Consider the following 72089-nt stretch of genomic DNA (forward strand, 5'->3'; position numbering starts at 1 on the left):
TACACTACTATGACAGCAAAAGTATGGCCGTCATTAGCTTAGACATGAGATTCAGACATCCTTATTACCATTTCTTGAATGTTATTGTCTAAGCTGGAAAACTGACATATATGTTTTATTTTCAACATTAGACACCAGGATTTGATGGTCTGAGCCTTGAAAGAAAAGTCTAGCATCTATCACACTGAGATCAGTCTTAGAATCAGCCCTCTGTTATTCTCAGTCAAATTCTACTCCATAGTGAATTTCAGGGGAAAAACCTTGGGAGAAGAATGTTTCTCCTGAAATCTCTGTGTGATGTTTCTGTCTCTCTCTGCAATAGGCTGGGTCCAAGAACTTCGGTGTCTTGCTCTCCTTGGACTCATCTCAATTTCTTGAATTATCTTGTGTCAGGAACATTTTCATAGTTCTCTACCTTCTCTGATCTTAAATAGCCTGACTGAATCTAAAACAACGACCCCAGAGCTCATGTTTTCAGGATAGGTCATCGAATCCACAGCTGATGTATTGCTCCTAGGCTATCTCTGCAGATGAAACGTAGAGAGCCAGATAAGAGGCAAAGGACAAGACCTCATGCATCCATTTATTATTATTATTAGAAATAAAAATTGTGTGGTCTGTGCTTGGGGACCACCACCTCCTGCTGCCCATGGTGTTACCAGCAACCTCAGGTGCTTCTTCCCACTGCCTCCTTGCCAGTAACACAAATCATTGTTTTACTTGACTGAGATAGAAGAAAGAAGATGTGTTAAATGAGAAAACAGGTGTTAGGCTTCACATCAGCTCTGACAATGTGTGGGTGAAGAAGGAGAGGCAACCCTTGGCATAGTTTCTGATACATTAATTCCAGTTGGGTTGATGCTTAGAGTAAACATCAATGTAAACATTTTCTACAGAAGTGGTTTCACATGCAAATGTCAGCTAAGGGAATTTAAAAAAAACCCCTGTCATTACCTTTCCAGGTAAGAAATTTATCATCACTGAAGGATGTTGGAGCCAGTTTTTTCTCCAATAAATTGTTTTTACAGCAACCATGCCCCATGGCACCTTTGCTATTGCTTCACTTGGGAGAGCAGAATTGTATTTCTGCAAGAACAAGAGAACTGTAGTATCTACTTCAAAAATCCCTGGTGGCAGAGTAGAGCTGCTGAGTGACACGTGATCTGGAGATCTGACCAGTACAGGGCTGAACCTGGGATGATACAGCTGTTCATTTTGCTTTACTTTCAGCTGGCAAATTGTCTTCATCTTGATAATCCAGCAGGAGCTTGATTAGTTTCTGGGAGACATATATTTTTCTGGCTTTAATGAATTAAAAGTTCTTGCGAGCGGGCTGAAAATAATGCCATGCCTATGTAAAAACAATTAGGAAAAATATGTGTATCTTCAAAAACTGTTAATGTCAATAGCATCTTAATTTGTATACAAGGATTTGGCCCATGTATTCTTTATAGGGCTAGGTCATTCCTGAATTTAAAGTTTTATTTCTTTTTTTGAAATTTCCATGAAATCTTTAGTGGCAGAAAGTAAAGGTGATCCCTGCCCACATGTTCCAATGCAGATGCAAAGCCCCTCTTTTTGTTTCTCTGTTGATAAGGAACCTGAGGCCACCAGCATTTTGCAAGATTCAACCTCATGACTGCCTTGGCCTGGATGATGTTACAGCAGAGGCCATACCTGACCTACTTACCTCCAGTCAAATGAGACCTCAGCACCTGCAAGACTGAGAATGTTACATTTCAAACTCCATCCCTTGGTAAAAAAGGTCCATGTGAACATACCAAAAAGAGGCCATGGCCAAGAATTTGACAATGTTTGACGAAAGGGAAAATGGTTTGTATTAAGAAGTTATAGGTAAGACATACTAGGACTTCTTTTTCAATCAGGTCCCCTAACTATGGCTTGGAACCCTGTGTTCTAATTCTTGCCCATCTCAAAATGCCATATATATGCTTGTGTGTATACACATGCATGTATGTGCACACATAAAAATAAATACATTTATACACATTTATATGTAGATGCATACACATCTATAAAATATTATGTGCATGCATCTATATAATGTATATAATATTATGTGTAGAACCATATGGAAACATGCCCATGAATGTGTATATTTTCATATATATATTCTTATGGTGCATAAAAAGCAGTGCATGTATAATGTGTGTTTATAAGCACAGTCAGTCTTTCTCTGTCTTACATGTACACATAAGGAAGCAAAAAAACAGGACCAGATCCTGTGTAACAAACTGTGTCCCTTAACTGGCTTGCTCTGCTCTGCAATTAGTTAATGCTGTAACCACAGCAATCAAATGCTGCAGTGGCTGTAACTCAAGGCTTTCACTGAGAGATAAAAGAAGCTATTGAAAGCTAATGCATGACCAGCAGCTCCAGTGCGTGTCAGCTTTTAGTGAAGTGAGTGCCTGGAAACCACAGATCTTGCCCAACACACCCAAGATGTTTCTGTCTCTAGCCTGGTTTCCTAAGGAAACCGAGTGTATGCAGCCACACTGTTCATTTGTTTGTCTGTCAGGCAGTCCTTTTGTGGGAAATGTCAAACAAAGCAGGCAGAAGTGTAAAGATCTCAGAAGAATTGCAATTCCTGCAATAAAACATGAAATCAAAGAGCAGGGCAGGGAAGAGCCTGACCACATTGTCCCTGTGAATCCTGTGCGCACCTGCCAGGCAGTCACTGCACCCAACACACCTGCAGTGTGTCCCAACCACCCCAGCAGCAGCATAAAGGGGTTTTAAACAGATTTTCCAGCTGGAAATGAGTAGCCATGGAGGAGGCAGAGCTGAAGGAATCACAGATGGGGAATAGTGGTTATTACACTGCTGCGAAGTTGTTTTGTGGGGACATTGGACACAAATCTGTAGGAAACCAAGCACTGTTAGCTCTACTACTCTGCTTATGCCACTGGTTGTCTGTCCAATGCCTCTGAATGGGGAAGAGCATCACTTGTAGCCAATTCATTTGATCTGCAGTCTGTGGTACTTTTGAGATCTTTTGTTTTAATGGGTTCTTACAAGCAGATTAGCCCTAGGACTAAGGCAACAGTCCAGCTTTAGATTCAGTTCCTGGCTTCCTCTGTGTCTGGGCAAATCATGTATCTTTTACAAAAGTGCTTTTGTGATTACTGGTTTTTAATTAATTGAAGATCTAGATCCCCCAAAGTCTTTCATGGATCCAGCCCTTTGCTTCACTATTCTTCAGGTTTTCAGAGCCAGAACAACAAGGCTCTACTGTTCATTGCCTCTGTTGAGAGTGAAAATTCCTCCAGCAGGAACTGATGCTCATTGTACATTTATGCAGTGGACCCAGGTCTCTTCTGGGACCTGAAAATGATGCCACCATCCAAGAATAAACAATTATAGCATTGAGGAGATACCAGGATCAGATCCCTCTGCTGCAATGGGCAAATGAAAGGCTAAAGAAAGGATGAGAGTTGCAGTTTTGCAATCCACCTAAGCCAAGACAGTTTGACACACTTTCAGCTCATGGCAATCATCCTTTTGGTCCTGCAGGCTAGGTCAAGGATGCAGGGTGCAATTATGAAGGTCTGATCAAGCCTCCAGCTATCTCTGGTGACTATTGCCATTAGCCCCCTGCAGAAGCTTCACCAGAGTCAGGACAGTAGTTCAAGCCACCTTGTTTGGAAGGCTGAGAAAACGGGTTATCTACTCATCAAAGAAGCAGGCATGAAGCTTATTAAGATTCTTTCACATGTAGCATTGGCTGGAATTTAAAACACCATTTTGTTGTGCGCAACTGGAAACAGCGTGTAGTGCAGTTGCCATGGTTTTGATGTGTTCACTAGGGTTGTGCTGTGTATATGTAATATTCCAGGAAAACCACAACATTAAGAAAGACTGTGTCATCTTGTAAATTAAACTCTGGGATTATTTTTTTTTTGTCTCAGCTTTCTTAGAGGAGATTTGAAACAAACAGTTCATTAAACTGATAGAGACAGTGTTCTCACTATCTACAGGCACATTTCCATACATTTACCTTCTCAAACTGTGATTTTCCAGTTTTAACATTTCCATAGAGTTATTTCTGTAAGTTTCATACCCTGAAATATATGAAAAATTAAAGGGAAAACCAGACAGCCTGAGTTACTCCAGCTATATGACACATTACTTGTTTGTAAAGCATCAGGGTGAGGTTTTCTACGATAGCATATTGCTGCTGTGGTTTAAAGATATTCAGTAGATGGCAAATGATTAATGAATCTGTGACTGACATTTCTTTTCCTCTTCCAATCCTCTTTCCTGGTCAATGTCCAGGTGGGTATTTGCAATCTGTGACAAAGCTGTGAACTTGAGGACACATAAAAGTAAAGAGCCTGTACTGCAATGTGGTAAAAAGGATGGTCTGAGAGCATTTCCTTAAATTTGAATATTTTGGCACGTTGGAAAAGCCAGTTGTTTACCAACTTACATTTCTTTGCTGGTCTCTTTATGGCTCAACATTTGTTTTTGTTTTCTTTTTTTCTGTAATGCTTATTGGGCTTGGGACAGAGGTCTAGAGTCTTTGAGCAAAGTGCAGTGTATGACTCAACCTGACTAAGCATGTCTTCATTATTGGTTCTCTTGAGAAGCTGCATGACTAACCTGTTTTTAACAGCCATACACAATGAAATTGTTCAAACAGGGTTATTAAAGACAAAGGTAAAAGCATTTAAATTAAAGAATCATTGTTTTGTATTCCTTCATTCATATACCCCCATAGCTAACCCAGTAAGGATTCTACCTTTTAATTCTAGAAAAAAAAGTGCCCCGTAGTGTTTTCCCACAAATCAAGTTTGCCTTCCAGCCTGAAGTATGTTACTTACCTTGATAAGAACTTAAACACTTTGAGTGGCCTCCTGTCCTGGACACTGAGAGGGGGTTGGTTTGGCTTGCTTATGGTGAGAAAGCACCTTCTCATTCTCTCCAGCTTTCTCCTCCAGTATGCCTTTTTTTCACTATTTTTTTTTTTTTTTTTTTTTTTTTTTTTTTTTTTTTTTTTTTTTTTGTTCCCCCAAGAAGGGCAGTCCTCTACATTTTTAAGCATTTTCCAGCCAACTGTGCCTCTGGCAATAGCTTTCACCAAAGGTACCACATTTCCCTGCTGTCTCTATAGGCACCAGAAGTCCCATCCGGCCTCTGGAACCTCTGCTCACGCATGAGCAGCTGTCCAGCACACGATCTTGCATGAAGGCTCCCTGGCTGCTTTCTCTAGTCTGGGAATACCATCGTCTCCTCAGTACTTTGCACTTTCCAAATGAAGTGCTGACCCTTCATGAGGATGTGTAGGACCTCTTCTGCCCCAAAAATACATGAGCAGCAGAGAGAGAATCACAGCAGGAGCAGATCAATGTTTAACATGGGCAGCTGGTATAAAGAATTTTTTTTTTAATTTGGTCATATTATCATTAAAAATAAAACCATATTGCAGTCATTCAGTAAATGACAATTTCCCGTCTGGAGAGATCTGTGTGGGCCTGAGGTCCAGCAGGTTGGTTAGACAGTGTGCATCTCACTGCTGTGTGTGGGGCTGGCTGGCACCATTGCACGGGGCAGGCTTGCCAAACCTACAAGCAGACTGGCTGTTCCCTGTGCCAGCGCCAGGTCCATCGGGTGGTGCAGACCTCCAGCTCAGCAGCCCCATCTTCCCTGCCCATCGTGGTGCATGTGGGGTGCTGAGCCTCAGGGGGACTTGTGCACACACACAGGTACATACACACACGGAGCCAGGGGATGAAAAGGCCAGGCTGGTGGCTTGTCCCTCTCTTTTCCAGGTGCCCTGGCTCATGTAGGCTTTGGCTGCAGCTGCCCCAGCCCAGGTCCAGTACTGCTGCCCAGCAAACAGCCCTGCCCTCCCCCAACCCCCTCCATGCACTGACCTTGACCTGAATACCATAATCCACTCCAGCCAAAAGCAATTGCAGAGAGTGGCAGGTCACCCAAGGATAGTGTTTGCAGATCTACTGCAGGTCACAGCTCACTATGGTTCAGCTGCTTGTGAAGGAAAACTACCTGCTATCCCCTTTCCCAATCCTTGGGTTCTTCTGGACACGCCCAGTGATATCTGCATCCAGGGTTTGATGCACATCCCACCAGTGCCAAAATACGTAAGGGTGTATGGGATGTGGGGCTGCCTCTTTAATGACATCAAAATAATAACTCTCCTCAGCTCATAGGAGTGTTGGGTAAGCAAATGATCCCCACATTGAGTTGCAGAGAACAGACATTGAACTGTCTGGCAGTTGCAATCAGAAACCTTTTTTCCCCTTTTTCTTTTCCCCTAACACAGGTCAGCAGCTGTGTTGTTCATAAAATGAATGGAGCCCTTAATGAAGCAATAGATAGAAACAGTGAGAGGCTGTGTCTGTGTGTTACAAAAGGCTGAGGGGGAAGGGTTGAGCTCTTAAAATACCCTGACATCCTTTCTGTCAATTATTTAAACATTAGGCATGGCAGTGATCAGCTACCAACATAAAGTATATTTGGCTCAGTGGAAATGTTAAATCCACACACACCAAACCAGCTGTTCATAAAGACAGACAGGGAGAGGTTTTCTGTGCCTGTGAATGCAAAATAGTGCAAAATAGTGCAACGAAAAGAAAGAAGCAGACAGCGTGTAGGAAGGGGGAGGGCCAAGCTGCAAGCAACACTGTTCACTGTGCTGTATTGGTGGATGCAACAGACCCCATTACAGGCACATTGAAGAATGCAGCAGATACACTGCCCTAGATGCAAAAGCAGGAGAGGATTCCATCACTGGAGAGGAAAACTAAGCAGCTTTACTATAAACAGTTTTCACTCGAGCTCAGTCCATCACTCACAACACACGACATTAACCATAAACCTCAAAAACACATCTAGGTTAAAGTTCCCAGCTTTTCAGTCAACGGAGACTTAAGGAGAAAAGTAGCAGCATCCTTCTACAGAAAAGTCCTGCAGCCACAACATGGTATTGGCACATCATCTCCCATTCCTCCTCTGCAAGGACAGGGAGATGTAAGGATAACATGAAGTTTTGCCAGATTTTTATACAGTAGATATTGAGGCCCAGGCAAAGGTGGAAATAACTTGGATTTCAGCAATGATATCCTTTCTATAAGTGGTTTTGAAGAGTACCACTGCAGCAAACATTTGGCATTGAGACACATTAAAATGCAAGCAGGAAGCCTCATGGTCCCTGGGAGCCCATCCCATTTTCTTTCTTTATAGCCCAGAAGCCCTGTGATGGGCAAACTGGTTCTTTTCTGGAAATCTCCCATTACCCACTCAGAATTTCCTCTATGCCACAGCAGCTCCTTGCTCCCTGGTAGCCATTCACACTTAAAAAAAAAGTGAAACCCCAGGTCCTGTTTTCCAGGTTGACTCTACACTATTCAGGCAAATTTTTCTCCAACAATAATGTAGAGGTCAATTTTTATAGATATGGGGAGGATTTTTATGAAATTTTTTAATAAATCTGCAAGCCACTCACATGCCTTCAGTTACACCACAAGCTAAAGATACCAGATCAGTACTGCAGGGAAAGAGGTGTCATAAACTCCTTGTAAAAAGGTAAGACACCACTCCTCTGTGCTGCCTTGCAGCATTTATGCACAGTAACACAGCATTCTTTGCCAAATGAACACTTTTGATTGCAAAGCTGACATTTATAATAAACCTAGCAACTCCTTGCAGCTCAGAAGTGCTCGCAGATCCCTTTGTGCTACAACAGGGTTGGATGCATTCCTCCCCATTAAACCAAAACAAACTGCCTAGGCTTGTCAGGCACACCATGGTGTCCTTGTGGAAGGAATGATTAGCCATTCCCAGAAAAGCTCAAAGAATAACTTTGCCCTTCTTTTGTAAGATGAGCTGGCAGAGGTTGCTCCTGTTTTCACTGGCACTGGCTGTCAAACCCTTTGCTGGTATAAGTTCAGTCCTGACTGCTGAATCATCACATCTAGCAGAGCCTTGGCTCAGACATTATCAATATTTGTTTCTGCATCTTCCTGTCACAAGAGTTTTTGAGATACAGGAGGAAGGAGCAGCCCAAAATAGTCCCAGCAAAATCAAAGCACCTGTTCCTGAAACCTCCAGTACATTGAGTAAGTCAGTACGTTAATCTTTACTTTCCTGAAGTTACATTCTTGTAAGACCTTCAAAAGGAGCACCATTAGAAAATCCAAAAGGCATCTCCAATTTCAGTCAGGAGACCTGAATAACTCCAGATCTATTCATGGGGAACTCATCACATCAATGGATTCAAAGATCAGAAAGGATGCAATGAGTGAGGCACCAACTCCAGCGAAGAAGTCAGACCCCAGATCTGTGCGCTATAGAGTATTCTATCCAGGGAGACAAAGTACAAACAGCAAATAGTACTCTATCATGGCTCAGTATTTTTCTATATCCTTTAGTACTAAAATAATGTGCAACTATGCTGAAGTGCATGGTGTTTTCTTAGAACATTAGGGCAGAGGAGGGAAAGCTGTGAGCACAGAAGTAGGGGATGACAGATCTGAGCAAAATCAAAAAGACTTCACTGATACAAAGGGAAGACAAGAATAAATTTTGACTGAAAAAAGTGTATTTTACCAGGAATAAAATAAAGACACCAGACATTGCAAAGTTACAAATTTATTTGTTTTGAAATAAATACAAATACTTCATTAAGAAACTTTTCTTGATAGACTTTACACAATAGCTTTATTCTTTCTGGAAATTGTCTGTTCTTCCCACAAAATGTTATGGATATTCTACACAAGAGCTGAAGTTAGTCAATATAAAGTAACCTAGGATGGTGTTCTTCTGAACAAGCAATCCCATAGTATTAACATTTGCTATTTGACCACTCAGCATTTGAGCTTTTTGTCGGTGTGAGGACTGCAATTCAGCAGGTATGCACTAGAGCTCTGGAAATCCTGTCCCACTAGTTCTGGAAGGACAAACTTAAGAACACCCAGCTGTGACATTGAGTGGCATAAAGGTATCAAGCCACTAGATTCAAAGGAAGCAACCCAAGGAGGCTATGCAAAAGATGCAGAACCAGCAGATTATGACATTTACAAAGTCATTAGACACTGTATTCCAGAGATAGTGTTGCTGCTCCACCACTTTGTGGAATACACTTTTCAGCACCAGTGAGATCTCATCAGTTCCAAATCTAGTAATTAGTGGCAGTTGAATGTACAGTATCTAATTACATGCCCATCCCACAGTTATTCATCTCCTGACAAAGAACAGCTGGATCTGTCTTTGCTTACAAAATACCAAACTCATCACAATTGTGCTGGACACAAAAAAACTTGAGCTGCAAAGCTAAGAAGCTTTCTGAAGGAAATACCAAGCTGTTCCCGCTTAGCTGGCATGTACAGCTACCCTACTTGTTACAACTACAACTTCTGCAGTTTGGTAAACCTTTTGGCCCAAGTTCCCAAACAGGAAATTCCACCTTGCTTACCAAATTTAAATCCTGTCCTCATTTGGATAAGCAGGTTTCAGGGTCTAGGAGGGGGGAAGGATAGGAAGACTGGAACTAAATCTCAAAAAAGTAAAATGAAAATCCTTAAAGATTTAGTTCATGTCAAAGTCACATTAAAATTGCCTATTTTAGTAGTATATTATTGTACATAAGAAAACAGGCTTGCATACTAATGAATTAGAAGGCCTATAAATGCACAATACATTAACTTTTCTATCATTTGAAGTCAAGCTATATACAGTGAATTCAACTCCAGCTTCAACATGAGGCCATAGATCATTTGTTTAATTTCCTTTTCTTAAAGTCATCCTTAAAAGTTATTTTTTTCTCCCCCACTTTGAAACTCATCTCAAATTGTGCCAGTTTACTTCAAGAGAATAAGATATAAAGGGGCCTGTAACAGCTTTGATTTTAAAGGAGGGTATTGAGCAATTCTGGTTTGACTCTGAAGTGTTTGCAACCACATCAGCTTTTGGCAAGTATCCTTTAGAATTTGGCATCCACTGAAGGAGGGCACAATAGCAGCAGCTGTCTGAGATACAAGAATAATGATAGAGCAAATGAGATGCTTCTTTTCTTTGGTCCCTCTCAGACCCTGGTGAACAGAGTTCAACCTACAGAATAACTAGAAATTAATACCAGTTATGGTTTTGTGATACACAGGGGGCATCCATTACTTTTTCACACTGTGACCAGTTTACAACCTCCCACAGCCATCTAACAGGACACTTCCATGGACTTGGGGCTTGATTGTTCAGCGTTGCTCGCCGAGTTTGGCGTCAGCTCGATCCGTGTGTCTGTGTGGGAGCGGTTCCTGGAGCCGTCCCCGGTGTGGGACCGGCTCCTCGTTCCCTCCCCGGTGTGAGAGCGGCTCCTCGTGCCTTCCCCGGTGTGAGAGCGGCTCCTCTGCCCTTCCAAGGAGGTCACACTGGAGCCAGAAGCCGTGCGGGACCTCATCAGCCTGGTCATGCTGGCAGAGGGCACTGGAAGAAGAGTTTTTCATTAATACCTCACTGCATGGACTTGGAAGGAAGCCCTCGCCTTCCCCTCAGCTGAGCCACACTTGGAGGAGCCTCTGTGGTTGAATAGACACTTTGCAGGGTACCTTCATGTGCAGAAATATCTCCCCTGCTCCAGGCACGTAATTAAGAACAAATTACTACAGTGGAAATTAGAGGCCAGGGAGGAGGGATTCAAGAAACTTTAGGGCACACTGCTGTGGCTGCAAGAATCCAGAGAGCAACTGAAAAGACCCATCAGCTCCCCCACCATTACTTTCCAATATTCAACCTTTGCTGGCAGCCTAGGCTCGTAGTACATCCTCACAGCAGCTGGCAGAAGCAAATATGTGAAAAACAAACAGCTACAAACAACTCAAAGAAGTCTCTGAGCCAATGAGGTTTTAAATGTGGTGTGTAGAACCATATCCTTTGATGCCATGAGGGCACACTATAAGAAATAGACACCGTAAAAACACTGAGATAAGGTAAGAGGTGTTTGTGGATATAAGCCGGTCTCAAAGCTCTCTATTATTTAATAACATCACTTGGTCTGAAAACTCTTTGCTCAGGATACAGTATGTGTGTTTTTCCCCCTTGCAAACGCATACCCAAAAGGGAAGAGGTGACATCTGGGATCAGAGTCTCTCTGGGTGCTTAAATGCACAATTAACTTCAGTAACAAGATCAGCCATTCAATAAAACCAATACTTACTGTATCCCATTCCCTGAACAAAGTATTTGAAAGCTTCAGCAAGCTTGGCAGGCTGCAAAAGAGAGACAGTTATCACAGGAAGTACTTAGATTATAATATAATGTTACAGATTTCATAGGTGCTCTAACTTAATAGGGACATATTAAACATTCTCTGGGTTCTACTGACTGCATGAAAATTTCATTTACAAGAAAATTCCACCATTCCCCTTCCGAGCCATCTCCCCATTATTTTACAAAATGGATATATGCATTTGAGATCCAGGGAACACAAGTGGTCTAAATCTGGCTCAAAGCTTGACTTGTGCAGTTATTGAGGAGGATGAACCAAAGTAAAAACTGGCTTCACAAAGTGTACAAGGCAGTTTATACAAGACCAGTAATTGAGTAATTCCTAATGAGCACAGAACAAATTCAGCTATTCCGAGCTGATATTTGTGTTTATAGGGCAAGAAAGCTCACCAGGAATACACAAGCACAACTGCCTACAACTAACATTCTTGCAATGAGGCACACCCTATTTTTCTCCTCTGCTAACAGTGGCCACATAAGCTTCAGTCTCAATTATTTCACATGAAAATATTTTTTGCATAATTCTCTGAACCACTGCAAAAAACAGACTCTCAATAACAGAAGCAATGCACATACTAGCATGTGGTTTTAAAAAAGCCTTTTCCCAGTTGGAGCATACATTGCCTGTACAGGGACTTCAGCTGCAGGCAATTACAAATTTAGCTTCCCCTGAAGTTCACAAACACCAATCTATATTGCTTAGAAATCTGTTTAAATGTTACACCACATTCCAAAGCTGATTTACAAATCAGCTCTTTTAGTGAGGCAACACAAGGGTGTAGGTAAATTTTAAACTTTGCCAACCTGGCTTTATTAGCAGCTAGGAACTTATCCTTAAGTGTGTTTTAAAGTCCAGTTCATCCACAGTCAAGCTGAGCAAATGTATGCAATAACCTAGCATTTTTATTTCCTGTCTCCCATTTTCCTGATATATACTATAAATAGAAAAACTAAGAATGTTGTTAAAATGTCAGTAACTCAAGCCTTAATCCACATTATTTTAGTAAATAGGCATAAAAATAATGCCTCTGCATTCCCATCTCGGTTCTTCACTTGGTTAAGGATTTTAGCAAAAATACTATCTCATCCCAATCTTAATTTTGCACTCCATTGCTCTTTAAGAAAAAAAAGCTCAGATGACCAACTGACATCATTATTCATGAAATCATAACCATCCTTTTGGCTGACATTTGGGAACAGCCAGTACCCTACAGGAAAACACCCATTTGTTGCAGTCTGACACACGGCAGAACATGATTAGTAGGATTTCCGCCAGCCAAATCCTACCTGGGAAACTTGGGGGAGCCCACCACAGTCAGCCATCTGAAACAGGATGAGAACAGCCAGTTAGCATAATGCCAGAGGAACTCACTTATGCTCAGGATATATTGAAATGACCTTTTTAGCTGTCTGGCAGAAAAACCACTTCCTTTTCTTGTGTGAGTAACATACATGTGGATGAAAGTATCAAAGCAAGCTGTTAAATGTTTATGAAAGCTACGACTGCACCCCAGAAAACCACAAAGTGTCTGGATGCTCAGGGAAAGCATCAGCTGGAGCTACAAATGCTTTTTGCTGGGCACCAATTACCAGTTTCCTAGAAACCAGCCTATTAGTCCTGGCTAAAAAATTCAGCTCTGAATTACAGTAACATGACTGTATTGACATGGATGACAAACAGGGTAGAGAAAGCAAACACCTAAAAGCTCAGAGGTGAGAGGGAAAAACAATTTGCTCATATTGCTGATGGCAAGTATCAGCCCAACCTGCCAAGGGAAGCAGGGAAAGCCAAGTGAGAAAAGCGATCTTGAGTGCATGAAATATTTTTGGAGCATTTAATTTTTCCTGCCACTCCACCCCTCAAAGTCAACCCAACAAAAACAGTCCTGTTCCAAGGAACACTACAAGCTTAAAACAGTGGAGTTGTAAAGAACCGGAAACCCCAAATCCTATCTAGGATTAGTTAGCAGCAAAACAGACCTGCAGCAGGTTCTGGCATCAGCCATATCCCTGGACTGAGCAAAGGCTGGCCACTGATACAAGGTCTGAGACAGTGTCAGAAGCTTTCTTAGGGGATCTTCCATACCCACACTATAGGGGAGCAGTGTAACTCTTCAATGTTAAGAAAAAAAGAGTAAATATATTTATAGTAATTTTCACTGACTAGTTCAATAAAGAGATGAAATATAAGTTCTCAGCAAAGCACGACCAAACTTGTTTCACTGTTTGCAGACTGCACTCAGTATGAATGCCAAATATCAGCTGAAGCCTTTTGCATGATGTTCTGCTGTTTGTTAGAGCATTTTACAATTTTTTTCTGGAAAATAGCAGTAAAATGTCCTGGGCTGTACCCTCATGAAAGGCAGATTGACCAAACTGTGGCTGACAGATTAGCTGTTGATTCACCTGACAATACTTGCCTCTGAACACAGAGGCAAGCACAGGAACAGAATGAACTGGTTTACACTCCTACTTTGCTCACAGCTTTTCAAACATTTCAAAATATCTCAAGATCAGCTTTGCCAGCTCTAGTCAAATTCATTATGGGTATGTGAAATACTGAACATTTCCACTCCCATCCCTACTATTCTAAAATGGAGGAGCTGAGAAATTCCCTGCTGTTAATTCTGACAAGAAGTCCCTAGTCTTGTCTATCCCACTAGAATACTATCACCCTGAAGGAACTGTCTTTTTAAATCAGAACTGGATTTTCACTGTAATATTGGTATTGCAACATCACTAGTTCTGCTTTTTTTAGCCAATCCAACTGATTTTATGTGAGAGGAATGTTTATTTTAAAAAGCACAATTTTTGTTATTACCTTCAGAAGCGTAGTCCTTGTTGGGTCCAGCTTTGAGTTACATTCAACCTAAAAAAAAGAATAGCAGCATAAGGCATTGCACACATGAGTTTAAGCATGAGCTCCTGCACAAAAACAGATCCAACACCTCGATGTCTGTCTTAATACAGACTAAACCAAGTGTTTTATGATTCTGTGTGAAGAGTATGCATACATTTACACATCTTTAAACCCAAGTAAGCTAGCTCACATTTTTAACTGCATTTTTTCCATGTACAAACTCGTTGGGAACTGGAGACTTTTTATTCATCTGTTTCTGGGACTTCAATGGCAACAAGTGTTGTTTATCTTGTGATTTGGGATCATCTGGTAGCATCCCAAGTGGTGAGCAGCCATGTGGCCATGGGCCAGCAGACTGGGCATGCCCATTAAGGCATAACATTCAAAGTCATCCAGTCATCTGGGGAGAGTTATAATGGTCAGAAAGAAGCTCTTCACTTCCAAAGTGACCCAGGGCACAGCTCCAGCACCACACAGCAAGCTAAAATACCAGCAGCAGATTCCTCTCTGAAGGAAAATATTTGCAGTTCACTGGAACTGCTGTGGTGATTGTTCCTAATGTGGTAGCTATTAAATAACAGTGCACAAGCAGAGGGGACAAACAGCATGGAATTAATGGCAGCTCTCCTGCGGTCTGGAAGGGGAGTGCCACTGGGCTGGATTGATAGCCAGCAGGGCTGCTGTGTGACAGGGGCTCTGTGGCCTCTTACAGCCCCTTGGCTTGCCCACCCATCCTCAGCAGAGTGGCAAAGATGGCTCGAGGTACCCACCACAGCATCCACAGCTGGGGAGCTGTCACCAACCACCAGGAGGACAGGACACCTGCAAAGAAGCACACAGAAGTGGTGTTATCTCTGCTACCCTGCCCAGACTTGCCCTGAGCTGCATTTTGTGTCTCTGGAAGGGTGATAGATAGGTGTGTGGAAATGATTTGTTTGTATTCCAGACACCTTAAAGATACATCGAATCCTGTATTAGCTGCAGATCCACTGACCTGCTCTAATTCCTTGCCTGAGAACCTGTTCTTTTACCCAGCTGGCAGCAAATCAGCCCTTGCCAGTTCTCTTATTCCTTCCTTGCTTTATAGGAAATTGAATGTGGTGGTCAGCATCCAAGTCTCATGCCTACCACCTCCAAGGCCCCTGAGTTCCAACTTTTGGATCTGCCCATCCAATTCCAAACAGACTGTCAGAGGAACAGAGTCTCCTGTACATAACCACTAGCTGCTGAGCTAGGAAAGACTTGACAACTTATGTCACACAAGTCACAGCATAAGCAAAAGACAGATGATCTGACAGTCATTTTCATACCTGCTCATTCCTGAAAGTTTTTGTTGTTTGGTTGGTTTTCTAAACAGTTTTAGGTTAGGGGTTCTTTTGTTGTATAAGCACAGCTCAAGTGTCTTCAGAGCTATAGTTTCCACTAATATATTTCACATTTCATATACAGCATGAATACACTAACTTTTCAAGTACTTTGTAAGCCCAAACTTTCAGATGCAGTGACAGGAACTACTTCAAATTGCAGTATGTTTGCCCGGTCTGAAGAGAGGAGCTCTTTCTAATGGCAGTCCCTGATTTGCAATAAGATCTCAAAATACTTACTGAAGGGTGACAACATTCACTCCAGGAACAGGGCGCTCAATCTCTAGGTCTCGCCGACTTAAAAAAAATAGAGAGGACAAAGACTTCTGATACATTGGAATTTTTTTCTATATTCTTGTAGTTTAGAGAAAGCACACACACTCACATGTTAATTTAATCTGACATATGTTGTGGTCTCCACAGTTTACGCAGAACCATATTTGGACTGAAGGATCCATGTTCAGTCCCAGTGCACAACCTTTCACCCCACAAATGCACAAAGTCCTTCTCCAGTAAGCAAACCACCTGAGATCCCTAAAGGCACTATTAAGCAGAACTTCATACTGGGGGAGCAAATGTAATCCCACCACACAAGAAATACTCTCTAAAGAGCTGGACAGCCTCTTAAAAGTTTCCAGTTAGAAATCAGGTAAATGTATTTACCTGTTGTAAGAGTTGACAAAGAGATGAAGGTTGGTTTGATTCATATCATTAATGATATGCTGACGGTAAGTATGGATCAGGTCATGGTTGCTGTGAATCTCTTCCTAAAGTAGAGACAGAATTGTTCAGAACAGGGGCTATTTTCTGAAAGGATCTGAAGACATGGCACAGTAGTTGTGTATCAGACTCATATCTGCACAACAGGAGTGCACCTTGAGGGGAGGGACAGCTTTCAGCACCCAGTGAAGTCACCCAGAATTAATATTAGCTCCTGATTGCAGTAACGCAATTTTCACTTTAAAACTCAAGTACGTTGCAATGTTAAAATCTCACAATTGCAAAACATTGTTGTAGTACAGATGGTTGCAGTCAGACAAGTGTGAGGTTTTAAAACAAAAACAAAAAAAAAAAAGGAAGATCCAGGGTAAGAAGCCTAATAAATGTTTCCAGGGTAAAGCAGATGTTGAAAGCATGCAAAGATCTAACGTGGAACTCAATTTCACAATAGTAAATAACTAAGCTTTGAAGACTTCAGTCAGTAACATTATCAAACAGTTGGGTTCTGAAGTCTTATCTAAATAATCTAATAGAGATTAGTTCCTTGTTCCGCTGGAATAGTGTTTTCCATTGCATTTATTAACAATTTCAAGCACAGCAAAATAGCCTCAGAAAACAGTCCAGCACTTTGCATCAGGCTTGCACTGAATAGAACCATTAATACTAATGACCAGCTGTCACAGAGTTACAAGTATATTATATAAAAAAAATCTGTGGGGTTTTTCAGCTCAGAACATGAGCATATACAACTCTTGTACTCGTGGTTAAGTGCTGGCTGCCTTGACAGGGAGTTGCCCTTATTAGACTTGTCACAACTGAGATGCACTTAAGTACTCAAGACACAGAAAACTCCATGACAGAATACTGCACAAAATACTGGGGACACAAGTATGAATCCTATCTCAGTTTAACTTCATCTTTTGTTGTTTAACTGAAAGCTTGCATGCCCCTCCCAGCCCCAGGAGATAATTACAGATGACTGAATACATCAGAGGAATCTTTTGACCATTACCTTTCCAAATAGATGTGAAATGACCATGTCTGGCAAAGCATTTGTCCAACCTGAAATCTGAACAGCAAGATTACCTAAGTATCTGCTATTAACACAGCCCCTGAAAAAATGACCTCTTCCAATTACCCATAAATAGACCAGTGGGTGTTTCTCTGCTCTCTACATGTACAATATCCTAAACTGATCTTTTCAACCCCCTCAATCCAACTGGAAGACCATTAGGGGTTTATGTTTGAGTCATTCTCATCAGATGTCTTCACTAATGCAGTTCATACAGGGAATACACTGCTAGGGACATAGGACTATAGGGAATCACTCTCTGCAGGAAGACCAAGCCAACCAGCCAGGTGGGTATCATTTAACCCCACTGCCCACTCTCCTCCCTAACAACCCACCCTGACAAGGCAATAGAACTGCTACCTGAAGCTCACAACCCACAGTAAATGCCCCTGCTTTGGAAGGACACAAGAATATAAGGCAGCTGCTGTGCTCTTGAGGTGAGCAATACTCACATTGAGAGGTGGAAGGCAAAGGCACAGATATGGAAGAATTTAACGCACTGAGGTATTGGGTGAGAATTGAAATGGGTCAGGAAGTTCACTTCAGCACAGAAAAACTACTACACTTCATTTAAGTAAGTTTGTCTGCCAGTTTATTTTGATCAATTTGATATAAGAATATATTTAGTAACTAAACCTTGAAACAATGCTACATCCTGGCACAGCAAGTTTCTCCTACGAGTTTTTTATATCAGCATTTTCTGGTTGTATGAACAACTTGTAGCCAATACTCTTTTCTGAGTTCTTTTGGCACCAAAGTCTCACATATAATTGAAATGTGGAGGATGCTGTTCTGGACATTTTTCTGTGCTCTGCTTAATATTTTGGACTTTGTTGGTAAACAAAGCCATGGGAAAAAAAAAAAAAACAACACTGAATGCTACACTACGCTTGAAGCTCTCTTGAAAGGTGTTTCCAGAACTACCATGTCCAGGTAAACTGTTCTCCCCAGCCGTTATGAGTTCTTAAGAATCATCCCAGTAGCTCCATTGTGCCACACGTTTTCTCAAAGTACTTATTTTTATCAATAGCCCTGTAGGAAGTAGTTTGCAAATGGAAGAGTAAACCCCAAACAAATTAACCCAGGATGTTTAGTACCTACAGCCATGCCTTGACATACAAGGCTGCCAAGCTCCTTACGTCCCACAGTGCAGTAAGATTTATTTTTCTAACTTAAGATGCTTACCTTAGTTGCTGCCCAGTCCATCCAACCTTCAGCACAAGGGTTTACATTAATGAGAACTAATCCCTCCACCATCTCTGCATGGTTTAACTGCAAAAGAGAAGATACAAGATTCATCAGATAGCCTTTGCAGCTCAACAGTCAGCAAAAAAAATAAATTAGCTAATTATGTCATGGGGAAGAACATGGTAGGTCTAGTTTTATCTTGCAGAAAAGAAGCATATGTATGGTAAAAAATTTCATTAGAGTAATTCATCTGAGCAGCTGGAGAACATTAGGATTTAACTTTTCTCCACCCTTAGTTTAAATAGAAAACTCCCATTATAAAAACCTTCTTCAAATTAACTGGGTAGAGCCCAGGCCTTAAAATGGAAAATCTAGGTCTTCTGGATTAGCTATCCTGCAGATTGTGGTATTTTACTTAAATCCTGGCTTGCATATTTAACTGGGCACAGCAGAACAGGAATTCTCCATGCATGCTATGGGGACAAAAATGTGTAAAGGAAATCAGGTTTGAGGATTTAGGGAAGAACCACAAAACTTACAGCAAATCTAGTTAAAATGTAAGCACCGGCTCCAGTTCCCATTCCTATGATGGTCTTCAGCCTGCACAGAAAAGAAACCAAAAGAGACAAGTGAGGAAGGGTGGCTGAAAATAAATTATACCAGTACTCTTTTCACATGCCAGTGTGCAGCTACACAAGGGTGGGCTCAGCCTGGGCAAGCTGTGGACCCTCAGCAGTGTCAGTGGCCCCAGTAATATTTGCAGGACCCTGGTCCTCATGCACTGCAGGGCAGCAGCTATCCTCACTTATCTTTAAGTAAACATACTGAGCAACCCCAGCATTGTTCTGATCCTGGGAGGAAATGATTAGTCACTGCCAGTAAAACTCATATGATACAGACCTGAAATCTGCAGCCTAAATACAAAGCTCCCCCCGCCCTCCATCACAGCAATTCTACTGGGGCACAGGATCCTCTCTAACAGGAGGCTGGCAGGGAAATATCTCCTGCTATCCAGTCACTGGGGTGATGAAGTTTAAACTTCATGACCAAACAGGGCAGAGACAAACCAAATATTTGCATTAACAGAAATCAGGTTTAAAGCATCACCTTCAAGGTTGTAGAAAATACATGGAAGGGAATGCTAGACAAAACCACTGAGAAAAACAGAATATTTAATGCTTTCAGGATGATATCTGAGGTTAGCTTTGATTCTCATTAGCAGTATTAAAATCAAGACTTCATAAACATACTCCAGTTTAATTGATTTTTCAAGGTACTGATGTTATTGATCACATGTTTTTGTGCAGTGCAACAGAACTGATAACCCTGTGCCTGACATCATGCAGTTCAAAAAATACACATCTCCTAAGGAGGTAGTGAGGGAAACTGCCCTACAGTACTGTAGGAGCTGATTATAACTGTGCAATGTGTAAACTGGGGAGATGGTCCAGACTGTTTTCCAAAGCTGTCTAACCCTGAATGCCAAGTTTGCTCAACTTGTTCCAAAAACCCCTTGGAGTTGTCTACCTGCCCTCTCCACTGTGTACCAGGAGCATAAGCTCCACAGAACAGGAACCTCTCTCAGCTACAGCTCCTGCTAAAGCTGACTTTAAGAAAGGACAAATTCCCAAACGTGGTGCAGCCCAGGAATGCTGCCACTAGGTCTTTCAACACTGGTAACCTGGCATCTGCACTTGGTAGTAGAAGAGGCTCAGGGAGGTCAGAGTGACCCCCTAAAACACTCAAGCCACAAAAGCAAAACAGTAAATGTCTTCAGATGGGACTGTGCCTTTTTTTTCCCCCCTGCTAAACCACACAGGAAAACGTGGGTTGTTACAGTAGGAAGAACAGATTGTCTGTGCCCTGCCCCTGCGAGGGCGATGCACAGAATACTGGAGGAAGCCCCTAAATTAGGCACATGGGATTTCTCCTAAGTTGCTTCCTGTTTAAAAATAAACAGACATTTCAAAAAGGGCCAAAAAATAAGCTCTTTCAGAAACCAAGGCAAAAGCAATCCATCTATAAATGGCAGAATCAAAAACAACCACAAGTGTAGCTCTAGCAAACAAAATGCCAGACAGCCAAGCCAAAGCAAATGCCTTTTTTTCAGTGGGCCATGCAGAGAGAATGAGAAAAATAAGTAAAAAATTCTGCACTCACCCAAACTGTTTCAGAATTCCAGGAATCATTTCAGCCAGCTGATCCATGGAGGGATACACATACCTAAAACAAGCATGTTTTTGAGGAGTTAGTACACCATGTCCAGAAGTATATACTATTTAGAGATAGAGATTAGTGCCTACCAAATGTGGTCATCATGAGATCATTGAGTGCGTGAGCTGAATTTAAATCAGAAGCAAGCACAAGTAATTTTGCAGAAATTTGAGCATAATCTATATATATTCTATGTTACAGAACAATAGATGTCTAAGAACAAAACAGACCACAATGAATCTTCCCCAAGGAAAGTTATCATTCAGAACTCATAAAAAAGTCTGAACAAAAGAGATGAGTTTCCAACCACATTGACTATGTTTGCATTTTTAGTCTACCACAAAAAAGTTTCCTAGTATTACATAATCAGAGACTACAGAAATGAGTTCTAGGTATTGGCAAAAAAATGTGTATTTTTAGGGACACAAACATTACTGTAGGATAAATGAGAACAGCTTTCCATTAATATTGATGGAGAAAAAGAAAGCATAAGAAAGGCTATGAAGCTGATGAAGTCTCAACAAAAACAGCTGTTTGCTAATGCTCCTGGTCTTCCTAAAAGCAGAAATAAAACAGAAGATTCTGAGGAAAATCTCAACTGAGTAGCATGCGGAAAACAATCTATCCAGAGTAGAGCTAGAAAACATCTGCCTAGGATGCATTTAAACCTCTGTTTCCCATCAGAATTGAAGCTAATTATTCTCTAGCTTAGCCTCTAAAATATAACCAAACAAAAAACACCGAGGACTGCAAAACATTTTATTTTCTTAATTTTTCTTGTTGGGAAATGAAACCTTAATATGACAAAAGCTGATATCACTGCACCAGCTTTGGTCTGGCAGTCTTTACTGCAGCATTTTGGTACTTAAAGGAGACCTATAAGAAAGAGGAGGACAAACTTTTCAGCAGGGCCAGTTGTGATAAGAAAAGGAATAATTGTTTCAAACTAAAAGAGGGTACATTTAAAGTAGATCTAAGGAAGGACTTGTTTTACAATGAGGGTGGTAAACCCTGAAACAGGTTGCCCAGAGAGGTGGAAAACATCCCTGCAAACATTCAAGACCAGGCTGAACAGGGCTCTGAGCCATCTGATCAAGTTGTCCCGGCTCACTGCAGCAGAGGGGTTGTACTAAGCTGCAAATTTCCTTTCTAAACCAAACCATGATTCTGTGGACTTAATTTGGGCATGCTGGTCTCCCAGTTGAAGGGCAGGTAGAGATAATACAGCTTCTTACAGTGACATCATGATTTTATCAAGTCTTTGCTAGCCACAGATCATAATGGTTGCTCTCTGCAGCTGACAACTCAGAAAGCATTAACACTTGTTCAGGACATGAGGGCTAAGGCACTTAAAAGCTCATGATTTAAACAAATGCAAAGACAGGGTGACTGAAATAGCTTTGTAGGCTGCTCTGACAGACAACTGGGCCATTGCAGCTAACAACAGCATCAGACCAGCTTAAAAATTAAGCAGGGAAATAGACTGGTTCATGCAATAAGGGTACTTATAAGCTCCTTAATAGGTAGTTCTTACAGAACAACTGGTCCTTGCCTGGAATCCTCCCCTTGCCACGCTCCCTTCCTCAGCCAAGCTGATTCTTGTCCAAGGGGCATCTCAAGGTAAACCTGTCTCACTTGACCTAAACAGGTAAAGCATTTTGGCAATGACAGTGCTCATGGCACACAAGGTTTCCAAGAGTTACAGCATGGTACACAGCTACCTACAACCTTCTGTGGGGGTTCATCACCTTGTGCCCAAAACCCTGGATTTTCCAGGTAAGTTACCAACATCTACCATGCTGCCATTTCATAAAGACCACAGATTTACAAAAGACGTTATCTAGAGGTTAATGTCTGTCTTGTATATAATAATAATTTAGTTTTCATTTAGTATTTACATTCAAGATGTGATTACAAAACAAGCTAACTCCATACTTAAATTTACAAGATGTAGATATCTGTCAAGGAACTGCTTTACAAGCAGTCTAGTTATCAGAGCTAAAACATGAAACTGCAGCCCCAAAGTCTTCTGTAAACTGGCACAACAAAACAGAGCTCCCAAAACTCCAATACTTTAGAAAGAGTATCAGGATCTAAGTTCAAAAGCCAACTGCTGTGCTTGGTGCAAGTACTTTTTAATGAAATTGCAGATCAGGACTTCTTTTTCCAAAGAGAGGGTAACTATGAAAGCATGAGCTGTTTCCCTGGCAACTCACCCAGCCTGGAAAGATGGTGCTCCATCCTGCTGACCAGGGGCATCCACATGACAGACTGCAAAGTGCTGGGTGATTTCCTGCATATCCTCAAAGTTGAAGAGAGGATTGAAGCAAGTTTTATCTTGGGAAGGATAAGAAAATATGAAATAATTATGCTGAAGGAAATACTAAGTTTACAGCCACAAAAATAATTTAATAATCTATCCTACAGGTTAATGAAAAGTTGAATAAATCATCTAAGGTTTTGCATCTTGTTTTTGTACCTACTAGAAATATTTGCTTGGTACATCTCATTCCTCCAAAAATCATTCTTTACAAAGTTAAAACACTAACAGAGTTTAGCCAAGGGTATTCATCCCATGTTTTGCCTTAGATTAAATTATCCATTTCCTTGTCTGTATTTTTTTTTAAATTTTAATTGTGTCAAGACAAATGGAGGAAAAAAATATTCAGGCCTAAGACTGTGACTTGTGCTTTTGCCCAGATATTACCAGTTAAACATTATGTGATCCACTGCTGCAGATAGCTCAAGACAAAAGCATCTTTGAGACACTCAATGCCATAGGCTCCAAGGCTTGAGGTGATCTGATGTCTGATTTTTAAGCAATATGAATACAGGAAGAGGATTAGCATATTTCCCTTCTGGCGTGGAAAGCACCATCTTTGAGATGCCTGGAAAATGGCCCAATACTCAGTTTCTGAATGTCCTCACACAATACACACACAAAATCCTGGCAGAATATAAAATACTTTTAGCTCAGAATCAACTTAAGAAACTGCAAGTCCAGAACAACTTTGTAACTCTGGAAAGAAAAAGGTTTAAATTAAAGTTAAACTCCAGATTTTTTCTGCCCTGATTCACTGAAAATCAAAATTAAAGAAACTTCCACAAAACACAGGCAATAAAACTTTATTTTTGTCTTAATAGTAATATTCACCCCCTTGCAATAGTCAGCCTGTAAAGATCAGCAGGTGTTTTTAAATATTGATAACTGATTAAGAAACCATGAACTGTGTGCAACAAATAGGACTGGCAAAAGAACAAACTAGACCAGGTCTGGACATTAACTCGTTATATGACAGATAAGATAAAAGGCACTTAAAGTCTTTTGCCCTAATGCTGGCTAAGGACAAAAAGCCAGCACTCATTTCATACTGACTTGGCATGTAATTCATATAACCCCACCAGCAGCACAAGGCTGCTAATCAGACAGGAACCAAAGCCCCAGCAGAGTTCTTTTCAAAGTCCTGTTGGCGGTACACCATCAACCTCCCCTTGAGACCTTTGACAGAATTCATACACAGTCACTAAGAGCTACCAGAGATTTTTTGCCCTTTTAAATGAAGTATTCCAATTATTTACTAAGTATTAAAAAAAAAAAAAAAAAAAGAGAATTACACTTGCTATAAGAGAAGAGTTAGTTGCCACCTAACAACTTCCAAGGCACACAAACAAGCAAGGACCTGGGAAGGGTTTCCTAACCACTGCTGCTTTCACACCTCTGATTATGGCAGCGCTGACCCAGAAGCTGAGCTGGGAAGTGAAGAAATACTCACGGTTCAGGCCGATGTCGTGGTAGGTGAGGATGGCCGGACGGTTCCCCCTGGGAGTGCCACACATGGTGACACGCACTGAGCCATGCACGGTCTCCACGTCTTGCTCCTGGGAGAGAGCAGGAACAATCTGTCAGGGATGGTCCAAGTGCTCCACAGCTGCTGCAGCAGACCCTGACAGACCACGAGGAGCACAGGTCCTGCTCCGCAATCCCATCCTGACACCTCCTGTTCTTCCCCAAGGCAGGGGCTCTGATATTTTAGATTTGACTGTCACCTCCTCCAGTCCACAGACAATTGCAGAGGTACTCCAGCTGCTAGCTCTAACCAGATACTGAGGGAATAACTAAATAGTTTTTAACCACATTAAAAGGCAGGATAAGAAAACAAAACCATTTTGTTGTAATGACACCTAGAATAATAGGAGCTTACAACTATGACTCAGCATTTGCGAATATACAAGTCACCATGATAAAATATTTCTGATTTCTAGGAAAAGAACTATAGTTGAGAAAATAACCACAATTCCCCAAAGAAAGCGGCATTAAGTAGCTTGTATATACTTATTTGCCATAAGGATTTATTACACTCTGAAGCCTTGTGACTGCAGTAGTCTTCTCCAATAAAATCAGTAGCCACAGGTGTGTTTGTTTTGTGGCTTGTGATATACAGACCTGAACAGAAACCCAACTGTCTGAAGTTTGCTAATAGAACAAAACCACAACATGATTCTGGTGGATATCAGAAGCACAACATTAAGAAGTAAAGGGTTATAATTTGTAATAACAGGAGTTCATACTGCTTACTGATCGTAAAGCCAAGGACACCTCCATTAACAAACCAAAATCCCCCTGAGCACCATCTTTTGGACCTCTAAGTCAGATATGACTTACAGAAAATATGGAACAGTTTTTGTTTCTTTTCCACTTGAACTTAAGATGGGTATAAATAATTTGGTATTTTTGCCAACACGTATAAAAGGAATCACAACCCAACTGTTATTTCTGGCACTTACAATACAGTTATGCTTTCATAATAGGCAGTAGCCAGTCTTTGCATCTCACCAGAATCCTTTATTTACTGCACAGGACACATATGATCCATGTCATTCAGTGCAACGCACTGCCTGCTGCTGCAGGATTTGCTTGACTTGTTCCATGAAGCAACACTCAGAAGCAAACTCCAAGTTAAATTCAAATCTATCAAAAATTATGCTGTAGAACTGAGGTGTACAGCCTCTGCAAACACCTTTTAAAAATGTTTGATTACCTTCCAATATCTGAGATAATAATTCAATCTAAATTTCAGCTCCTTCATTTGATACAAGGAACACACTGCACATTTTGCACACGTTGCACAAATAAGGATTCTAGGCAACACTACTCTACATTGCATCTAATTTTCCTTTTAATTACACAATTACATCATTTTTAAGTTACAACTGAAGCAGAGAATCAAGATCAATCCCTCCCTTGTACATAGGGCAAGTTAAGAACTGCTGCTCTCTAAACTATACTACATCAGAACTCTAATTTTCAGCTTTTGTATCCCCTTTGGAGACTCATTCCTCTGCATACTCACTGCATTACTTATCAGGTAAGCTGTATCTTCCACATCTAGCACCATCCTTAGGCAAAACAGGGTGACAAATCCAGCGAGTCAAACAGAGGATGGGTGGCAGGTTCTTACTTTGTCCCAGCAGGAAACTGGGTTATATAGACAAGCTGCTCTCCTACATAGGCTTATGACTCCCATAATGCCCAGCTGGGGAAACCAAAACAGACTAATTCACAAGGATGTCACTCTTAAATAGGATTTGAGCCAGGTTTGACCAGGGGAAGAATGTACTCAGAGGTCAGACATCAGAGATGAACTAAATCTTTGCCTCACAATGTACAAAGTGCCAAATTTCAAACCTGGGATTTAGCACAGTCTTTCATCTCGCTGTTTCCACCAGATTTTGAGAACTTCAGGTTCATTTCACATTTTGTTACTGAAATGCTGAAACACCTCAAACTTATGCTAAATTAAATCAAAATTGAGATCTTTCCTAAAAGTCAGGATTAAAGTTTGCAGTAAAAGCAAGATTGAAAAATTAGTATAACTCACAATCATTTTGGAAAAAAAAAAAATCAAAGAAAGCCTTTTAAATATTTGATAGCCCAAGTAGGTAATCAACATTTAGTTTAAGATTCCTACATCACCATCCAAATGTCACCAAGTTCAGCATTTGGTGGAAAATAGAGTATTTCACATACACTGGGTATGTCTATAACTATTAAAATACAATTATAGAAAGGCTTGGGTTGGAGGGGATGTTAAAAGTTTGTCTAATTCCAAACCCCTGCTATGGGCAGGAGTGCCACCCACTAAATCAGATTGCTCAGGGGCCCAATAACATTCTATATCATTAATATATATTTGGGTACTGTCATTATACAATACTCATGAAGAGATTTGCAGTACTAGTACATAGCAAATATTAATAGTGGAAATTAATAATGATGGCAATTAATTTTCCACATTCTACTGTTATGCTTAGCTAATTAAAAAATAATAATTTGGCAACCTCAGCACTGTAATGACAGTAAGCATTATTGTGCAACACATCTCCGCTAAGTGTGGACTATTGAAATTATTTTCTCCTCAGAGACCAGTAAGCATTTCACATAATCAGATTTCTATTGCTAGAGCTTTCCAGTAACAACAGTGAAACCCCAGAACATGTTTTCTTTGCAAGATCATCCTCCTTCAAGCGTGAAAGAAGTCTGTTCATGGTCAATAGAACCAAACCCTTGAACCTGCACATCCCACTAACAGAAACCTGAGTCTAGTTCAAACTCAGTGTCAACTAAAAATAGTTCAGATATAACAGGTGACCATGCTCCCAGTAACTGGCATAACACAGTTTAACAGTTGACTCAATTCCTCATTATTGTCACAGTGAGAGTCCCTAATTCAATAGGGTTGTGCCATTTTCCTGTAGCACAAATTCTTAATGGGAAATGCACATGAGGTTCTAAAACAATCAATTCAAACCAGTTTGTTTGGTGACATCAACAACTTCACATGCCTATTGATCCTATTAAAGATCAAGAGATTTGTCTACGTGATGTAGGGATGGATGTTTTCAAAATGCAGAGCACTAAAAACAGATGGCAGCACATCCCAATCAACATCAACATTATAGTAAGAGGCTCTTCACCAACTGATTCGTATTAAAACACTATCTTGGAAAAAAATCCAAGGTACACTAATCCGATAGAAGGATAAAGACAAACACACCATCTGTTCACATCTCTCACTTTAACAGAGGTGCAGTCTTATCTCAGTGCACTACATGCACACACAAAAATACTTGAAATACATGCAATTTAAGGGAGGCTGTCTCAGTTTGGAGGAGCTAGTAGACTCTAAAATAGATTTTTATTTTTTTTTGCTTCAAGTGACCTTATTTTTTCCATGAGGTTAGAAGGGGAAGAATTTGTTATCACATAGGAGGGCTCATTTATTCTTTCCCCTCTCTATCCTGGGTAAAGCATGGATTGAGAAACATACTTAGGAACAAAGTGTTTTCTGAAGTATGGAATATGAAACCTAAATATCTCATATCTAAAAAAGAAAACTGCACACTGCACATCGTGCTAAATACATCATGTTTTATATCTTAAGTAAAATACTGCATTCCATCAAGATTATTTTGAAGCTTTCAAATATACTTAATCCTCAATTACAATCTCATGCTTTTATTTTAATTCATAATATTGTGAGTGTTAGATACACCTCCCTTCTCTTTCCTTAGAGCTGAGGGAAAAGCTTCAGAGCTCTTGAAGATTCAAATGGCTTTTAAATTTCTAGGAGATAGTATATTGTAAATTCACATTACTTAGGAACTTTATTATAATAATACCTGCATGAGCCATTTTTCCACTTTTCTTTTTCAATTTCTTGGATATAAAAAAATATTTGAGCTTTTAATGTGCTATTTCAATGTTGAGTTTCAAACCCTCTTTTCCCCTGAAGTTCTTTAGCATTTTCTCCCTAGCTGTTTTTACTTTAAAACAGAATTTCAATTTATCTTATGCTTGTTGTTTCCTAAAATCCTAATGCCCACATTCCCACTTTTTTTAATATTTCTATTCTAAATGAGCTATATTGAGAAAAAGGTTTCCCCAATCAGGTTGGGAGTACAGGTACGTTAATAAGGATGATGACTTCAGATGTAAATGTAAGTGACCCTGCTAAGGTGGAAGCCAAGAACAAAAACTTGGCTGCAGGAACTGACGCAGATTATTGCAATAGCTCTGCCCAGGGATTCTTCCTAGTCCGATTAGCACTGGGTCACCCTGCTCTGCTGAGTACAAAACCACAGCCACCCCCATCCCCTTCCTTCAGCAGCCAAAGGATGAGGAAATCCTCACAGCAACGCCCCAAACCACATCCACCGTGCCAGTGAGCATCTCAGCACTCCTGCCCCGTGCAGCAGGGATTTATCTCCCTTTGCAGGGCAGCTCTTCCCTTCTCCCGGACAGGAGGGAAGGAGGGGGAAGCAAAGCAGAAGTGGATCCTTCATGCCTATGGATACAGATGGCCACGAGCCATGAACTGCAGGGGACAACCTCATCCGTACCCCCTACAGCTGCCACTCAGCTCCAAGCTTTGCCGACTTACTGGGAAAGCAGAGTCCTGATGGACTGAAACACAGAGCTGGGAGGATGAATATGCACAGTGATCAGGAGCCAGGACTCCATTGGCTCCAAAGCTACTGAGCAAGAGAATACATATCCATCAAACTGGAACTGTAATTATAATGTGCTCGGCCTGAAGACAAAGCCACCCAGGGCACTGTGCCCTGCACTGGTTTATCATCAATTATCCTAAAACAGGTTTGGCCAGAAACACTCCCTTCTTGAGACACGGGAGACCTTTACTTCAATTTTCAGGTGGGTGCCACAGACAAATTGCTGACTAGAGGCAGCTCAGAGCTGTCAGTTCCTTCATCTCTTGTCTTGGCCATCCCCTGGTAACTTCACAAACATTTTCTCCAGAGAATAAGCATACACATGTCTCACAACATGTGCTTTCAGACAGGCAATCTACCACTATACAGGGGCTTACTTTAAAAATGGAAAGCTATGTTTAACTCCAGTCTGTCTAGAGCTGCATGTGAAATATGAATCTATTTTTTTCCAAATCTGAATTGCTAGGTAACTTGGAAGGAAAACACCTCAGACAGTTCTTTTCACTAGTGGCAGAAACAAAGTCATTAAGTGAACAGTGCTTCACTTGTTCCCAGAAGGATGGAGGAACTTGCAGCGGATATGGTGGACACCCACATCCATGCACAGGCATTTAGGAAGCCCCATCCTGCCAAGCACCAATAACTTCCTTCCCTGGCCAGGTTCAGCCTCTTCCCAAGTAGTTCATGGTAGAGGTTGCTCACTTAGAGCACACTTCAGCCTCAGCCTCAGTCCTGTGTGACCTTGGTCCTCTAGGGCCACACATGAACTTTGCTAATGAACTAAGCAATCAAACCTCTCACAGCAGTTCCAGATGACTTTTTCCATAAATCAACCACAAAATAACTTAAAGAAACACTGGGAGGGTACTTGTGGCTTTAGGGACCAAAGCTAAGTCTCCTCTTCAGTCACAATTCTTAGCAAAATACATTGAGACTGGTCTTCAACATTTTTCCTGAACTAGAACAACTAAAGATTAAACTCTTGACAAAGATAGATCACTAAAAAAAAAGTTAAGAGCTGGCAGAACAGGGCTAAATGACAAGAAGTACTGCTCTGGATTAGCAACAGTTAATCCAAAACACAGGGAAAAAAATCAGCAAAAAGGTTTAGAGAATTTGATCTTGCAAGTTAAAACAATCTATATAGACACATGGTTTACAAACCAAGCAATTTATTCCAAGAACAGAAACTAAATATGGGTCACTTCTGGATTCTTAATCAAAATACTGTAGCATTCTTGTTACTAGACTTAATCTGGGATTCAATTTATTTAGACCAAGTGATCAATCTAGAGCCCAACAAAAACCTTCTCCCATGCTGTTCACAGTCCTGCAAGAAGCTGTATTGCGATAATCTTAATTTACATTTATCAAGACTTCAGGCAGTAGACTTCATTAGAAAAAAATGAGGGGAAAGATGCAGGATTAGTGTAAACTACATCTTTGCTATAGAAGAACCATTGAAAGATGAGAAAAAAAAATCCAAGATAGCTGTCTCAGTTGGTTTCCAAGGAAAATACTTAAATTTGTGCTGGATTTTTTAAGCAATTGGCACAACATCGAATAAAAATATACAGAGAGGTGCTAATAAAGTACAACATGCAATAAAATAGGGAAGGGTTTTATTTCCTTCAAGGACCTGAACAGAGACCAGAACAATTTAACCACTTTCCCTAGCTCTGCACAGCCTGCTTCCATTTCTACGCACCTTGATAAAAATGAGATACCCAGTGAGCCTCTTTTCCCAGTACATTATCCTTGTCCTCAGCAGTGGGAAAACACCACTCACACTGTTCATCAAGGCAAGCACACCTTGCCTGATCTCCATCCCAGTTCAATCCACCCTGGCTCCTGCAGCCATGAAGTTCCCTAGTCTCAACTAAGAGCCAACAAGAACAAATGTCTCAATCAAAAGCCCAAACAGCAATAAAATAAGAAAATAAGGGGAGCCAGGGAAGTGACCAAGTCATCTCTCAAAAGCATGACACTCAGGGAAAGTGAAGGGCCACCATGTGACCTTCTGGTATGCTATGAACTCATATGTTCTGTCTCTAAACAAAAATACAGAGGTACCATCACTCCTATTACTGACCATAATGATTGCTTAGCACCTTCCATCACCCCACAGGCTCCAGAAATATTTCGGAAAACTTGAACAGCATAATGGGATGCATGCAGAGGAACATCTCCTCTGAGGAAGTGCATGCGCACTGCTAATGAAAGCCAATTAACTGGGGAAAGTGTGTGTCCATGTGGGAGGGGAATATATTGTTTTCACTATCACTGCTGAAGATTCTCATTCTCTTGGCAAGAATAGAACTGCTCCCAAATCAGCCACCCCCTTTTACTGAAACTTTCTCAGCTCCATTCTGAAAAGGGCCCCTGTGATCCCCTTCACATGGTTACAGCACAGCCCCATTCAGACCTCTCTCCCAGAGTAACAGCATTGCTGGCAAGCAGGCAGACCCTTCTGGTCACATCTTGCTGTTTTCTCAAATGTCAATTCAATCTCCCCTCATGCAAAAAGAAAAAGAGAAAAGGAAAAAAAAAATAGCTTTACTTGCCTGAACATCGAAGTCTGGAAGGAGGCGAGTGATAGCCTGTGAAGAGATTTGAAAACATTAATGGAAGTAACTTGCAATGATGAAAATCTATGCCTGGATATGTGTTCTAGCCCCCCAGTTCTACAACTGAGCACTCTGTCCATTGAAAGCTCTTCTGATGAATGTAAAAATTCACCCAAGAACTTTTAAACCCACTGATCTTCATGATTGAAATGAAAGCAGTAAAATACTAGATTACAGACCAGAAAAATGAAGGACAAAAGCTGGTGCATGCTTAATTATTAAATCTCTGAGCAATGCAGTCACACGCAGCAGTAAAACTGAACTTTTCTGCATCACTTAGTGTAGCCTTGGGACAGCTGACAGCCCATCCTGCCTAGGATGGGAAGTCTATGCTGAAGAATGCACTGAATAATTGCAACTGAGTTAAGCAGTCATTACTGGCACTTGGTTACAATAACGTGGAAGGTGGGAAGGGTCTTATTCTGGCAAAACTAGTCTTTGCAGTGTTTGGGAGGCTGGCTGGACACAGAGAGGTCCACTCCAACCTGTCACCTGCCACTGAATCTCCTGTACCTGCCAAGGGTCTCCGCCAGGAAAGGAGTTAGGGGACAACCTCCCCACCACCAATAACCTATAAGGCTTATTATAGCTTCAAAGAAGGAAGTGTCTTATAGTTACCTCCCTTTCTTAAGGGTGAAGAAAGGAATCAAACTCATTTCCACTGCAGGGCTGAAAACCAAGGGAAGACCAGCCAAGCAAACACTTTATGAGGCAAAGTGCAAAAAAGAGGCCAAAGCTTGAAAAATAATATTGAGGTAAAAAGGGAAGATTAGAATCCTGGCAAGGAGGTCATTCAGCCTCAGAAGCCCAGGTAAATTAAGGACAGATGTCAGAAGCACCATAGCTGCTTTTTTAGGGGACCCTCAAAGCACTGCAGTACAACCTGCAATTCTCACAGCTCTGACTTTTAGGTAGTCTTGAACTACAAACAACTACCCAAGAGCTAACTCAGCAGAAATAATTTTGCACAGCCTTAGCTGTGCAATTATTCTTGTTGTATTTTTTGTCTTGAAACCTTTTAAACAGGATTTCAGCTACTGTTGTTCCAGTGGGACCCAGAGCTGAAAAGAGTAAGTATATTTGGCATCTGTACCAAGAGCATATGAAATAAGAGTGATCACTGCTCAGGAACAGAGGCTTGGCTGTAGCAGAAGCCCAAGCAAAACAAGCCAGGACACAACTCCAGAGAGTCTCACCCAATAACCCACTCAAAACCAGCTCCACTCTTAATCTCAATAGGTGCTGAGCATCCTTCAGGGCAACATTTTCCACTTGCTCAAAATACATTAATGACCTTCATCTATGTTAAAATGGCCACAGAGGAAAGCAAACTCTAGTTTCCCCCATGCAGACAAAATTTAAAGTAACATCATGAACAAAACAGAGGGCTCACTGTCAAGATTCCAACTTTTTATCTATGTGCTACTGAAACCCAGGAAGTCAATCAGTATTTTAAGGTATTCCTGAACTTTGAAGCAAAGATATTTCAGTACCAACAGGACTTCTGCTTAGAATCTATTTTGCTTTGGTAGTTCTGAACAATATGGGCATTAAAAAGGAGACTTAGTTTCTGAAAAGTTTGAGTGCTGCATTCAGTGATATCCAAACAAGCTCTGCTTTCATGCAATGTCCTTGGCAAAAGAACTGTTTGAAGTTTCTCTAGCCATTTCACTGGAGTCACAAGTGGAAATTATTTTCTGAAGTGTTTACATAAAAGAGGGAGGGAATAAAAAAAAGTAGCAGATAGAGCAATGAATTCTAGTATATAAGACCAGAAAAAAAACCTCAACACATTTATATACATAGAAAAAATGTCACTGGGAACAAAACAAAAATATTAGTTATGTTTCAAGAAAATGTTGAGATGTTTCTTCACTATTACCATGAATTTTTTGCCATGAGCATACTAAAGCACAGAGTATGGCTACCACTGAAGAGTCAGATAGCCACTGAATCCAGATGTTGTTGGTAGACTGTTTTGGTTTTTTTTTTTAAAGTCCAATAAAGAGTGGAAAGTAGTATAACAAGGCTTAAAAAAGGAAATTTAAAAAGCTAGGATGTTTCTGTGCTACAGCTCCAGTGACTGCAACAGGCTGTGGGCTGTACACACCCACCTGGCTGTAACTCATGGCTCAGTGCACTCGGAGAGGACAAGAAGGGGCTCAGCCCTACCTCTGGACTCAGCTGTGCCCAAAAGAAATGTGAAGGCTCTCTGTGAGAGGCAGATGACAGAGCAAACTCTGTCTTTATGTTGAGAAGTGTGTAGCTAAAAAGACATGTACGTGAGATTACCCAACTGGCATCATTTGACCCAGCTAGAAACACTCACAGCTGTCATTATTCAAAGAATAAATGTCTCCATCATATTAAAAGAACAAAACCAACCAGGAACAAATAATTAGGGTCAGTTTTGCATTATTAAACAAAACACAAATAACAAATGAACTGTTCTTATTCCATCTCCCGTTTTTTCTTTTCCATACAACATGTTCAAAATAATCTAAGAAAATGTGTGCACTTCCAAAAGCAGTCCTGCCAGAGTTCTAAAAAGCTTTAAAATAATTACCTCCTCCTTCTCCACCAGAGGTTTCACCTCTGCAAGGTGAGCATCCTGGAACTCTGTTGACATGGTCAGTAGCTGATATCTGCAAAGAGGAAAAGATTTTTTCTCAGCTTGCATCAAAGATTAAATACAGGAACAAGTAAAGATCCTGCTCCACCCAGCCCCCACAATGACCCACTCTTTCAGGTTATAGTTTAAAAGACCTCTGCAAGAAGGTTACAAATATCTTGTAAAATGCCTCCCTGCTTTATTTATATACGCACTCCTGCACAATACGAGATTAAAGAAATATTAAAGCTGCAAGATCAAACAGAAGTTTGGCAGCTTCAAAGCAGGGAATGCTGAAGGGAACAGGGCAGGGACAACAGAGAAAACCATGGAAACTGTCATCCCATGGGTAAAAAAGCATAGCCAAATCCACACGACCACCTACTGAAATTTGCTTGAACAGTTGTTTCTGAAAACTTTTTTCAATGTATGCAAGGCTCCCTCACTGTCCCCCAGATTTTTACATGGAGAAAAGTCAAACTGGACACACATTAGCATCATTTTATCATTAGACTGATGTGCTCCATTCCTCAGGATTGATAAAAATCACTTACTCCTCTCCTATAAGTGGACACCAACAAGGTTCATGCAATAATGCTATTTTCAAAAGTGTCAAAGGAAGGAACCAGACTGCTGTATCCTGCTCTTGGACAGGACTGGCATTGTGATGTCCAGCCCTCAGCTGCAGGAAGCTTAGCTGGGAACAGACAGCAATCCCCAGGAGAGGTGACTGCCAAGGCAAACAGTCACAGGTGCAGAGCAGCTTCTGCATTGGTCCACACTGGGAGCTGAGAACAGCATCTTCTCATTGCCTTGACAAAGATAGGGTACCAGAGTCAAAGGGCTGTTCCCTGTGAAGCTCTAATGAATGACTAGAAACAGCTCTCAAAAGAGATCCTAGAACTGCTGCAGCAGCAAACACAGAAGTCAAAGTCTTAGTACATATCCTTTAGCCTTCTGGAAAAAGCCATATCATGTGGGTTTTAGGCATTTTTAATAAATCTCCAATTTTGTCCATCTACACAATTATAAAACAAATTAAATATTCACTTTTTAAGAAAATTCTAGAACAGTCCCAAGTAAAGCGTATGAGCAAGAGTACTCAAAGCAAGCCCAAAGCCTGAAAACTATTTAGGAATTAATCATTAAGTGTAAATGAACACATTTTAATTGTTTTCTGAAAATAAGCATAGAACTACAGAACACAATAAACATCAATTCTTTAAAGCATGATTCCCTGTCTCCTGACTTAAATCTGATTTAAGCCCATCATGCTGTTTACATAAATGACCTGATGGTTCAGGAAGGGCTGTGAAGCCCCAGGAGCATCCAGGCAGTGACAGCAGCATTAGTTTTCACTCTACCCCATGGGTTAACTCGATGCACTTGTCCCTGGGCAAAGAAGCTCTGGTGACAATCTGCAGGACAGCTGGATGCTGCTAGAAGTTACGAAGGGACACAATCAGACTAAAAGAGTTAATGTGGCAAAAACATGTGTGTCTATTCACATTCAAATAGCTTCGGATTTTAGAAATTCTTATTGCTAGTCATGCAACGGGGAAGATTTTTGTTTAAAATTAGACTGTGGATTTTAAGTTTAGAGGAATGTTCCCTTAATATTTTACACCACTAGTTGAGGCATGAAGAGAACCAACACTAACCTCACTGCCAGTGCTTTGTACTTCAAATTTACCAGAAGACAGCAGTACTTAATAGCTAGGAGACTCAAGTGACTCTGATTCACCCTTTTCTCCAGGTTTTCTATTGTATTTTGTCCATTAAAATTTTTAATTGAAAAGAATAAGTAGGAAAAAAAACCTGCAAGCAACATTTTAGCAAACACTGCATACTTTTGTGATTACAGCCATCTATGCAGTCTGCCATTCTACACAGTGAGGCATTGGGCATGGCAGAGGGGAAAAATAAATGCCGTTGCAATATTTGGAAGTTGAAACATCCATATGCAATTGCACCCAAGAGCTTTTTGTTTTTAATTCATCAAGTTCTGTTAAGACAAAATACCTTAATATTGCATCTAATTCTGCAATAGGGATTGGAAGTGGAAGAGGTCTTTCTATGATTTGCCCATAGGTGAGGGGAGTCCTGCAGCCAGGACCCCTGCAGCTTTCCAGTAAGAAGTGGGTCAGGGAACAAAGCTACAGCCACTGTTTGTGGAATAGAGATGTTTACATGGGGTACTTTCAGATTTTCAGGGACTCAGAGCATTGACTATAAATGAATGAAAAAACTGTGCCAAAAAAACCACAAGATGGATGCTTTTTATAGCCTTAAAAACAATCCTGTTTTCATAATAGTTCAAAGTTGTAGCTCTATGTTTCCCGAAGAGCCAGCATTAGGAAGTGCTGACCAGCAGATTGCACGACTGCCACCAAGTTTGCCGAACAAAAGCCCTACCTTCATCAAGTTCTCACTTTTGGAAAGATACCACATCTTAGAGTCACCATGTTTTCTGATCAGACATTTCCAAGCTCTGGGTTTTCCTTCTGTGCATCAGGAATACCTGAGACATTCCTACCAAGCATCAACCTTGCGTTAAGGCAGGATAACAACACGCTGTTTGTTCAGAAGAGCTGGCAAACAAAGCCCTGCTATCTGACAGCACTGTAAAAAACATCTTATTTTCCAAGGAGAAAGATAGGGAAGTGGTTTTGTACCACCCTTGTTCAGCACAAATTTTATACTTTCTAAATAAGTGCTTTGTGCTGCCTTCTGTGATGTGACAGGGCAGCTCAAAGCTAACATATCTGCATAACTCTCCTAAACAGATAACCATACAAGCACCCCTTTATACACATTTCAAAGCACTTGCCTCACAGATGCCTTCCAAAGACCAAGTTCATTTATATCTGCAAGCAGTAGTGTAAAGTTGCCAACTTTGAGAAAAAACAACCTTTTTTCACCATGCTTGGCCAATTCACCCTGCTGAGAGGCCCCAGGTTCTCCTCTCCAGGACAAGCCACTTCCACCCAGTGGCCACCCACTACCTTATACCCAGACAGCTGTTGCAATTGCTGCTCAGTGGTTTAAGTTATAAAATGATTATACTTTTAAGAGAAAGCTAAATGTTTAAGACACTTCATAGGTGGCAAGATGCTTTAAAACTGATCTACCTTTGCCAAATAGTAGGAAAGGCATCAGACTCCAGGAAGCAAGGAAGGTGTGGGGAAGGGTGAAGTCATCTGTGCAATACTGTGTTGACTAATTTCATTCAGAGGCTTTTCTATACCACTTCCAGCCTAATTCCACTACTCCAAAACCACTGCAGCACCTCTCATAACCAAGGCTATTAGCATAGGAATCTATCAGGAGCCTGATTATTTTGATATTATTTCAGAATACATCCCCTCTCCCTCCATATCATTGCTGGAGGGACAATCATTTCTGCAGACTTATTTTGGTAGCAGAAAGTGCAGGATAAATGTGCAGCCTGGCTTTGCATAACAGATCCCAGCAAAGAGGCTAAGAATGCACCTATCAGGCCACCCTCAGACCCCAGCAATGCTGCAATCAAATACCAAACACTATGCAATATGCATGCGTGTGACTGAATTCCTTTCCAGCACAGAAGAAAAACAAGTTTCAAGATCCCCCATTTCAAACTTCCTATTTCTGAAGGCACCTGCAGGGCTGTCCAAGCTTGTGCCATGTGGTGCATAATCAAGCACAATGGCCTCACACCCATAAAGGGCTTGGGGCCCTGCTACCAGCTTTACAGGATTTCTCCGCCCTCACACCCAACTGTTTTTTCATTTATGTGCTATCATAAAAAAAAAACAAAGAGCAACAAAAGGCTCCTGCCTGACCATTTCATAAAGAAGGCAATTTCCTTCAAGTTGCTTGTTTAAACACGGCAGTAGAGATTATTCTCCTTTTGAGTACTGATATGCAGAAGGGCAACCAGAGCATCTTGACTGCATTTTCATCTCTGCAGGCTGAGCAAGCAGGAGGGACAGCAATCACTTTGCATGTGGGGTTAAATACTCATGACATCTAATGATGCAAAGAGGGAAACAGTTGAGGGCACTGAGGCCCCAGCTCCCAAGGGCTGGTGTTGTTCTCTTTGGAGAGAGAGGGACCATGTGAAACTTGTGCTCCAGGACCACAGGTGAAAGCTGTTTCCAAGCCAGTCACATCACTCTGCACTTTACCCCTTGAAAGCTGTGGCTCTCTTCAGCACTGTCACCAAAGAAGGCAGGAAGGACAGGGGTGGCCAGCTGTGCACCTACAGCAGCTCCCAGAACAATTATGCAAGGATAAGACAAGGATTCAGAGAGCTAAAGTGTCTCAAAATCTCTGAAAAGGTTGGTTGGCAAATATCTACATCAAAAACTATAACCAAGGATCTCAGGCTTCTGACAATTAAGGAAAGTTACTGTGATGCTCAAACAGCCTTTGAGCCTTTCACAGTCAATTAAACCTATTCCAGCCATTAACAGTAAATGCTGTAAACTTGTCTGACTGGCCTAACATAAACATGATTACTGCAAACCAGAGAGAACCTTGAAAAAACTTTTCTCCACTAAGCAGAGACTAAACAGAGATAAGTGGACATCAAGACAAGACAGTTCATAGCACCCATGTGAGGTTATGGGCCATAATATATCTCTAAGTGCAGTTTACATCTCAGCTATCTTATAACAAAGTTGACAAATTTAATCTTCCTGTTTGTGAATCAAATGATTCATTTGCAAGCATCCAAACAGTTCATGCATAAGCATCTGCCCCCACTGTGCCCTGTTTAAACTACTCTTTGTTACAGGCATTGGTGTCACGAGGTCCTTTGTGTACAGTTACTGCTTTTCTCTGACATTGTTTCACAGAATAAATTATGAAAGAGGTTTTACAGCAGTTCCTCCCCTTTAAAAAAGGCAAATGACTTTTGACAGTTAAGTAGGATCTGAAAAAACAGTTTGAGCAGGAAACTCAAAAGTTGAAGACACTCAACTACCTGCAACTCTCCAGGTTACACATTATCTCAATTTGCAACTAAAAGTTAAAACATGAGACACAGGAAGTTTGAAAGCAGAATCCTTAAAGAGCCTGAAGTTTCAAATGAGAAAGTCAGGAATCAAAACATTAAATCAAATATTATCAGTGAACTGAAAGTTATGCTGCCTGGTGGTCTCCAATTCATAGATGTCCTGGGAGCTGCTATCACTGAGCTCTCTTCAAGCACAGTAGACTGCTGATATTCAACTTCTTTACTGTTTTCTCACCTTTTTACTTCTCTTTCAACCCTCTTTGTGAGTTACCCCACCAGCCTGTTTTCATAAAAGCTCTAGTTGAAAATGAGAGCTGATAGCCAAGAAAACCAAATGTGGGTTGTTAGGAGAATAATGTAGCATAACAGTGATTTTTTTAACACAAAAAACCAAGATGGGCCTTAAGTTTTAACCAGTTTTAAGTTTACCCTTATGCTACGTGCTAATCAATCTGATTAGGAAACCAAAACCTTTCAGCCAAGATCTTGAGCCCTGTGCCAAGTAACAGCTGGGTGAAGCCAGAGGGAGACAGCTGCAGGGACAGAGCCAGCAGCTGACCCAGCACGAAGGCACAGCTGGAGGGCTACAGCATCTCCCCCAGCCCATGGCCAGCAGCTGGGACACTCTCCTGCAGTGAGGGAGGAGATCTCCAGGCTCAGCTCCAGCCCACCTCCCCTGGCTTGTTTTCACTCTTGCCACTGGCCCCAGTGCCAATGGGCACAGCTCAGCTGTGGTCACTCCAGGATCAGACACAGCCTGGCAGCTCCTCAGACCAGGGCTGGTCACTCTCCAGGCACAGGAACCACACTGGCAGCTGCACAGGGATAGTAGCACCAAAACACAGGGAGCTGGAAGCAGCCCTGTCTACCCCACAGATGTTGAGCAAGAAACTATTGCAATCCAGCTTGCACAACCCTCTCTGTGGGATGTGATGAAGAATGCTCCTTAGAAAGCTTGAGGTCCTCCCATGTTTCACAGGAACAGAAGCTGGCTGTGGGAAGGATTTATAAGTTGGCCAAAGGACAAGCTTGCTGTCCCCCACTTCTGCTTTACAGGACACTCCTGCTGTGTACCCCCCACCCCCGCCCCAATATAATGAGCAGCTATCTCTTCCTAGCTGGCAGGGAAACTGATATTTCAATGCCTTAGGGCTTTTTCCTATTGTAGTAATCCCTAATACTACCTACGCTACAAGATCACAGCTCTGTGAGGGACAGATCACAAACCCTAATGCAGTTCTCAGAAAATTATGCTTCTTTAGCATCTGGCACTTGAAACTGCCTTAGGTCATACGTCTGTGACAAGTGGGTCTGTCTGATAACACAGAGTAAATGTTCAAGGACAGGTTGGATGGGGCTTTGAGCAACCTGGCCTAGTGGAAGAAGGGTTGGACCTTGAAAAAGACAGATTCTCCCATTCACACTGGTGCCACTGTTGTGTTTTAGCTTTAAAGGGCTCCAGGCCACAGGTGGCAGCACCAGAGGGTGGAAAGGATGAACAGCAATCAGCTGCTTTCCCAGGCTTTGTTTCCTTACACCCATTCTCAGCCAACCTGTCTCCTTCCACTGCCCCAGCATCCTCCTCCACATCCATCCCACTGCTCCTTCCACTGACCACGCACAAAGCTCTAAAAGAAAGATTCAAGGTGATGCATTGACACAGGACCTGACACCTGCTCTGCACTGGGGGGTTGGGCTGGACTTTGGGGGGCAGAGGAAATAACAGATGTTATGAGGGAGCAGAGATGGATTAAGGATTTCATAACATGGAAGAGACAGCTTCTGCCACAAAGATTACGGTCTAAACAGACAAGAAAAAGGCCATTGTTCTTGCAGCTCACCAGTGTCAGGACATGCTCCCTGCCCCCTCCTATTCTCAATCTGCCATGCTTTAATAGCTCATAGCTGCTGCCCAGCTGCAGCCACTTCAACAAGTGGGTGGTTCTGTTAAAGTTAGAGGCAAAAACATACTGAGATTATTCCAGAAGGGAGAGGCTCACAACGTACTCCGAGATTAGGAATGTTGTCCAGCTCTCTAGGTTGCATCCTTGCAAGAATACAGTGGATTCTTTTTATGTTTTGCATTTTCACATTGATGTTGCAATGATGAGGACTTAAGTTACAAAGCAACACAGCTAAGGTTGATGACATTTCTTAATTTACATTTCTTCATGAGGTTGTACTATACAGGTTGCAGCTTCTGAGTACACAGATGACTTGTTTCACAACCTATTAAAATTGCTTGGTCATTGCTATTACAAGTTTTCTAACCCCCAGCCAAAATATCTGGGCTGAAGTTTTCCATGATGAGTGCATTAGGATTTTTGGTTGTTCTTTGAGGAGAACAGTATAATTTATGGATATTCTGTTCCCATGTAAGGCCAGTTCTCTTTTCTAGGATGAACTTTAGCCTTCTAGAGCTTAATCTGAACCCAAACTTTGCACAAATGGCCATTGTGTTAAGACACATCTTTCATTCTTCCCAAGCAAGTCTCTTTACAAAATTACCCAAAGTTAAGCATTTTAACATGCTGAATTACTTGGGACTACATCTGGGAAAAAGTCTTCCACTGCCTGCAAGCATCAGCACCCAAATATACAATATTATCTTCCCAAAAGCTAAGCACATAGCCTGTACTACAACAGGTGGCACTGGTGAGGGAGTGTCTAAATCAGCACCATCCAATACCAGAATACTCCCTGCTTCTCAAAACACGCCCTTTCAAAATCCTTCAAAGTGGGCAAAAGGTAATTCACCACTCTCAGCTGACTTATTTCAAAGCCCTACCCAGCTCCACTCCAGGTTAGTGCCTACCACAGGCAGAGAACTTTGTTATCACTTTCCAGGCTGTGTTTACAAGAAGGGTTGGAGTTGTATATGTCCAAGCTTTTATATAGAATTGGAATTGTATGTAAAACTTCATAAAATTCATAGTGGTTCACAAAGGAAAAAATGTGATGCTCTTAAACTGAATCATCTAGGAAAGAAAATATAAAAGGTCATCACAAATTCCACAGTGATTCTATTGCATAATTAGTCCCATAGCCCAAAATGCCACAGCTTTGTCCAAGGATAAAAATACATCTTAAAATTAAGTAGTGATGTGCAACAGTGCATGCAAAGCATGCTTAGAGCACTCCAGAACTATGGCAGCAGGCAAATGACATCACTAGTTTGACAAGGTGCACACTAGCTTCCTGAAGGAAGCAACCCAAAAACCCATAGCAAGAGTAATCCTTCCTTCCTTTAACAGTTCATTTCCCATCTGCATATCTATTTACTGTGTTCACAAATAAAAGTTCCTTTGAAAGTTACATCCTACTTTGCTGATTATTTTTCCATTACAGCTTATGCCTACCAGGAAACACACTACCACATCTTTGTTTCAAATACCATTGCCTCCACCTACAGAGTCTTCATGAGGGCATTAGAGTTTAAGATCCCTGTTAGATTGTGCTTCCTAAAACTCAGTTTCCTGAAGTCAGATTGTAAGAGTGGTGAAATGCCAAGGAAAGAAAAACCACACACACACACACCCCACCCCCCCCCCCCCCCCAAACTCAAGGAATGGTTGAAAGCAAATGGGAAGACTTGTTTTGCAGTGAGTTGGGTTTTCATGCTGAACCCAGTCCTAAAGTTTGGAGTTTCCATTAATTTCTGCATCATCTGTACAGGTCCTAGCAGACTGGCCCTACACATTCATGGTAGAAAATAAGCTGAAAAAGCTATACTTCTGAAGCTATACTTAGGTCAGGCAGGAAGCAGCCAGTCGATGGCTGGAAAAGTAGCGAATACCCAGTTTTAAAAACACGTCTTGTAAAGGAAGATCTATATTGACTAACTTCCAGCTTCCAAGAGAAAAAAAAAAATTGACAGATGAAAAAGATATATTAAAATTTTGACAACTAACTGAAAGGAAGTAGCCCCAAACCCAAAAGAAACATAGGAAACGTGATCAGCCACACAAAATAAGAGCAGCAAAACTGACACACATCCTGCTTAGTACAAAGATACAGCTGTGGAAAATCTCTTTAGCACAGGCAGTCCAGCTGTGCATCAGCAAACACACCACAGCACCTCTGCATGGAGAACACCCCCTCTGATGACAAACTTCTGGACATTATCCAAAGGCAACACTCTTGTGCCAGCTGGGAAAGAAAATAGGCCTGAATCTGCAGCAGCCCCAAGACAAAAGTAAAGCTCATCACCCTCATCATCCAACATAGGAGCTTGCACATCCAAGTCTGACACTTGGACAGTTTCAGGCTTTACTTTTTTCTATACTTCTTACTTGCTGTTCTGGACTAAACAGCAAATAACAGCACTAATTCAGTTGGACTATCAGTACTGGATTTAATTATGTCATAACACTTCAGTGATACCTGAACACATTCAGGAAAAGCTCTGAATTGGCTCCTTACTGCTGCTTAAAAACCACAGCCAAAGGAAATTAACAGCAGGGATTACCTCCCACTAGCTGTCCCTCACTGAAATCACCCAGGGCTCTGGAAGTGACACAGATGGGGGAAAAAAAGCTGCCACCATTTGATATAAACACCAAGTTCAATAGCCATTATATTCACAGCCATTGATTTCCAAGACGTCTAACCCAGATTTTAGCCATCCATGGGAACACACACCACTGAATCTGAAAATGGGTTTGCTTTACTCTTAGTGTTTAAAACAGTTGCAGAATATTCCCGTAACTTTCCAGCAGTAGCAAGAAATTTGGAACTTTTGGGACAAAACTTTTGTCAGAGGGCAGAGGGGTTAATTGCTGCTCCTGGACCTAAGCAACCTGATCTAGTGGGTGGCATCCCTGCCCATGGCAGAGAGGTTGGAAGTAGATGGTTTCTAAGGTCCTTTCCAACTCAAGCCCTTCATGATGAGCTACTGAATCAGGAGCTCAAACCCTTCTTAACTGTCCAGGGAAATTCTCCACAAAGGCAGCCTCAGGGACAGCACCATCCTGCTTAGCTAAACATTCAAATTCACATCTAAAGCTGAAGCCAAGGGCAGTCTGTAAATGCAGTGCCATCTTTTTAGCAAAATAGTGACAGGAAAAATTGGGGCCTTCTGTACTTCTATATTTCTAGGTGTTGTGACTGAACATGAAAGTTGGGTCTAAAAAGTCATCTGGAAGTCTTACATCATCTCCAGAACGAGTATTTCATCCTTGTTAGTGCTAAGCAGTTGCATTTCCTGTATTTTGGAAGGTTTTTATTTCAAGTGGTCAAACCAGACCAGTTGGAGAAAGTCCCTCGTGTTTCATATTGCTGTGACTGAACTGATCCAGGTCCTTGCTTCCCCAGGCTGTGCTCTCCCTGACAACAAATAGGCTTTTGCTGCCTTAAGCTTCCAGCTGTGCACATGATGCAAACATCGTTGATCCACCATGATTAGAATTTGTATTATTTTTGAGAGTTTCACAGTTTCTGCTGATGCTCATTCTAAAGAGCTTCAAGCCACCCTTCTGTATATTTTCTTTTACTCTTTGTCTATTTTAGACAATAAAAGGAAACATCTCGATACATTACATATATGCTCTATGTTTTGTGCTCTGAGGAGGTTAAGTGGAAAAAACAGTATTTTCTGGGGGAAGCTAGAAGTTTGTCAAAATCTTTTAAGCTGCTCATGAGAAGACTTATGCTGCACTTCAGTCAAAGAAATTAATCACATAGGCTTAACAATCTGAATCAAAGAATTTTTCTTCCAACAATTCACTGCTAATCTCACCTGAAATACAAAAGCAAATTACTTAATTGCCTTATAACTACCTCTAAGGACCAGGTTCCCTTGGCCAAGTGTTCCAGAAGGTGCCCTGTAATCTCCCCATGTAATTGCCATGGTCCAAAAAGGAATACCCCAAGAGCAGAGTACCTCCCAGTGGAGGAAAGACAATAGGGGAACGTTGCTGGTTTTATTGAGCATTCATACAATCTACCCAGATAGTCTGTGACAGTTTTAGTGTCCCTTCTGTTTCGTCAAGAATTAGAATAAAAACTTTTGTGGAAGACAACAACTGAAAATCTTAAGAGCTTGTTTTCTGGTGCTGGTTCCCAAATGCAGGCAGTGTGTGTGGCAGCCCTCCCTCACCAGAGAGTGACATTTCTTTGGCTGCTGTCTAATTCTCTGGACACCTGATGCCTTGACATCTCTGTCTTGCTGTCATCTTGGTAAAGAGGCCAATGAATGCAGTACACAAATCCTTCTTTCCAAGGGAAACAAATGAAATCACTAGTTTGTCTAGGGACTTCTCCAGCCTGGTTCAAGGTCAGTCACTTTGCAGTGCCCATTCTCAGGGGAAGAGCTCATCTTTTACAAAAGCATGCTATGACAGGACAAGGGGGAACGGCTTCAAACTGAAAGAAGGTTTATCCTAGATATTGGGAAGAAATTATTCACTGTGATGATGCTGAGGCACTGGCACAGGCTGCTCAGAAAAGCTGTGGATGCTTCATCCCTGACAGTACTCAAGGCCAGGCTGGATGGGGCTTCAAGCAACCTGGTCTAGTGGAAGGTGTTCTTGTCCATGGCAGGGAAGTTGAACTAGATAGTCTTTCAACAAAAACCATTCTATGACCTCTCAGTTCAGTAACTGCATGAACTCCTGTTCAAAGTCCTCAAAGCTGAAATCAAACCCATTCAGTTATCTGCTGCACAAGGCAGTCAGATTCAGAAGCTGAGGCCAGGTCCCCAAACCATTATGCTGTGGCATCTGTTCAGTGTCTACTGAAAAATATTGGGTATAAAAACCAAACCCTAAGGAGTCTGTCATTACTACATTAAAACCTGCTTTCACTGCAACTGTATTTTCCATATCAAAACAAACACCAGTTCCTCCTAAACACATTCATGAGTTACTCTTCTTTGAGAGCCTGGGACTCATTAGTACCCTGGGAACTGTACAAGCCTTTAAGAGTCACTATTTGTGCTATAATAATAAGTGCACTATTTAGCATTTCACCCAAAGTCATTAAATTCTTGCTTTGCACAGAACATCACACAGCATTAGCTGCCTGCTGCTTACTCAAGTACTTGAGATAAAAACACAGTCATTCTATATCAAACTACATTAGACTCTGGTTAAAAGACCACAAAATTAAACAAGAAAAAAAATCCAGACAAGAAAACCCTCAAGAAAAACACCAAAGAAGACACCAAAAAAAAAGGGCCCCCCACAAAAGGCCAAAAACAAACAAACAAAAAAATCAAAACAAAAACCAACCACCAAACATGTTTCCAGAGCTAAGTTCAAAGTGCACTACTTTATGCCACAGGCTGAAGTTTTGATGTAAATTATTCCTGTAACAGCCGAGGCTAAAAAAGCAAGGCAGGCTTATCAGATGTTTACCTGAAGCACTTGATAGCGCCTCTTTACAGGTTCTATCCATAGCTTGCCCTCAACAGTGAGTTTTGCAGCAGCTGTGTATCTTTGATACACTCAGATAAGCACACAGACACACAAAAAGCTGATAAAAAGCCAGAAGATAGCAAAACAATCAAAATACTATGCAGAAAACCTGGACAGAAAGCTCCACGTTGGCTTTGTCTTCCGGGTCATTACAAATGCATTTTCTAAGTTCAAAATACAGTTCCTATTTAAACCAGAGAAAGAAAATCATCAAAATAATGTAGGTGACAAATACTTCTATCTGGGGATGGGGTGCTAAACAGGACACCGTGATCTCTATGAAATAGTGGGTTATGCAGTGAGCAGTGCCACCTCGAAGTGCTTCATAGGAAAACTAAACGATGTTTAGTTTAACCACGATGAAAACATTAACCAAAACCTCCTCCTTAGCAGAAGTGAAATCCCTTATTCCATCAAGCCCGGAGCGCGGCTGCGCCTCCACCGCAAACACTCCAAGCGCTGCGAGCCGAGCTGTGCCTGTCGTGACACGCGATGACAACAACCCCACCGCAACCACCCAGCGGACAACTCCGTGCTCCAAACCCAGCGCGGAGCTGCGAGAGCACAGAAACACCAGCAATCTCCAGTGGTCAACTTCCGTAGAGAAAGGACGTGCTTTGGCTTCACAGCTGCTCTCCAGCCCGTCCCGTCCCGTCCCATCCCGCGGCTACCCGGGAGCCCGGCCCTTGGCAGCAGCATCCCGGGAAGGGCCGGGCTCCTCTCGGGGCTCTCCGGGCGCTGCCCCCGGCACAGCCCTGCTCGGAGCGAAGGGGAGAGGGATTTCGTTTTGAGAAAAAGAAGGAGGGTGACGCAAGGATGCGCGCTCGAGGGGGCGGGTGGGCGAATGGATGGATGGAAAGATAGACAGAGCTCCCTTACCTGCCGCGCTCCCGCTGTCCCCGCACCGGCACCGCCGCCCCAGGCTCGGAGCGGGGCCGTGGTGGCGGGGTTCATTTATAGCCCGTGCCCCGCCCTCGGGCGGTGCCGCCGCCGCCCCGGGCTCCGCCCGCCCGCCCCTGCGCTCGCCCCGCCGGATCGCGGCGTTCGCGGCGGCCTCGCCCCCGTGCCCGGCCCGGCAGGGACTCTGGGTGCCCGCAGGGAGCCGCGACACCCGCCCGCAAACCCGGGTCGCGCAGCCCAGGCGGAGGAGGCTCAGCGCTGACATCGCATTCCCGGGACAGCAGCCGGCGGGACAGACCGCGTCCCGCTTCCCCGGTGAGCCGGGGCTTCCAGCACCGCGGCGAGGAGAAGGAAATGTGTGCGAGGGCTTGCCCGAGGACCGAGCAGCAGCCTCGTAAAAGGCTGAGCCGAGGATGGCGACGGCGGGGTCCTGGCACAGGTGGTCAAAGTCCTGCGGACATACTTCTATATAGGTACAAAATCTGTTTACCAGAGTTGCAAAATCTTGTGCTCACGCATTAAAATGACCACTAGGAAGGAACTGCAATTGCAGGAGGGAAATAATGCCTTCGCACATTTCTGGTGAAGTTCAGAGGTTGCAATGGGTGCTGCAAGTGCTGGGTGAGTTTCCCAGTGAACGGCCCTTTGGCAAGAAGCGCAGCTAATCGTTTGTTCGAAAAAGAGGCCCTCGCCTGCTGAGCAAAGAGTATCTCTGTATACACAGTTCTGTGTAGCCATCTGCCAAGAGGCGGCTTAAACTGCCACGGCCTGAGCTGCTTTTTCTGTGACTTTTCTGTAAAACACTCTTTCCCCAAGTGTGTGATTTCACTTAACAAACTTCACTTTTAGGGCATGTTACTGTGACCCAAACACATGAAATCAACAACGTGTTGTCATTTTCCTTTGTGAAGTAGCCTGAAGGGGAAATCAGAAATTCCTCAAACTGAAGCTCTGTTAAACTCTCAGCCTCTGTTTTCTCAGCTATATAATAAGGTTATTGAGTCTACAAAAGCTTTCTTCTGTTCAAATGCATATTAGTTTCTCTCCTCCTAAGTCAGCCTCTGCACCTGAGTCAGAAACTGCTACCTTTGGAAGTAGAACCCTGGAAGTCTGGTTCCTTTTCCACCACATAATTATGCAAGATCATGTTGTGCAGCAGTAACTCTGAAGTATTACCAAGTGTAGAATAAAGGAAATGTCTTGCTTTCTTCCCTTTGACTGGTTAATTTCTGCAAGGATGAAAAGTATTTCTGAACAACGCAAGGAAGTATTTGTCATCCTAAGACAGCACTGTTCTGTATATGCTTGCTTTGTTTTTTGAATTATAAAAGGCCTAATCTTTTTCATAATAGTTTAAAACTGTGATGCCAGGAAACCAATGAAACCATCAAATAATTTAATTTGCAGCTGAGTCTATTTTTATATCATATGTTCAAAATTATGTCATCTGGTCACTGGCATGCTGTTTTTGTTATGGAAGATCTGTCTAGCTCAGTGTACCAAAGTTATGGAACAAATGCAAATGTTAGCTAGAACGAGAACATGGGCTTGACTAATTTTCCAACAGATTAATCCTTCCTTCATCTGATCATGAAACAATATCCTAGCTCAAAAACATTCAGTCCCTCAGAAAACAGATCTGGGGCAGTGTCTGAACTGTATGATTTGGCCTATCCTCAGGGAGTTTCTTAGTGTGCTGTGCTTGGCTGGTTTTTTTGGGGGGAGGGGGCTGAAAGCTTTAGAGGTTCAGATGGAACAAACCATTCTCTGTTCACTACATGCAGATTTTGCAGTTAAAAAACAAGTCGTGTCAGGAATGGACTGGAAAACTGAAATGAAGTGTTTTCTTTTGCTTTGGCCCTGCAGTTTGCTTGTTATTTAGATCGCATGCAGTGTTGGACCTTCAAAAATACTGAAGACAGGCAGGTAGAAGTCCCAAGGAGTACTTGCTTGGAAAGCCTGATAACCTGTGCATCCAAACAGAGCCTTCACTAGTTCATGCACTCTCCCCAGCTATTTTTCTAGCTGTGGCAGAGAATAACATGGTGATTTACCGCCACTTTTGAGAGATTGGTGGATTGTTAAAGAGAATGAAGTAATTCTAAAAATCCAAGTTAGGAAGTATTTTACTGTGTGAAGATGTAATTGATAAAGTTTGTACTCAGAGATCCAAATTCTGACCTGTGCCAGAAAGGAGCACAGCTGAAAGCTTGGGTAACATCACTCCCCTCTGCTTGAAAAAGTCTGGGCAGAAGATAGGTTGGAAAAACAGGAATTTCCAGACTTAATTTGCCAGTGTCACTGCTGACAGTGCAACAACACAGCCTCAGTGAGTTTCCAGGCTGTGCTGGGCTGCAGGAGTGCTCTCACTGCATTCCCACAGCAGCTGAATGACTCCTGTAGCAGGAGCTGTACGTGTACAGACGTGTGTACTGTAGGAACCACTGTGCAGAGGAGACAATACAAACTGCCACCCATGTGGGACCTCTGAAATCCAAATGGGTACTTCTACTGTAAATATTATTGCGTTTAATAAATCAGCTCTGTGCAGCTGGCATGCACTTGTCCTTGTGAGAAGAGCATCTCTGGGAGGGTGGCTGTCCTGACACAGATCTGGATTTCCCTGCCAGAAAACAGGTTGTGCAAATGAACCTGAGACCTCTCTAGCGCTGCTGGTGCTTTCACTTGAGATCACGGCATAGGTCTTCAAGTTATTTAAGAGTAAAATAAACAAATCCTTGATTTATTGCTTCATTTTATTTTACTGAATTGGGTTGTTGTAGGTATCCACACAACCAAAGAATGAAAGACCATAATTCCATGCTGGTGAAAGACTAATCGTATGTGCTGAGCAGAAACCTGCCTATGTGTTCCAGTATCTGGCTGAAATATTTCAGCATTTAAATAGCACTTTAAAGCCATTAACTAATCAATGCTAACAAGGCTCCAGGGAAAAAAGTGTAGTGCAAATGAAGAACTACCAGAGTAGAGACCTGATCCAAAGTCCACCAAAGGGTGTCAATTCCATCAATTTCAATGCTATGGAAACAGATTTTGATTATGAGACTATTCCTCTTTCCCTTGACATTATATTTCTTGCCAGGCCAGCATTAATTCAGGAAATTTCCATGGTTGTGCTGCAGCAACAAATATAAAAAAAAGAGTTAAATAAAGTGGGAGTACAGTGTTATATCTCACAAAAAAAATATTACGTGTTTGTTTAGAAAGATCTCTGCACACTGTTTACATTTAAGCAGTGGTAATATTATTAGTCACTGCAAAAAAAACTGGGTGTTCCCTTGTTCTCACTAACAATACAGGAGGGATAATTTTGGATTAAGCTACATGTTTTATGAAAAATATACTTGATGTTTGCTGGTTCATGTTAAAAGAATTCCCTATGTGACCCATCAAATACCACACCCCATCCACTGGGAATTTTATTCCACTATAGCCTTTTGTTGTTGTCTTTAGATCACTGGATGATGCTGACATGTAGCCATTCAGATCAGTTATCCTTCCAAAAATTATTCAGTGCAGCTTTGAACCAAGGGCATTAACCTCAATTAAAAATATAAATAAATAACATCAGAGGCTGAAGATTCACATGCCTTTGTCAGAGATTTGCCTGGTATTATTCATATCCCTACTTAAGTACTTATTTCCAGTTTGGAAAGTACTTTTGGCAGGTTTAGCTGCTTCAGCAAAAGCATAGATGGGGGGTGAGTCATTTATTTGGTCTTGCATTAGGAACTTCCTGTCACTTGCAAAGGAAGTGGATTTTTTTTAATGTATTTCAGAAGATTGCATTTATCTGCAATGAATGGAGGGGCTGGGGGGAGTTGATCTGTTTTGCTTTGAACAGGTTTGTGCCTTCAGGAGGTTTTGGTGGAGTGTTTTACCAAGGGGAACATTTCTGCAGGAAGCTCTGTTGGCTGGTGTGGAATCTGTGAGTGATGGTCAGAGCAGGACTTGGCTGCCGAGTGACACAGTCGCCCAGCCCCACGTTCTCCACTCAGGCTTTTGGTCCAATGCACATGGACAAATAAGTGCCTAAGAACGTTTATGAGAAGTCAACATGATGACTGGTAAATATTAAAGCTAGCCAAGAGAAAAAGCCAAGAGAGACAAGGTCTAAAATAGATTTTATGTTTATTTCCACATAAGGTTTTTTGGCTGTGAGTTCCCTCTGAGATGAATACCTATGGTCACTGAGAGTTTTCTCTGGTACTGCCTCACAATCCATAACCCATAGAGGCAACCAGGGACTTGGTGTCAGGTCCCATACTCAGCTGTGCGTGAGCACAGCTCTTCTCCTAATCAGGAAAAAGGCTCAGCCACAGCCTACAGGGTGGGAGTACATCCACTGCACAATGCTTTGCTTGCAATTCCTCCTGAAGGAGTTAATGCATTTTGTAAAAATAATGAAAGTTCTTCAAGCCAAACAGGAAAAAGGAAGAATTTGGCTCTGCAGCTCACAGATGTCATTGTGAAGGCAGAGAGATAGTTCTATATCCCTGCTACAGTTAGAAGGGGAATTGGGATTTGCTGCATACTTTCACTCCTCCTCCAAACAGAAAAGGCTCCAATTGCAATATCTAGATGAAAACCTGTCTCTCACACCAAGAACACATGAAGAGAGCCTTCATTTTTGGACCTCTCTATTGTGCAAAGCTTAAGGTAGCAGGGATTCACTGAAACTGGTGCAGGATAAGACAAAAGGAAAGAAATCCTACCTGGGGTTTCATTAGAATCTAGAGCAACTCCTTTTCCCAGGGTGGGAGGGGTTTCACACATACCCTGATTTGGTGGCAGCCCAACTGGGGTTTTGGAGGTCTCAGTGGCACCTGAGTCAGAAAAACTTTAGTTTGTGTTTCAGATTAAAGGGGAAAAGGCAGGGTCCTGCACCTGTGGAGAAATAACCCTGGGATTAGTACATGTCAGGGGCTGACCTGCTGGAAAGCTGCTTGATGGAGAAGGACCTGGGGGTCCTCATGGACAACAAGCTGCCCATGAGCCAACAGTGTCCTTGGGACCAAGAAAGCCAAAGGTATCCTGGGGTGCATCAGGAGGAGCATTTCCAGCAGGTCAGAGAGGTGATCCTGCCCCTCTGCTCAGCCCTGCCAAGACCTCACCTGGAGTGATGTGTGCAGTTCTGGGCTCCTCAGTACAAGAGAGACATGGAGCTCCTGGAGTGAGTCCAGTGGAGGACAACAAAGGTGATTGAGGGACTGGAGTTTTTGTCTTACCAGGAAAGGCTGAGGGAGCTGGGTCTGTTCAGCCTCGGAAAGGGAAAACGGAGAGGAGACCTCATCAATGTCTAAGGGGAGGTGTCAGAGGATGGACCAGACTCTGCTCAGTGGTGCCCAGAAACAGGATAAGGGGCAATGGGCAGAAACTGATGCCCAGAAAATTCCACCTGAATATGAGGAAGAACTTCTCATTAACTTCTTTAATGTGTGGGTGACTGAACACTGGCACAGATTGCCCAGACAGGGTGTGGAGTCTCCCTCACTGGAGATATCCAAGAACTGTCTGGACCAATCCTGTGCCATATGCTCTGGGATGAACCTGCTCGAGCAGGGAAGTTGGACCAGATCACCCAGTGTGGTCCCTTCGAGCCTTACCCAGTCTGTGATCCTGTGACTCTGGCATTCTGTGAGGTTCAGGTGAATTTACCACAATCAAAGTCTAACACATTGATGTAGTCTCAGTTTGGCTGCTCAGATGGGTTCTTTGTGAATCCTTCTTTGTCACCTGCTTGCCACTGTGCAGAAGTTTGAGCAGTGCCATGCACTGTGGCCCATGAAGATCCATGTCTTTGCTGATGGCCCCAGCAGGATGTGTGTGCTGACCAAGGCTACTCACCTACCCTCTGGCATGTCCACTGGTCTAAAAGAAAGCTGTTTGGGGTTCTGGGGATTACAGAATTGGGTTTGCATGAGTTTGTTTGCTCCAGCTGGAGGAATGTTGTACTCTTCAGATCTGGCCTGTGTTAAACACACATGTACAAACCTGTGTGGACAGTTGTATAGAGCTTGTTGCTTTAGTGATCTACACTAAACATACACAATAATTTCCTTACAGATGTAACTTTACCAAGCTGGCATGAGATATTATTATTTTTATTCATGTTGGCTGTTTTTGTGGTCATTTTTGGACAGGCAAGGAAGTACAGAAACCCATTTTTACTGTGACCTAAAGGCAGTGCCTTAGTGCTACACAACAGTCAGAGGCGGGAGAAGTAGGAATTTGAAAGGCTTTAAATATGAGTGGATTTTTCTCAGCTCTCTCAGAGATGAGTGGCCTTCTCCAGCCCATCCCCAGTGAGGAAGTTTGTGTTTGTCAGACAGTTTCCTCTGCCTAAAGAAAGCCAATTAGAAAGTGATACTTTCAGCATTAACATCTAGCCTTTGACATTTCTTCCCCTTGAACTTTTATTTCCAAAATTACCTACAAGAAGACAAGCTGCACAGACAACTATTAAACTTCTGAAGGGTTGAGTGAGCAGAGCTTTTAGCAGAGCCCATCTAATGCTCACAGCTGGTCATCTGCAACTTCTTGCATCTGTAACCCTCCCTCAGTCTGCCTTGCCAAAACCTTGTGGTACCAGGACTCCATCCTCTTTCACTCAATGATCCTTGTGGGTTCTTTCAAGTCAGTATATCCTGTGATTCTGTGATATGCTCAGTGAGAATCTGACTGACCACCCACTGCAAATACTGTCCTGTGCTGCAAATTCATCAGCAAATTTAAAGAAGTACTTATAAGTTGTAATTGTCTTTTCTTAAAAGTTGCTTTCACTTACTAGAAAGTGTGGATTCTACGTACTTGACCACTGTGAACCCTGTTCACATCCTCCCTGGAGGCACAGTGTTAGGGATGTTCAAACACAGCTCACTTGGGAGCTGCACAAGCAGCTTGAAGGGGACTTTAAAAGCCATCTATGTAAAACAGACTTTGCAACAATTTGTTCTTTAGCAGGAAAGTGTGGCCAGGGAGATGTTATGTATGAATCTGTGCTCTGGTAAATTAGGCTGTTAGAAACAAGAGATCACAGAAGTTGGAAGCCACCAGGAAATCTGATTTCAAACACTTTGCTGCAATTCCTATACTGACCAGGGCAGAAGGCACCAAATGCAATTTGGCATCTTTTTGATTCTCTGTGGCCATTATTTGTTTAAGCAAAATTGCTCCAAAACTGAAATACAGTTGCTCCCCCCTCTCCCTTTAACCCCCATCTTTAGCTGTTATATTTTTAAAGAAGTTCCTCTACTCACTAGAAATCTGGAAAGTACTTCCCTCCCCCCTCACCTCTTCCTCCCACTCAGTCTGGCTGAGGCATTGCTATGCATACAAACACATAGCCACGGGTTCATCTGTGTGTACCAGAATCCTTCCCGTTCCATTTTTCACAGCCCCACTGAAGGAACATCCAACTCACATCTCAGCTGAACTTTTGAACCCACCAGGGCTGAGATAGCTCAAAATCAAGCAGAACAAGCTCAAGGGTGGCTATTGGTTTAAGGAGCAGCTAAGCAAGTGCAAGTCAGAATCCTCTCCTCACTGATGTCTGATAAGGAGGAGCTTGTAAAAGGCCTGATCATTGTCTAATCTTCCTCACATAGAAATGTCATGTGCCTTCTGCTTGAAAGTGCACTGAAAAGTGTGTGTCCTTTTGCCCTGAGCAACACATTTACAGAGCAGTAACAGAGCTGAGCAATTCACTAAAAGAAAGCCTGGTCCTTCAAGACCCTAAATAACATGTATCACTTGCGATCAGTTAGATGGCTTCTGCTTTTTTCTGAAGTTGTTGGTCATAAATGCTGGTCTTCGAACTTTGAACACAGAATCAAGGAAACACAAAGTAATATTGTTGGTTGGCAATTTTTACTCAGAGCTGACCACATCAACAGGACAGGGAACATGTTCATGTTCTTGGACTCCTGGGCATAAAACACAAACACCTATGAAATAGATACTTCAGGTTTCTTCCCTGACTTCTGTCCAGGCAGAAACCTGACAGGAGGAGACAACAGTTGAATGGCTTCTTAAAAAAGTTTCAAGGAAAAAGATGCCAGAGAGGACATAGATAGGACACAAGCAACAGTTTCTGATTGCAATCTGTTTAAAAGGTTTCTTTCAACAAAGACTTGGTGTAGCCCTAAGACAAAGTAATGAAGAGAGTAGGGACAGGAAAAGAGAGCAATAGGTAAGCTGATTGCAGCTCTTGAAGCAAAACTGGACATGCTCTTTTTGCCATGCTGTTTTGCCAACAAAACAGTTGCTCAGAATCAAACAACCAGCTCTAAACCAGCAATTCATTCATTTAATAGCTTTAGAGGCTGTTCCATATTAAACAAGGCATGGTAAATCTGTTTGAGATTAGCAAAGCAAATGAGTCACCAAAAAAAATCCCACTTTGGTGTTTAGTTTTGGCCTGCACAAGCTGCATCTCAAACAGATGCTGTGTCCATTCTGCTAAATATAAAATGGCCAAACCCCAGTGTCTGGCCCTGACACCAAGTGATGTGGCCTGACTTCAGTCTTTGCGCAAGCCCTCTGCTTCAGACTGACCCCACAAGATGTGTGGCATTTGGCCCTGGCTCCCTTCTGTGCTGCAAGTGGTGTCCCTTCAGTCCTAAGTTTTTTCTTTAATTCTGTGTTGTGTTTTTGAGTACAAAACTCTGGAAAAAATCTAAGGGCCGTGTTGCAACCCACAAGACCGATGTTTTTATAGCCTGAAGTTGAAGGGGTGTGTTGCATCCCCCAGGGTATGCATGGGGCTCTGCAGGAGGATGGGACAGCCTTGGGAGTGTAGGCTGGAGTGTGGTCATCTACACAGAGCCTGGTGGCAGCTCCTGGGAAGAGAACAGGCCAGAGCCAGGGAGCAAAACAGAAATTCAGCGGGCGGGCAAGGGTCTGGGTATTGAGCTCACACCCTGTCCCTTTTAATCTACACACACCCAGAGGAACTGAGCAGGATCCTCTGTGGGTTTAATTATCATGTACATCCACCTGGAGTTAAACACTGAGCAGAGAACAGCCCTTCCAAACCTCTCAAGCCCTCAGTGTTCCTCAAAAACTTCTCACTAATACAGAATTGCAGCAGGTGAAGTACCACCTCTGCTGACAGCCTCTGGATAGGTGGGAAACACTGGGAAATTTCAGCAGTATTTCACCTTCCATCTGCCTGAAATTGGGTGCCAAAAGGAAGGCAGTAGTCTTATTTCTCACAGCAACTGAATTTTTTATGTGTTTAACAGTTTTCAGTTAACTCAAGAGCAACGCTGATAGATTTGTTTAACAGAATATAGACACTTCCATAAATAAAACATAACTGCAGTCTTTTTACGAGAAAACAAATGTAAAAGTAAAATGAAAAATTTCACAAGATACCACAGAATAGAGATATTTGCAATCCAAATCATACCTCCAGGAAAGCTTTCCTCATCCTAGGGCAAAATGGAGAGAGGTTCTTTGCTGTAGGGACCATGCAGCTAGTGAAACCATCAAAGATGAGTGATTGCCAGGTCGTGTCTACCATCTGCAAAGCATCCTGTTGTTTAGGGGAGGCTCCTGACATTTGTCCTTGGAAAAAGGACAGCAGGTGGAAAGAATGGCTATGTGAAAGAAGAGACAGTGGAGAGTATCTCCTGTCTCAGGTAATATTTTTGACAGTCTCAACCACAACACTCTTATTTTCAAGTTGAGAAAGTATTGGAGGATGCATGAGTGTGCTTGAAAAATGGCTGTGATGCCAGGCCTAAAGTGTGTCATAATCAGTGGCTTAACATCCAGTTGAAGGCCAGGAACAAATGGAGTATTGGGGATGTCCAAGATTTTTCAATGTCTTCATCAGTGATTTGGATGGTGAGACAAAGGATGTGTACCCTGCTGCCAATTCCAGATGATGCTTAGTAAGGAAAAATTGTGGGAAGATAGGTTGTTCATTCAAAGATTCATTTCCCAATGAGTTCCAGCTGTACTGATTACCAAGGAATGGAAACAGCCTGGCCTGTCCAATGATGATGGGTGTTATAAAAGAGTGGGTCTGCTTGTCAAGACTAAGTTACAGCTGTAGTTGGAGCTTGAGACCAAGAATCTGCTGGAGGGAGTTTGGGCTGGAGTCTGCTGGCTGTGCTGTGAGGAGGTGAGGGACATGTGGTCGTGCAAGGGACAGACAAGGTAATAAAGTGCTGTGTGAGGGGCAGACAGGGTTAGGTGGCCAGATAAGGGACAGCTTGGGGTTAGCCAGTTATGTAGGAGGAAGAAGGAAACTTGCAGAGAGAAGAGGAGTCAGTGCTGTGTGTAGCAGCTAATGAGGAAAAGAAGCAGAGTTGTGTGGAGATACTTATGAGGAAAGGAGTCGAAGTTGCCAGAGTGAAGTCCATTGAAAGAAGGCATAAAAAGCTTTTAATAAAGGACTGGTGATGATACCAGTTTGTCTCAACGTAATTACTACAGAAAACTACTAATCCTATGTGACAAAGCCTTAACTCTGTGGGACTTTGAGGAATGTGAGAACTGTATCAAGAACTTCCTAAAATTCAGCAGGGAGAAGTGTTAGGTTCTGTGCTTGGGGTGGAATAACCTCACACATTAGCACAGGCTGGGAACCGAATGGCTGAAATTTTATAAAACGGGGTCTGGATGCCAAAATATGTAAGGAGGCAATAGTCTGCTCTCATTGCAGGTGCTACAAACAGCACAGGGAATTATATCAGGAGAAGCAGATTCAGGGAAATTATTATTCCTCCTTTATACATCTCTAGTAGGACTGGTTTTGGACCCACCAGGATGTCAAGAACTTTAAGAACTCAGCAAAGGGCTGCAAACATAGTTCTGGGAGGGCAGATGATCTTAAAGGAGGATGTTAAGGGAGCTGAACTTCTTTGTCCTGCAAGAGGAGACCTAGGGATGGTCTAATAGCAGCCTAAATCTGTGTGAGAGGAAACTGGAGGGATGATGAAGATAAACACTTCTTGATAGTGGCAGAGAATATAAAGGAGCAACAGATACAAATCATGGCTTGGGAGGCTGAGATAAATCTGATGTTTAAGACAGTAACAAAAAGCTAAAGGAAACAGAAATAAGTTTGGTTCAATGGAAGGAGCAGGCCCAAAGGAAAGCCAATGCAGGAGTGCATAGAGTAGATCACAGCAGTGCTGGGATCTCCACTATGAAGCAGAGTGAACAGTGTAGGGTGCCAAGAGTGCTTAAAAAGGTGACCTTTGGAGGCTCTACCTATTTCAAAAATAAGCAGTTTCTGGACAGAAATTTTACTGTACAGCCTGTCCTCTGGATATGGGAGGAAAACTTAGAGCTTAAAAATCCAAGGCAAAAATTAAAGAGGCGTAAGATCTCTGTGAATTTTGGAAGAAATGTGGTTATTTGACCCACTTCTTCTAGAACAAGTATCTAATAGAGCAAACACCTGAAGGTTAATGTGAGCAGGTCAACATCATTTAAAACCTGCAAACATAATATTTCTTTTTTGAACAAATAGGTGGTCTACATTGACAGAAGTACTGGTAAGTGAAGTTATTGTCAGGAGGTGGCTGCAGTGCCTTTTTCCAGCTGTAGTTGTCTCTGAAAAGGTAAGATCTCACTGTAAATAAAATCTGATTCAGAGGCATCAAACTGTGGAGCACCAGCTGGAGCAGGAAGAAATTTCAGTGAAAATGCAAAGGACAAGATGTCACAACCACTGGGAGCTTTCAGGGCTGTGTTGGAGGGTATTCAATGAACAGAGATAGAGAAATCCTAAACCCTGCCTTCCTTACAAAAAGTACAGGCCAAGCAGAGTAAGAAAGAACAACCAAAGCAGTGTTAACAGCAGTTGGAAAAAGTGCATCTTAAAGGGCTACTTGTATTTATTCTCTATGTAGCACAGTCTTCTTAGCTTGTGTCCCAAATGGCCCTGGTGGAAGATCCAGTACTCGGACATATCATTTCTCTTTATTTTGCTGCTCATTTCAGAGTTGGTGATGCCCAGCAGTGATCACAACCCGGGGGACAGGAGCTCCCACAGTCTGCAGTGAATTACAGTGCACAGGAGCTCCTGCTGCTTCCTATGTCCCCCCTGCAATGGACTGATCATCGCTGGTGCTAAATGGAAAAAAACAGCTTTTCAGGAAGTGTGTGTTGATCCCTGCTACCTCACTGTACTCTCTAAGTGGTTGCCGGCATGGCTGAGGATGAAAATTAGCTTATATCTCACCTCTGGATGATGAAAACATCCATGGATACAAAGCCACAGGTGTTTAAGAGTGTGTAGCAAAGCTTTACAAAAGTGGCTAATTATTATTCATTAATTTTAGTACTGCATTGCTGAGTAGAGAGCTAAGGTTAGGTTAAGTTTTACTAAGTTGAGGCTAATTTGGTAAATTAAGGTTAATTTAGTAAGCTAAGGGTAATTTTCTAAGTTAAGGTTATTTTACTGAAAATTAATCTTGAGAGACATTTTGTGGCAAAAATTGCTTTTGAAGTGGTGAGGAAATTCCCTGTCCTTTTCTGCTTAAGAACCAAGGCCAGAATATAAGACTTGAATACTTTGAGGTTATTGGTAATTACAAGTATTGGAGCCAGCACAAATATTAGTGTTGTGGGATGAGCAGAGTGCACGTAGGCACTCTTTGTGTAGAGGCCTGAGTGTTGTAATCCACCCACACGTGGTCTGTGGGATTGGGCAGCCTTGCAAAACGGGAGAATCTATCCCAGCAAACAGCACCATGTGCCATGGAGCTTGGACACATCTGAGCAGAGATCTGAGCAGGATGATTAATACAGCATCACCCTGGGAGAGTAATGTGAACATACTGAAACAAAACATTTCATGTTTAAAGGCCCTGTATCTGAAAAGACTGCCTGTACCACCCTTGGTGTCATTTCATCTCTGAGAGATCCTGAGCAAACTGATAAGAAGATCATTAAAAATATTTGTTACTGAATGTAAGATTTCCTGTTAGTGTGCTTTCCCTGATGGAAATAATTTATGGCTTTGTTTGTCCCACACATCATAAGTTATTTATATCTCAGAAGAAGCTCTTAAAAAATTATCAGGGTTTAAAAGAAGGCAAAAATATGTTACAATTTTTGTCAATTTTCAAACATATCTCAAATTTGGATGGAAATTCCAACCCATCTTGTTAGAGACTTAAGTCCTGAAAACAATTGTTAACTCAAAAGAAGTACTGAGCATAACTAATTAATCCATTTAGAAAATCATAAATATGTCTGCAGCAGTATTTTAAATTGGGAATTACAATAAAATGGGGAACATGCTTTAAAAATTCTTTTAATGTAGCACAGAAATAATAAAAAAGCTAGATATTTTGACTGCAAAACCAGATATGCTATATGATTCTTTCTTCTGGATTATCACTGTCATTAGTTCCAGCACAGAAATGCTCACATGAACTAAATTTAATTTTGTGTTTTCTCTGTGGCATTTGATGCAGGCTGAGAGAAGGGACAGTTCTTGCCCCATATCCCTGGGCAGCTGTGAGACTGCTTTACAGCAGGTTATTCTCAATGGTGAAAGGAGACTTTCTAGGTTTTTTCTGTCTGCCACTACTAGAAACCCAAGACAAAGAGACTTGAGCTGCCTGAAACCCATTATTGATCTGCTTCCATCAGGTTTTGGCTTAACCCTCGTCTTGGCCATCCTGAAAGCTCCAGATGCAGACATGAAAACCAGACCACATCTGTTCCTTCTCTGTGTGTATGGCTGGTTTTCCAGGAAAGGTCCCAAAGAATTCCTGGGATACCTGCAGGAATCCTACCCAGGTCTGATCTACCACCTCTCCATAACCTCAAGCAAGAGCTCAGGTAATGACAAGCTTGAGTGATAAACACTCAGGTGATGGAGGAATCTGGTGGTCTTTATCCCCAGAGAACGAGATTTGTGACCCTATCTGCCTCATGATAAAGTTCTTCAGGGCTTTTTCTAGATGAGACAATCCACATCCTTGGTTTAGCCCCTCCTTTATGAAAATTTACAAGAGTAGGTTATCAGAATTTCTGGTCTAGGGAAGGTGCTGTGGAAAATAGATCCTCACCTATGTCCAGGTGGCTTCAAAAAAGTGTCCAGCTCTTGGGCACCAGCCACTGCCAGTGCTGCAAGGTAACGTGTGTTCTCTGCCTGGGTCATCACACAGAACCAGCTGAAAGCCCAAACAGGAAGAAAGTCCAAACAATATGTCTTGTGATAACTGCTGGTACCAAAAGTGCCCTGGGTTCTGCAGCTGCCAGTGCCTCTTGTTAGAAGTTTGTCAAAGCAGAACTTTCTTCACCAAAAGGGGAAGTGTCATTCTTTTTTTTCCCCAGCAGCTGAAATGTACTGAACTAGATGTTTTTAGAGCCACATTCTCTGTGCCCATTGCCAACATCCAGCAGTTATGTTATGTACTCAAGACTTTTCCTGGCAAAGTATCAAACCTCCCTGGAATAATCTGGAGGGGCCTCAGTTCATATGTTCCCTGGTACTGCAGAAAGGCTGAGCCAGGGCACGGAGCACGATACTGAGTCTGCAGGTCTGGTAAATATTTAAGGTTAGGATTAGCCACTATTTTAAAACACCTCTTTGTCATAAACATTCACTTATGACACCCGAAGTCCTTCCTGAAGTTAAATAACAATAATGATTCATTGTTACCCTTGATGTGTGTTTCTGTTTAAATGCTTTAAATCAGCTCCTTAATATAGGTTTGTTTATAAAAGTGGAAAAGGAACAGCATATCTATCCCATTCTGACTGATTAACCAAAGATTTAAGGTGCTTTCAGTTAAGAGGAAAACTTGGGCATGTTCTTCATTCTTTTATATATATATGTGTGTGTGTGTATGTGTGTGTGTGTATATATATGTATGGAAGAGATTCCTTTTATTCTGGTCATAAGAGGGAGGGATGTAGTAGCAGAAAGCATGAATAAACAAGGGGTGGGCAGCATCTGGTAGCTGAGATAAAAGTCAACTTCATCTTCTTTAGACTCTTTCTCACTTAAAGGATAAACACATAACATAGCTGCTGGGTTTTAGAAACTTGAGTTGCATTTAAGATGATTTTAAGTCCGGGAAACTCCACTGAGGAAATGGGTACCCCAGTGGCAAGGGCTTTAGGTGACATGGGAATACATCACTGTATTAAGTAGACAAAACACAAGTAACTTTGGAAGCTGAGTATGATTTTTCCTGTTTATTGCTTTGTGCTCAACCTCCTTGCAGTGCAAGAATTTAATTATTGCATTGTGCCCAGTTTGTTAATGGTGTAAATGTTTCCAGAAGGAAAACAGCATAAATATCACCAGAATATGTGCAGAAAGAGAGGCTCAGACATCCTGGAAAATGGGATGTGACCCTGCAAAGGAGTGAAAGAAGGTTTTCATCCAGCTTCCTATAGAAACAGGATTAGGGAAGTTCAGGATGTTTCTTTTTTTTTTTTTTGTAGTCATTTAAACAGTAAGAGACCGCAGGAAAAAAAAAAAGTACCAAAAGCAATGTAGTGCTGCATAAAAAGGGATTTTTAAAAGGTACTAGATGGAAACACTACTGGAAGTAATGACATAGTGTAAACATTTGAAAAAACAGAATATTAGCCTTGAGGCTTTGAGTAAAAATCAAGGCTTTAGTCTATTGACAGGAAACCAGAGCTGGAAAGAAATTCACAGCAGTTCCAAATGTTATTTTTTTTCCACTTTAAGTGAGAATGCTGCCAGCAGCTTCTAGTGGAAAGAATAGAACATGTATTTTCATATCACATTATAGAAAACTAGAGTTGAAGAGAACTCAGAATGAGAATCTGTGTCTCTTTGGAACATGGGTTGATTAAATGTAACCATTGCTTATCAACCCTTTTTTAACCTCTTTTAAAATCTTCCAGAAATACAATTTGGGAGTTCTCTGAGATGCAGTAATTTAAGAAATTTTATTCTTCTTTTCTTTGTTAGTTCTTTCTTATCTTAGGCTAAATGTGCTTGGAGAACAAGCTTTTCTTCTAATATGTAACATTCTTAGTAACATTTTCCAAGTACAGGAAGGCCAGCAGTTTTCAGGCTTTCCTTCTGTGTGTGTTTCTACTGGTTCTTTTCCCCTCTTAGTATAGAAAATCACAACAATCTTTATTTTTAAAACATTTCCTCATAAGTCCTGTTGCTTAGAGGGCTTGCCAGCATCATAGTTTTTCACTCTGTTTTCTTTGCATCTTTTTTTAACTTGCCTTTTTAACTTCCAAAGCTGGCACTGAAATGTGAACGTCAGAGGTGCTGAAGGGTATTCTGGATTTGTTACTCAAAGGGGATAAATGAAGAGCAAAGATTACCTCCTATGTCTGACTTACAGTAGTCCTGCTAATATGGCCCAGGGCAATGTTTGCTTTGTTTCCAAAATATCATCCTGTTTCCTATTCAGTTCATAGAAACTGTTCTCTTCTACTGCTGCCTTGACAGGTTCTCTTTTTTTCCTAATTAGTCTGTGATTTCTCATTTCTATGTTTTTAATTCACTAATTTAGGCCATTTCTTCTGCTTAATGAAATCAATTTGAGTGTTGAACCTGCCTGCACATGTTGATGCCAGTTGCTCATGTAAATTGTATTTCTATTTTAGTGGTATAATCACAATCTGAAATGAGCTATTATGTGCCATCTCTGCTGGGTAGCAATTATTGTACCCTGCTATGAGTCATATCACTGAATTTTGTGGTTACATGATAGTTTTTCTTTTTTAGACCATCTATCCCAAAGCTTTACTACTAATGTCATTAATTACATCAGATGCTTCCCTCTCATCTGCTGAACAAGCATGGTGGATTGACCTTGGCAGGCCCAGCTGCTCCTTCACTCCTCCTTAGCAGGAGAGGGGAGAAAATGAGGTGAAAATCTTGTGGGTTGAGATAAAAATAGGGAGATCACTCACCAGTTACTGCCAAGGGTAAAACAGACCTGATTTTCACCCTGGGAAAAATTAATTTAATCTATTGTTAATTAGTAACAGTGAGAAATGAAAGAAAAACTAGAAGCACTTTCTTTCTATCCTGCTTCCCAGGCTCAGCTTCACTGCTGACTCCTCTACCTCACGCTCCTGCAGAAGCACAGGGGATGGGGAATAGAGGTTGTAGTCAATTAATTACACCTTCCTCCTTATGCTCTTCTCCAGCTCCAGCATGAAGTCCAGTTACACAATCCTTGATGAACTGTTCCAGCATGGCTCCTTTCTACAGCCTGCAGTCCTTCAGAGTCAGACTGCTCCAGCCTGGGCTCCTCACAGGCTTCAGCTTCTGTCAGGGCACATCCCCTTCCTCTAGCACAGTGTTCCCCGGGCTGCGGGCGGATGTGTGCCCCGTGACGGAGCTCCACGGGCAGATGTGTGCCCCGTGACGGAGCTCCATGGGCCGCGGGTGTATGTGTGCCCCTGGTGTAGCTCCACGGGCGGATGTGTGCCCCATGACGGAGCTCCACGGGCGGATGTGTGCCCCGTGACGGAGCTCCACGGGCGGATGTGTGCCCCGTGACGGAGCTCCATGGGCCGCGGGTGTATGTGTGCCCCTGGTGTAGCTCCATGGGCAGATGTGTACCCCGTGACGGAGCTCCATGGGCCGCGGGCGGATGTGTGCCCCGTGACGGAGCTCCACGGGCGGATGTGTGCCCGTGACGGAGCTCCACGGGCTGCATCACCAAGTCTGAGCTTCCTGTGACTCTTTGTTCCAGTGACCGGAGCACCTCCTCCCCACGCTACATCAACCTGGATTTCTGCAGGACTGTATTTTTTACATATTCTCACTCTTCTTTCTTCTGGCTACTGTTGAGCAGAAGTTTTTTTCCCCCCTTTTTGAGTTCATCGTCCCAGAGATGCTCCCACAGTTGCTGGTGAGCTCAGCCTGGCCATGGTGGGTCTGTCTTGGAGTTGGCTGGCATTGGCTCTGTAGGACATGTGGGAAGATTCTGGCACCTTCTCACAGAAGTCTCCCCTGTAAACCTTGTCCTACCAAATCCTGACCACATGAACGCTGCACACGGAGTTACCACGTCAGAGAAGAAATTAAATTCTACCAACATGCTTTTCACTTGACAAAACCACCGTGCTGGCCATTTCTGAGTGCTGTATTTTCTTCCAATTGCTCATATGCCATTTCATAATTTGTTCCAAGAGCTTTCCACATTCAGCTGAATTCCTTGGATTTGTTCCTCTTCCTTACTTCCACCTCCTGAAATGCAGATAGGACACTTACCCTCACTGCTCCTTACTGTAGTCAGCCTTTAAATGTTCCCTCTTTTAGGGATTTTTTTTGCAAAAGCAAGTAAAAAAGAGCACAGTTGGTGACACACTTGCTGGCTTCAGCTGCCCATCTCTGTGTTCCTCATTCTTCCTACAGTTTTTATTTGGCTGCAGTTTGAGTTGTCTCTTTCTCCAATCTAGATGATGCCTGTTCCACCCTGGACTTCTGCAAAAGGAGTCAGAGTTTTTGGCACACTCTTCATTGATTTTTGATAACACAGCTCGTGCTGTAACAATGTGCTGTTTTTCATAATGGTTCGGTGAACAACAAAAGGTCTCTGTTAAATGTTCAATGCCAGGCACGATCCCAGCAACCAGGGCTGGTAGACTTAGAAGACTATGAGATATATGAGGTAGGAAGAAGACAGAGGAAAAAAGCTCAAGAGTGGATGTTGTTGTCTGGGTTGTGTATAAATGTAGCTGGATGCTTTATTATCTTTAAAAGGGAAGATTTTCCCTTAGTAATAGAAAATAAATCTAATGATTATGAATATTCCACCTAGTAAAATAAAAACTGCAAATCACAAATATCTTTTATTTTACTCTCCATAAATATTTGATTCAAAACAATCAGTCATACCGTAGAATAGTTGCATATAAAAAGAATCAATTATAACAAACCTATTGGTCAAAATTTAACTTTTGTTATTGGAAGGGAACTTTGGCAACAATAGTGACATTTTTTCTTATAGCACTTCTGCTTTGCAGAACAGAATAAAATTCCACTGCAGTCCAGAGTCATCTGCTATCCCTCTTCATCTGTTTTGGTCTTAAAAAGTTTCATAAAAACCATATAATGAAACTTGATTTATAGACATGTTTTTGGTTGGTTGGGATATTTATTTGGGAGGGATGGGGACATTTGGAACATATTGCTGTCTTAGTCTGGAAAATAATCATCACTGACTATCCAAAGATGTCATAAAAATGTGGAAAAGTGTTTAGAGTGCTTTGAATTGATCTGAAGGAGCCCTTTAAAGCTGCTGCATGCCTAATAAGTGGGGTGCAGATAACTTACAAACAACAGGAAATAAAATCCTTGAATCAAAGCTGAGGTGAAAAGTCTTCAAATTCAAATTCTTACAAACCCAGTGCCAGTCAAGTGTGGAAGCTGTTGGCATAAAGCCTCATTTTAGAGGAATTAGAACTGTAAATAACCCCCAGTAAATAGCAGTAGTTTGTTTGTACCACTAAACTGAGCAACTGAGGAAGGATTCAGCACTGATGGCAACTTATACTGCCCAAGAAAAAGTAAAATTTCTTCAGAATACTGTTATTGCTCAACCAAGTCTTATTTAAATTAATTATCTTCCCAAAGAAATAAGATTTTGTGACCTTTTCAGGACATAATGTTGAAGTGTGCTTTGTTTATTGAGTGTTTTTGAAACAGCTTGGACCAAAATGGAGTTTCACTCTAATAAAATGTAGCTGGACCAGTTCCATCACACTCCCACTCTCTGAAGCCCACAGGACTAAATGGGTGTAACAAAATGAAGTATTTGACCACTGACCTGTAAGTCCAGTGACTCAGGCTGGGTCACATAAAACTGTTTCCCGTTTAGAGGCTGTAACAGTGGGCTGCTGCTACAGCTGAGCTTCCCTGCTACTGCACAGAGTGAGAGATGCTTCAGGGGAAGGGATCTTTCCTGTGGATTCACAGAATCACAGATAATGGTGCAGTCAGGAAGGAATTTCCAGGAATCACCTGGTCCGTGCCCCTGCTCGAGCAGGAGCACCTAGAGCTGGTTGCCCAGGATCATATTTGGTTGGCTTTTTGTTACCTCTAAGGAGAGAGATTCCACCCTTGCCCTGGGCAACCTGTGCTCAGTCACCTGTATGGTAAGGAAGTGTTTCCTGATGTCCAGTTGAGTTCTGTCTTTCAGTTTGTGCCAATTGCCTCTGCTTCTGTCAGAACTGAGGAGAGGAGAAGTGAGAAAAAGAAAGCTTGGAGACTAGAAAGGCCATCTTGAATTGCCAGCTGACTTCTCCTCCAAACTCAGTATTCAGGCTTCATGAATTTTGGATTTTTCTTCTGGATTTTTCCCTATGACAGAGTCCTTGTTTAGGGGGCTGGAAATCCTGTGGGAGTTCTGATTGGGGGTCTCAAGACGCATCAAGCTGGCTCAGTGTGGAGCTCATTGGTTTTTCAGATTCTCAAATTGCTGGTGGTCTCCAGAATGCAGAGACATACAGAAAAATCTCCACCTGGACTGTTCTGCCAGGGTCTCATCCCTGAGTGTGCACATACCATAAAAGCCTGACTCTGCATTCCAGCATCTGAGCTATTCTGCTAGGGGAAGGGAGGGATGTCTGAGGTGAAATCTATCCCTGTGTTTGTCTGCCTGTATTTTGTGCTACTCTCATGTCCATTTTTTTTTCTGAGATCCTATCACTTTGGGTGTGTGGAAGCCCCTCTCCATTCACAAGAGCAGACAGTACTGTATGATCCCATAAATTTTATTTTAGGATTTGAGGGTTGTATTACATATGAGGATTGCCTAATCCAACACATTAGCCAGCTAACTTGGCCAAGAATGTTGCTGGGGGCTTTCTTATTTTGCTCAGCCTGGGAGTTAAATCTTTTCTCTGCCTGGACAAATTATCAAGAAATATTGTTTCAGAGAAAATGTTTTGGAACCATCATCCCAAGTGGGGATTAGACTTGTTTTAACTAGGGTAATATGGAATTGGAAAGCTGCACAGACATCTGAGAGTTCCTGGTGACATGTGGAAGCAAAAAAGGTGAGACTGACTCATAAAAGTGCACTGGGGCTGTTTTACAACAGCAATTCACAGAGTATCTGATCCAAAACAAAGCAGGATTTTCTTGCCCGCAGGGATCACTGTGTATATGCAGAGGAAACAAAGGGCTTACATCTTTCAACACAAAATATTTCTGTATAAATAGCTCACAGGAACACAGCTAATCTCTAAGGCCTTCTGTCAACCAGCTGTAGAAGAGGGAGGAAAGGAAAATCTTTTAGAGAAGGGCATCTTCAACCATGAAGGATGGGCTTTTTTAAAGCCAATGCTTGGTGCTTGATTTCTGAATCTAAAAACTGTGAGGGGTGATTACATTAAGCAGGAGAGCCTCCTGCAAAAACCAGGGACTGTGTCTTCTCTGCCCTTGAGGCAAAGGACTGTAGCATGAGTTCTGAACTCTTTGATCTTCCACCTGTGCTCTGGGGTTATATCTGCCCTACCAAATAAAAATCATCCAGGCAAGAAACTGAGCCAACTCAAACTCTGACTGCCCACACTGTGAAACCGTTTCTTCTTTCCCAGGACCTGTTACAGACCAGCCCAACCCACTCTGCCCAAGACAGAAGCTTAGCATGATATGGGTGGCACCTCTCCCAAGAAGCCTTCCCCAGTGGCAGTGAGGGTGAGACCAAACCAGATGCCTTATATTGCCTTTATCAGCATCCCTGCTGTCTTTGAATCCCCAAGCTCTTGTGATTTCCCCTAGGAATGCATCCTCAGGTTCATATTATGAAATCACCACCCTGGTGTACCTTGTGACAAGAGACAAGAATCAGTTCCTAGAGGAAATAAGTTTTTAGTGCCCCAGAGAGCAGCACTGCTGATTGCCTGATGCATGGGCTACTTTTCAGTGAAACTGTAGCATTTGGGGGGCACAAAGACAGATTCTAACAGCCCATCTGCTGTCAGCCACAGAAGGTTGTCTAGGAGTGATGCAAGGAAGAAAACAGTCTGAAAGTCAAACAAAGGCACCCAGTTAGTGTGGCCTTTGTGTGTACACAACTTTAAGGGGCACAGCCTTGTAAGAACAGCCTAACATTCCCATTCAAACATAAATACAGAATTCTGGAAACCATGTAAGCACAAATTTGACAGCTAACCTCATAACCTCATTCTTATGTGCTAGGTTAACAAGGTGTACAGATCTGTGGTTAGCTCCTTAGTTTACTCAAAGCAGGTGACTGAGAAACCTCAGAGTACTGAACTTCTGATTTTCAAATGTTTGTGAAAAAAATTAATGGAAATCAGAAACAGATTTCTACAGGCATGGGGAAGAAGAAGGAACAGACTAGTTTTTTTTGGGGGGGGTTGCCTATTTGCTAGATACATGTGCAGAACACATGTTTTTCTCAGCTTTGCTTCGAAATCATTTAATTGACAGCATGTTAGCCTGGGAAAGAACAGCTTGCAGAGAGTTTAGAAATACCCTTTCTCATGGATACCTTGGCTCATGGTGTTGCTATTGAGCAGGTAAGCAGTGCCATGGCTCTGTGGCCCAGAGATCTCAGCATTTGCTGGTGTAGGGTCAAGGTGGGGGACACACCCCTGGCAATCAAGTGGATTGGTATCAGCACTTTCCTTCCACCAAGACTTGTCGCTGTTCCGTGCAGTGCAAGGGAGCCAGATCCATTCCTGAGGTGGGCAGCAAATGGAAGGAGATGTCATTCATGCCACAGTGACAGTGTGACTGATGGGGTGATGGTTGCAAGCCAGAATAATTTCTCAGGAGAGGTATGAACTTGAGAAAGATGGTTTCTGCCAGCTTAGCTTGTCTCTTTCTGATATGCACACACCCTGAGGTGGTGGGCAGGGATGTCTACCTTTGAGGAAAGGCCAGGATTAGCTTATTTAACACTTCAGCTGCCCAGGTACAAGAACTGTTGTGTGCACAGCAGAAATGTTTGGAAAGTAACTGACTAATCACACACTGATATATGTTCTACTTTTACTTGAATCCCAGTTTTTCCCCATCAAAGACAGGATGTTCCATGGTGGGATTCCGTGTTTAACTCTGGTGTTTAACACAAGGCAGCAAAAACCTTTCATTTCATCATGCAGTGAGAGATGACCCTGCAGCAAAACAAACTACTCTTAGGGTACCTGTGGCCAGGCATTGGCCTCAGGAATGCCAAGGCTCAGGCCTTACATATGCAACCCTCACAGTGAAATCCAGAGATAAGATTCCATAAACAGTGCATAAACATGATCTAAACATCCAACACAAGCACTGCCTACCTGACAGGAGCATGAAGTGCATGGGTCTGTTGCACTGCTGTCCTACCCTGGATTTATATGCCTGAAGCAGAAGAGAAATGGAGTAATCACTGTGTGCTGAGGATGAAAAGTCATCTTTTCCTGAGAGCAGATGACTACTGATGACTCCTCTATACAGGCTTACCTTTTGGATCCATGCACCTTCTGGTCTTGCCTGTACCCTAATCCACACTCCAGAGGAGTACTGGAGCAGTGTCTCATTCAGAAATGCCAGTCACTTATTTTAGGGTACTTTACAGACAGGCAGGGGATGCGCTACACAAAAGGTGTTCCATATAAAGGATGTCTGTCATTATTCATGATGTAGCAGTGTTTCTGGGGCAAACAAGAGTTATGCAGAAGGGCTATGAAACAGTCTAGAGAGATTCTGCCTGCATGTCCTGTCTTTCCACTGTGGCCCAAATGGAACTTGGAGTCTCCTTCTACCCACTTGATCGCTAGATCACAGGAGTCATTCTCCCCTTGCTGTGTCACTTATCAAGGCTCACCATCCACAGCTTGGTGCACAAGATTCTAGAAAGCAGCAGTGATTGAGCAAAGTGAGGGAATAAAAGGTTTCTAGGCTTTGGCTGGGAGGTTTACATATTTTTGAGATCTTCTTGTTGGACTCTGCTGTCTCCACCTTCCTTCCCCTTCTATCCTGGCTGTCAATGACTGCAAACCACCCTACAGGCAGAGCAGCATATGCAGCACTCTTCAGTCAGCTGCTCATGGAAATCAGCTCAGACCAGCAGGCTGGAGGATAAAAGTAATACAGCTGATTGTCCATGACAAAAAGAAACAACAGTTCCACAAGTGCATCATCGGGTAGATTGGCAATGGCAAACATCTAGAAGGAGTAACCACTGATACAAGAAGAATTCCATCAGAATTGTATCCCAGAAGAATGTCTAAGTAGATGGACATTTCTGCTTGGGTCTCAGCCTGTCCTCTGCCTAAATGGGAGTGTTTCCAGGAGAAGCAAAGCCTAAAAGAGATCAGAGATCCTTTCTTGCCTATGCATTCCTTACTCAAGTACATTTCAGGAAGAGAT

General features: G+C 42.2%; 1 protein-coding gene across 1 annotated transcript; it reads right to left on the reverse strand.

The window, feature by feature from the left end:
• Positions 1–9978: 9978 nt before the first annotated feature.
• Positions 9979–34456, reverse strand: NDRG1 (N-myc downstream regulated 1). Its single transcript, XM_062504096.1, has 15 exons — positions 34385–34456; positions 31756–31791; positions 24454–24559; positions 22897–23017; positions 20627–20689; positions 19006–19066; positions 18464–18550; positions 17219–17275; positions 16150–16253; positions 15727–15783; positions 14893–14944; positions 14084–14131; positions 12550–12585; positions 11192–11243; positions 9979–10461 (listed from the first exon to the last, which is right to left on the reverse strand). The coding sequence occupies exons 1-15, from the start codon at positions 34445–34447 to the stop codon at positions 10196–10198; spliced, it is 1209 nt and encodes a 402-aa protein (XP_062360080.1). The 5' UTR covers positions 34448–34456; the 3' UTR covers positions 9979–10195.
• Positions 34457–72089: the final 37633 nt, after the last annotated feature.

This window comes from Cinclus cinclus, chromosome 1, assembly GCF_963662255.1.
Source record: "Cinclus cinclus chromosome 1, bCinCin1.1, whole genome shotgun sequence".
Taxonomy (NCBI): Eukaryota; Metazoa; Chordata; class Aves; order Passeriformes; family Cinclidae; genus Cinclus; species Cinclus cinclus.

Coding starts and splice junctions, on each gene's coding strand:
- NDRG1 (XM_062504096.1), bottom strand. CDS start 34,447: ATGTCAACAGAGTTCCAGGATGCTCACCTTGCAGAGGTGAAACCTCTG. Junction 14,945..15,726: donor GTGAATGTTGTCACCCTTCA/GTAAGTATTTTG, acceptor GCTTCTTTGCAG/GTGTCCTGTCCTCCTGGTGG. Junction 11,244..12,549: donor GGCTCCCCCAAGTTTCCCAG/GTAGGATTTGGC, acceptor TCTCTTTTGCAG/CCTGCCAAGCTTGCTGAAGC.